Source organism: Trifolium pratense, linkage group LG4 (assembly GCF_020283565.1).
Source record: "Trifolium pratense cultivar HEN17-A07 linkage group LG4, ARS_RC_1.1, whole genome shotgun sequence".
In the NCBI taxonomy this organism is placed as follows: Eukaryota; Viridiplantae; Streptophyta; class Magnoliopsida; order Fabales; family Fabaceae; genus Trifolium; species Trifolium pratense.
This window is the reverse complement of record NC_060062.1, coordinates 18,826,801-18,898,889: the sequence shown is the minus strand read 5'-3', so window position 1 is coordinate 18,898,889 and position 72,089 is coordinate 18,826,801. Positions and strand designations below refer to the sequence as shown.

Genomic DNA, 72,089 nt, shown 5'->3' with positions numbered 1-72,089 from the left:
GTCACATTATCAACTTTTGCAACATATCATATTCTCTCATTTGTAGTTTCCATCAAGAATAGTAACATGGTATCATACCCATATCGATAATTATTCCATTACATTTTTCTCAAGATTATCTTGAATAAATGTGAAGATTTATGATGAAACACAAGAAATAGGTTTTAATTGTGTTTCCCATTTTTAAATCATTTTTCACTTAATTGTTATAAAGTTAAATTCTTTATCTAATCATTTAAAAATGCCTCTAACTTCTATTTAACACAAACACACAATAGAGGAGAAGTTAAACCATAAAAACTTATAAATACACCAAACAAATTAAGTACAATGGAAGAAAAAAAAACAACAAGGTATTTTTATACTGGTTCACTACTAAACTAAAAAGCAAGTCCGGTCCATCCTATTCAAAGTGATGATTTCGACCTCTCTTTTTTTATTTTTTATAAACCTAACCTAGGAAAAAAAAACAGGATAACATAAACCTAACCTAGGAAAGAAAAATAAATATAAATAAAGAGCTCATTAAGTTGGTGAAATCTCTTCGGCATATTTTTCTTCTTTGCCATATATATGGTATGCATACTTTCTCTAGCATTTTAATCCTTCAATTTTTGTATTATCTCCAAGTCATGAACAACATTGGGATTTATATTTTCATTAGTAACAATAACTTTTGAACCACTCCAAGATGGGAGATCTCGAACATAGTCATTCTTTGTCACTGCATCAATAAAGAGCCAACAATACACATATCAGGATATGTATTACCAGGTTTTGCCTCTCTTTGCTGCCTTGTCTAATTCTTCTCCAAATTTATAGCATATACCTGTATCAAAACCTAGATAATTCTAGTTAATCGACTATTAATACTTCTCACAATTTAATAACATTTTTATCTACTTATTCTTCTTAAGACAGTAAAATATACGTAAAAAGAAAATAAATTTTGAAACATGATTGTTTTTATTATTTTTTTAAGAAAAGCTTTGAAATAGGATTTTTTTCAAAATAAAAAAAAAAACCTTTTTTTAAATAGATAGTTTCTGTAGGTGGGGACGGAGCTAGGACCCACTTACCGCTGACGGGGTAGGTGGTCAATTATTATCCCCAACAGAATTAAGGGACGAGGATTATATAGAGAGGCATGGACGGATGTGAAGGTGGTATAACCTGGTCCCGCCCCGTTGCCATGGCTACACCTACCTATTTCATGACTTTACATTTTTTCTTAATTACATATTGTTAGCTCTTTTTGTTTTACATATTATTAATAACATAGCTATTATTAAATTGTATAATAAAATTACAATCAATATAAAAAAAAGTCTGTCCAAAAATATAAGTTAATAAAGCATTTTTTTCTTTTTAAGTATTTAATTTATCTTAACGTTATATACGTTTACACCAAAAAAATAAATAATAAAACTATATATTGTTTACTCAACAGTCAACACTAATCGGCTAAAAATCAAATTTCCTACACAACAACAATATCATTTTCCCCATTTCTTTTTCGTTTATAATGATGATATATATAGGGGGGCCGGGTGAGGGTCCGGTCCATTATTATATGCTATGATGGATTTTGCAAAATGGACAGAAAAGATGAAATTGCAATGCTCAAAATGGCCACTCCAATGTGCAAAGGGTCATATAACTGTCGTTCACATACACACCCTTTAGCCTATGTTTAGTATCATAGGGTGTCGCTCTAATTCTGATATATTTATCGTAATTTTACATACTATGAGTGTAGTTTTTAAAAAGTTATAGTGAATCAACCTAATTTTGACATATACTAACGTAAATAGTGTATAAATTGAGGTAAGATTCTTATTAAAGCAAATTAACATACACTATGATACCAAACATACTCACTAGACTCTCAGAGTATAGTTTATAGGTAATAGTATAGAGATAAGATTCTTACTAAAACAAATAAATTGGGTATTATTTTGTCTTACTCATCTATATACCTGTTTGGATCTGCGTTTGAGGGGGTATAAGATTCTTAATCTTTTATGTGAAGAGATAAGATTCTTATTAAAGCAAATAAAACATGAGCAGAAAAACAGTCTTTAAATAATTAAATAAATAAAGTTCAATGAGTAACAGCGACTTTATATTAATCAAATAAGTAAGTGCAACAAAAGAATAAAGTGAAGTTAAAATTAAAGAACTTGCTTTTCAAAGATTCATCTAGGTGGTCCATCTTAGAAAATTCCGATACTTGAAAATTGTTCAAATATCGTGTCAAATACCGTATTCGACACTAATACGTGTTCGATATTGCTGAGATACGACTATATTTAGCAGATACAAGTGAGATACGTTAGATTCATATTCTTTTAAATGCATATATTTCCCTTTAATTTGTGTTAGCTAGGAATTTACTGTGTTTCTTGTATATATATGTAGCATAGCTCAAAATGTGCTTTTTTGCCTCTATTGATCATGATATGTGAACGTTTTTGTTACTCAATACTTTAATTGGTTGACATGCAACAAAGAGATAGTTGGTTCAGTGATGATTGACACTGAACTTGGTAGGGATTGATCCCCGCAATTGCGATCGGGGGGCTGAAACTACTTGATGACAGAACTGATCCCCGAATCAAATTAAACTGGTGGTGAAAAGAAAAAAAAAAATGCATCCCTTTGGAAGCCTGCCACCCAACTCATAGGATGCTCGTTTTTTATTACCTTTAATTTATTGCTCTTGGTCCTCTACCTATTTTTTTTATGAACATTGCTCCTCTACTTATTGTGCATATTAATATATAATAACATTATAAGTTTTTTGTCCACTATATATATAAACTTTAGGGTCGTGATCTCATCTCCTACTCCTACGATATTCACAACAACTGCTTTCGTTCAAGTCCTATATGCAATTATTAAAATAAAATTAAAAAAAAAGAGTCTTTTATATTCAATAATGGGCGTCCCATTTTTAAATCTTATCATCACATTCATATCCATCATCATTCATAATACTAAAGTTTGAATAATAATTATGATCGTGTTGATCAGAATGATGCGACTTCGCCGACGTTTGCGGTGGTTGAGAGCGTTGAGACCCCTGTTGAAGCGGAGGGGGGTTGTGTACCTGCAGGCACTCCGACGCTCAAGTCAGTTTGTGTTTATAGAGGTTTTCTTAGCTATAAAATGTGTACCTTGCAAATGAAGTGGAGATGCATATATATAGCCCCCAGCGCTGGGCTAAGGCCCTTGATGGCATTAATGGCCATCAAGTGGCTGCCGGAAAACGGCTTGGAGGCCTTGATGTGCAGTAAATGCTCATCATTCCGGTTTACGGCCGTTACAATACGCAAGGGTATCTGACCGTTAGGACGTGCTCGGATGGTATATGTGTTCGACACCCTCTGATGCTCGAGCTCTGAGCTCGGCCCAGAACAGGAGCCCCCCAAGTCGTTATGCTCGTAGGCGAGGGTAATGACTTGAAGCTTTACCGATTCATCTCGATTTGCCGAACATAACAGATCCGAGTTGGGCAGGTGAATTTTCGCAGTGTCCCTGTGGTCAAAGTCAAACTTTGGGAAAGGGAAAATCGTTTATTCCAAGTGGTCAATCCTAGGTTTCTGTAGCCGCCTCTCGCATTTATGGGATGTCAGGTGTGGTGACTGGTCCTTTGGGCGGCAAGTTTTGCTATAAATACTTGCTTATCCTTTGGCTTCCCATATCCTGAGTTTGAAGGCTAGCGATGGATAATAGGGATTCCAAGAAGGTTGTTGCTGATGGCTCTGAGTCTCGAAGAGGAAAAAAGAGGGCGGAGGTTCCTAAGCCCGCACCGGCTCGTTCTCAAAAGGGGAAAGAAGCTAAGGTGATGTTCCCTTCCTCGGATACTTCTGATACCTCAAGTTCCGACGAATCGGCGGATTTTATTGGGGCAATCGAGGAGTTCCTGAGGGCTCGTCAATCTCCCCACCTCTATCCTCCTGGCCCTGCCTCTGGTGAAGGAGGGTCCCAGGTCGGGAAGGAGGCTAAGATATGGCCAGAGGAGGTGTTGTGGACTAATTCGAATTCCGCAATTAGCTCAGGTTCCGAGCACGAGGATTAGGTGCTCGGTTCCCCTTGTAATCCTCTTCCCTTTGTAATGGACTATCATTAATAAAATAATTCTCCTTTGAATTTTCCGAGCATAGTTTATTTGCACTCATGCTTTATGTATGCCTTTGATTTAAATGATGTCGAGGATTTTCCGAACGATCCCGAGCGGACTTTTCGATCGAAAACCGTATTCCTTTTTCGAGCATGTTTTCGACTTTACGAATTTGTCGAGGAGCGCGGTGTTCTTATTCGGTTGCTGCGGCCTTCCCCGTATGTTTAGCAAAGAAATAAGGGGAATGGATTCCGAGGATCTTGCATTACCTTTTTTGGTTGCGATTTTCTCGGGATGTGGTGTCTTGAATTTCGCGAGATTTGCGCGAGCAGACGGGTGTGACTTGAAAGGACGAGTCGCTTCGTTTCCTTTCGCCACGTGTAAAGGCTATGAAATAGCACTCGAGTGGCTATTTTCTGAGATTTGAATTTCGAGGTCGTCTTGGACCGTTGGATTTTCGCGCCTTTTCGTTTCCCCTGAGATCAAATCTGAGCCACTTGACCGTGATTGATCCGGACCGTTGGATCGATCCTGTGGCTCAGATGGAAGCGGCGCGGGTTTTCCTGTACGGATGCGTTGGCCTATATATAGGAGGGAGGTTTTTTCGTTTGAAACTTTACAGTTTCTTACTCATTTTCTCCATCGTTTGGCCTTTCCGTTTCAGGCTTTCTCTGGTGGTTTTGCTCCTCCGGCGTTCTTCTACTACAAACTCCTTACTCCTATCTTCATTTAATCAACAAGTAAGTGTTTTATCCTTTTAATCTTTGAAGATTTTGTTTGGATTTTACTTTGGATTGTTGTAGATAGTTCACGCGGTAGAGGCTTTGTAATTTGGTTTCCTGTGTAGTTTGGGTAGTCTTTTTGAAGGTTGTAGGTGGTGATTAGCACCCCTTTCCCCCCAAAAGAAGGGTTTTTCGCGGTTTCTAGACGAGAAATCGCTTGTTTTCACCAACTGACGGTTGGGTTTTAGCTTAGAACAGTGTCGAGCATCACATGCGTTTCGTGCTCGGTTGTTTGATGAACTTAGCGCTCGGAGAAATTGTTTTGTCACCTTTAGTTTCCGCGTAATCTTTTGTTTGAGACCCTCGCCCTTTCGCTTGATTTGGCGGTGGAAGGGTGGATTTGAATGTCGAATTCATTTTTCCTTCCTCTGCTTTTTCAGGTTTTCTAGATGGCTGAGGGATCTCAAAGTCAATTCATGTTCATAGATCAACAGCCTTCCTCATCAATTCGCATCCGAGCCGACGTTTCGTGGGTGGCGGATGAACCTCGAGAGACGGAGTCAGTCTATCAGGATTGCGAGAGTGACATCCCAGAGACGATGTGCACGGATATACAGACTCCTCCTACCGAAGATTTCGAGGTGCGGATTCCCACTGCTCGCCACAGGATCTGCGGCAATTGGGCTTGGGGAACGATTCCCATGTATGAGATTGCTTTTAAGCATCTGGGAATTCGGCTGCCCTTCACCGATCTGGAAGTGTCCATCTTTCGGCATCTTCGGTTAGCCCCTTCTCAACTGCATCCGAACTCGTTGGCCTTTATCAAGGCTTTCGAAAAGACTGCTGAGTATTTGGGTCTGGGCCCCACCTTGCCTTTATTTTTCTATCATTTTGGCCTTCAACGGAGCTGTCCTCGGGGGGAACAGGCGAAAGGGAAGCTCGCGAAGGGAGCCCCAGTACCGGGCACCAAGCATGGATGGGTTTCTTTGAGGCAACGGAAACGCCTCTTTGATATGTTTGACGAGTCGGTCCTGGGGTTCAAGTCCGTGTTCTATGGAGTTAGGCCAATCACGACGAAAGGTTGGAACAATTTCGTTCGTAGGGGGCATCGAATTGATGAGCTTGGACAGGAAGTGCTTGATGAGCAGGGTCTCCCTATAGAGGAGGATTTTGCTAGATTCCCGTTCTATTGGCGCAGGGATCATTATTCCATGTCGACCAAAGAATTTGTGTTTACGCTGGGAGCGTTATCAGCTGAGGAGAGAGCTGACTATAAAAAATTATTAGAGTTTGTGGAGGGCTTGCCTCCTTTCCTTCTGAGTGACTCGAATGGCGAGCCTTTGCTTGGGGAAGATGGTCGAAGGTTGACCTGCCCGAAGGTGATCGCTACGAAAGAGTTGCTCGCCTGCGATACCTCGGAAAAATTGACCGCTTTTTGGAGTATGCTCGCAGCTTTCTTTTATTTACTTTTTTATCAACTGTTTTTGCTTCTTTATTTGCTCGCCTTCTGTTTTGCTAACTGTTGCTCTGATTTGTGTAGGTACAATGACCAGTGGATCTGCCGCTCTCCGCAAAGCTCGTGCTGCTAAGAACAAGAGGGAGGCGAGCAGTGCTGCTACAACTTCTTCTGCCCCTCAGTCTCCCACAGCTTCCAACGTGGACCGCTCGAAGAGGACTCGACTGGAGGAGGAAACCTCTTCTCGTCAGGAGCATGTGGTTGTGGATCTTTCTGGCCAAGATGATCCTCCTCTTCCCGGTCCCCACAGGTTGTCTGCTGGTGTTCCTGCCGATGATTTTATCCTTCCTCCACTCTATGCTCATAGCGAGCTACTGACCGGAGTTACCAAAGTGAAGATTAACCCGGCGGACGAAGCCATCCTATCGGATATGGGTCCTGAGGCTCTCCGTGCCGAGATAGCCGCCCAATCCATGGCTTTGCTCAAATTGGTCGAGGTGGCGACTTTTTTGAATGGTCGGGAGTGCAAGTACTTGGAAGAGAGGGACGAAGCTCGCAAAGAGTTGCCTTTGTTGCAGCGGAGGCTGGCAGAATCCGAGGCCTCATGCGAGGTGTTCAGGGAGGAGCGCAAGACCCTCTCGGCCAATCTCAAGGAAGCGGAGGATAGGCTCAAGACGGTGTCCGAGGAGAGGGACAGTGCGGTGCAGAAGGCTGATGAGCAGAAAGTTTTGATTGGCGAGCTGGAAGGGAAGTTGGAGAGGCTCCAAGTCACCGGGGTTGTTGAAGATCGGGAGAAGGAGCTCGATCCTCAAGGGGAGTATGCTTCCTCCTCTCGTGCTGATCTGATTGCCAAGATCCAGGAGCTTGAGTCCAACATGGTGGCTGCTGCAGCCTTTAGTTTCAACAACGCAGTGGCTCAGCTCAGGATTCTCAACCCCAGCTTGATCGAGGAGGGTTTAGATGAGGAGAAGGAGGTGCGGGATGGAGCTATTGTTGTTGGTGTAAGCCCTAGAGGCCAATTATTTATAATTGCATGATACTTGTATTGGATAATTTACTTATCAAATAAAGGCTTTTCCTTATTATGTTTATGTGTTAAATAATAATAGAGTCCCTAGAATAGTAAGTTCATTGAATGGAACGTTAAGTGTGACTTAATCGTGAGAATCCATTACACATGAGAACACTATTCTTAAAACATCCGTAGTCGAGCTTTAATGTGAATTGGGATAACATCAAAACGTAGAGACTATTATGTTGATAGACTGATGATCACATCTCACGGATCATAGATAAAGAGTTATCAAGTCTTCACATAGATATAAATATTAAGAGTAATATTTATATCGGATTGACCCACCATGAGAATACTACATAGTATGTTATGAAATGTCATAAGATATTCTCATAGTGATAAGTGGTGTATTCCACCCTTCGACCTGAAACCACTATGTTCCCTAGGTGTAGGAGTGTAGTACTTTGTCGCCATTCAAAGTTATCCGTAACAGGATGACTATAAGGTTGGTTGATGGGTATTCCACGAATCATGCTGAGGGACATGAGTGACCTAGATGGAATTTACCCCTCCTACATAACGGGAGATATGTCTATGGGCCCAATATTGAACTTAACAAGGGTGACGTACTATGCCTTGTGTTCAATATAGACATAAGGGTAAAAGGGTAATTATACACACGAGTTTTATCACGGAAAGGTTTGTCAGATCACGTGACATTCTTGTGACTTGGGTAGCAGTGATGTGTTGCTAGATACCGCTCACTGTTTATAATATTGAGATTAATATTATTGCCAACGTCATAGGAACCTACAGGGTCACACACATAAGGACAGTTAATGACGGGAGAAATAAGTATGACTTATTAGTGGGGTGCGATTAGTTACAGTAGGTTATTGGGCTTATGAAGTCCAATAATCACTTTGGGCTGAAGACAACATAATAAGCTCTATAAATAGAGCCTTATGTAATTCAGTCAAGAGTTACACACATAATCTGAATTTTAGAGTAACCCTAAAATTCTCTAAAACCCTAACCGCACTAAATCTCCCTCTACCGTCGTCTTGAAGCTAGCACTAAGAGGTGAACGGAAACTGTTCGTGTGGACCGGCTAGAGGTACTGCGATCGTGCGGTTCTTGTGATCAATTCAGAATCGAGGAATTGTTCTTCAAAGGTAATAATCGAAACCCTGATCATGTCCATTCGCAAGGATCCACCGAAGGAAAATCTTAAATTTCCGCTGCGTTTTTACTCTGTTTTTAAATGCAATTTTCCTTCAGTGGTATCAGAGCCTGGTTGTGAAACCATGAATCGGTTTGTTGTTTATTACTGTTTTATTAATATGGTTTTGAATCGGTATTAATAATAATAACAAGGATTAATAAAATTTGATTGATCGGTTTTTAAAATATATATGTGATATATATTTCTGATACGGCGCATCGGTGTATGTGATACATTGATCGTGTCATTCATTCGAATGTTTAAGTGATTGGCGTTTAATTTGGATGATTGTGAGCGTGAGCTTCGGAACCGTTTATGGTGAAGCATCATATATCCAATCGTTCATCTAGAACTAGCAGTCCTGAAACGTTTTGATGAATGGCGGTTGTATTAGGGTTTATAACAATACAAGTGTTGTGTTGTTATATATAAACAGAACATATTGTTCATTGAAAGTTTTAAGTGATTGTCGTGAGCATGGATGATTGTGAGCGTGAGCTTCGGAACCGATAACTGGTGAAGCATCATATATCCAATCGTTTATGGTGAACAAAATCCTGAAACGTTTTGATGAATGATTACTGTATTAATTTTGTAAAAGCAGAGTACGGCTAGGGTTTTTTATCTGAAGCATCAAGTGTTGGTGCGATTAGGATTCAATGATGAAGTGTTCATCGAAATTTAGCTTCGGAACCCCCGGCTAACTCTGCGTAAGGTGATCAATCATGGTGTTTTATTAATTGGACTAATGTAATAATAATAAATTGTGTGTTTATTGTTATTAAAGTTGCATGATGAATGGTTATGGCCTTAGTTCTTCTTTTCGTTTTATTTGGGATTTAAATACGGCCTGCGTGTCGTGCCTTTCTTATATTTTCTTGATGTAATTTCTTTTCTCATCTCACTCCCTCGTATGAACACGAGTTTCTTGTAGTGATGTAATATAAGATTAGCAAATAGGACAGGAAGGACAGCAATGAAGATCTATCTTGGAGAAGTATAGGTTTTTGTTAGATATAGCATAGGTTCTCTCATTGGCTTGAGGGAACAATCACGCTAGGGGCCATAACCATATCATTTTATTATATTATGTATGTTGATGCATGTTATGTATGGAGTGACGTCATTGTATGTAAGCCGTGGTAAGGTGAGATCAAATTAATTATAAAAGCCCTCAAAGGAATTAATATTAAGTTTTATTGCTTTCCAACGAATAGCGCCCTTCAAGATCAATATCGACAAATGTAGGTTTTGCCAACGCGAAGTGCATAGTCAATATTGATAAGTTGCGGTGAGGTAATTTATTTATCCGATCGCTATTTAATGGGTCTAACTTAACTAAAGAGAATATAATAAGATTATATAACTTTAGAAGCAAGTATTGGGTTATTCCATGTGATGGATTAGAATAAGTGTTATTCGCCCAATAGAAAGGATATGAGAGTTGTATGAGATACAATTGGAAAGGAGTTTCCTACCTAAATAACTAAGTTTTGTGTAATCAGCCCAACGCTGACTTAAAACGAAGTGAAATATGGATCTCATTCTCACTAGAAAATCTTCCAACGGGATTTTCCGAATCAAATGTTGAGGGTCATTTGTTTTGAGTAAAATAGTGGGAGCACATGTTTAATTAAAGGCCTAATTAAATGTGTATTAAAATTGTTCAAATACTTATATTTTCACTTTTACAATTGTAGATCACCATGTCAAACACCAATACTTCGAACAACATTTTGCGAAGCATTCTTGACAAAGAGAAATTGTCTGGGACAAATTTTCTTGATTGGCATCGTAACTTGAGGATAGTCCTCATGCACGAGAAAAAGCTGTATGCTATTGAGGAACCCCAACCTAACCCTGAGGATGAACCTGCGGCTAATGCCCCTAAGGCTCAAAGGGATGCTTATCAGAAGCGTCTTGATGATGCCATGGATGCAAAGTGCCTAATGCTGGCTACCATGACCTCTGAGCTTCAGAAGCAACATGAGGACATGAATGCGTTCGATATGATCGAACACTTGAAGACGCTCTACCAAGAGCAAGCCAGGATTGAAAGGTTTGAGGTTTCCAAAGCCCTGTTTTCAGCTAAGCTATCTGAGGGATCTCTAGTAAGTCCACATGTGCTCAAGATGATTGGGTACGTGGGGAACTTAGAAAAATTGGGATTTCCACTTGGAAATGAGCTTGCAACTGATCTGATCCTGCAATCGTTGCCGGAGAGTTTTAATCAGTTTGTTCTGAACTTCACCATGTCGGACATGGAAAAGACTTTGCCACAACTACTGGGCATGTTGAGGCAGGCTGAGCAGAACATGAAAACAAAAGGGAAATCCAACCATGTTCTTATGATTGGCAATGGAAACAAAGGGAAGGGCAACAAAGGGAAGGGAGGTAAAGGGAAGGGCAAGGAAGTTGCCAAACCCAAACCTACCCTAAAGCTTTGAAGCCCACTGGGGGAGTTGCAAAGGAGGGTAGGTGCTTCCACTGTAACAAGACTGGACATTGGAAGAGGAACTGCCCAAAATACCTGGAAGATAAAAAGAATGGAGTAGAGAGCTCCAATTCAGCAGGTATCTTTGTTATTGAAATTAATTTATCTACTTCTTCTACATGGGTATTAGATACCGGATGTGGTTCTCACATTTGTACTAATGTGCAGGGGCTGCAAAGGAGTAGAGGATTGGCTAAAGGTGAAGTCGACCTACGAGTGGGAAATGGAGCAAGAGTTGCCGCATTAGCTGTAGGAGTTTTTAATTTGACTTTACCTTCTGGTTTAATAATACAGTTAGAGAACTGTTTTTATGTACCTGCCATTAGCAGGAATATTATTTCTGTTTCTTGTTTGGATAAACTTGGCTTTTCATTTATAATAAAGAACAATTGTTGCTCCATTTATTTAAATGATATCTTTTATGCCACAGCTCAAATGAGTAATGGATTATATATTCTTGATCTTGAAATGCCAATTTATAACATTGATACGAAAAGGATTAAACCTAATGAGTTAAATCCTACATACCTTTGGCACTGTCGTTTAGGCCATATAAATGAGAAACGCATTTCCAAGCTCCATAAAGATGGGCTCTTGGATTCATTTGATTATGAATCTTTTGAAACATGCAGATCTTGCTTATTGGGAAAAATGACAAAGACCCCATTCACTGGTAAAGGTGAAAGGGCAAATGATCTCTTGGCTCTCATACATACTGATGTATGTGGACCATTGAACACACATGCTAGAGGAGGTTTTCAGTACTTCATCACATTCACTGATGACTACAGCAGATATGGGTATGTATACCTAATGAAGCATAAGTCGGAATCCTTTGAAAAGTTCAAAGAATTTAAAAATGAAGTACAAAACCAACTAGGAAAGAAAATCAAAATCCTTCGATCAGATCGAGGAGGTGAGTATTTAAGCCTAGAATTTGATGACTATCTAAAAGAGTGTGGGATCTTATCCCAACTCACTCCTCCTGGAACACCGCAATGGAATGGTGTGTCTGAGAGAAGAAACCGAACCTTGTTGGACATGGTGCGGTCTATGATGAGTCACGCTGATCTTCCAAACTCCTTTTGGGGACATGCTCTATTAACAGCAGCTTATACACTTAACCGTGTTCCTTCTAAAACGGTTGAAAAGACACCATATGAGATATGGAGTGGCAAGAAACCACATATGTCTTACTTAAAGATTTGGGGTTGCGAAGTTTATGTAAAACGTCAAATTTCTACTAAACTTGAACCTAAATCTGACAAGTGCTTCTTTGTGGGATATCCAAAAGAGACAAAAGGATATCACTTCTACAATCCTTCTGAGGGCAAAGTGTTTGTCGCTCGAACAGGAGTATTCCTAGAAAAGGATTTTATTTCCAAAGGAATCAGTGGGAGGAAAGTAGATCTTGAAGAAATTCACGATCCACAAAGCAGTGACACACCAATGGAGGAACAAGAGTAGGATGCACAAGATGTTGTGACAGAGAACCCTGCTCATGTAACACAAGAACCACGTAGGTCCAACAGGATACGTCAAGAACCTGAAAGATATGGATATCTCATATCAGAACAAGGTGATGTATTACTCATGGATCAAGATGAGCCTGTGACTTACCAAGAGGCCATTACTGGCCCTGAATCTGAGAAGTGGCTTGAAGCCATGAAATCTGAAATGGATTCCATGTACACAAATCAAGTTTGGAACTTGGTGGAAGCTCCTGATGGGATTAAACCCATAGGATGCAAGTGGGTCTTCAAGAAGAAGACTGACATGGATGGAAAGGTACAGACCTACAAAGCGCGATTGGTTGCTAAAGGTTTCAAACAAATTCATGGGGTAGACTATGATGAAACTTTTTCACCAGTTGCGATGATCAAATCCATTCGGATCTTACTTGCCATCGCTGCATACTATGATTATGAAATCTGGCAGATGGATGTAAAAACTGCCTTCCTCAATGGGAGTCTCCTTGAGGATGTGTATATGACACAACCTGAAGGCTTTTGCATTCCAGGAGAAGCCAAAAGGATATGCAAATTACAGCGATCAATCTACGGATTGAAGCAAGCTTCCAGAAGTTGGAATCTTCGTTTTGATGAAACTGTAAAACAGTACGGATTCATTCAAAATGAAGATGAGCCTTGTGTTTACAAGAAGGTTAGTGGGAGCATAGTCGCATTCCTAGTATTATATGTAGATGACATATTACTGATAGGAAACGACATCCCTACCTTGCAACAAATTAAAACTTGGTTAGGGAATTGCTTTTCTATGAAAGATCTGGGTGAAGCAGCCTATATATTAGGAATAAGAATCTATAGAGATAGATCACAAAAACTGCTTGGCCTAAGCCAGAGTACATACATAGATAAAGTGTTAAGACGCTTTAATATGCATGATTCCAAGAAAGGATTCATTCCTATGCAACATGGCCTGTGTCTTTCAAAGACACAGTCTCCTTCATCTAAGGAAGAAAGGGACCGCATGAGTAAGATCCCTTATGCATCGGCTATAGGATCTATCATGTATGCCATGATATGTACTCGACCAGATGTTTCATATGCCTTAAGCGCAACAAGCCGTTATCAGTCTGATCCTGGTGAAGCTCACTGGGTGGCTGTCAAGAACATCCTTAAATACTTAAGGAGGACTAAAGACTCATTCCTAATATATGGAGGCCAAGAAGAGCTAAATGTAATTGGTTACACTGATGCTAGCTTCCAAACAGATAGGGATGACTTTAGGTCGCAATCAGGCTATGTGTTTTGCATAAATGGTGGCACTGTGAGCTGGAAGAGTTCAAAGCAAGATACAGTTGCTGATTCTACAACCGAAGCTGAGTACATCGCTGCATCAAATGCAGCAAAGGAAGCTGTTTGGATAAAGAAGTTCATTACTGAACTTGGCATATTCCCTAGCATTGTGGATCCCATTGAATTATTTTGTGACAACAATGGTGCAATCGCACAAGCTAAGGAGCCTAGATCTCACCAAAAGTCCAAACACATACTCAGGCGCTATCATCTTATTCGAGAGATAATTGATAGAGGAGATGTGAAAATATGCAGAGTACCAACACTTGACAATGCTGCTGATCCACTTACAAAGCCTCTTGCTCAGCCGAAGCATGAGGGCCACACTAGGGGCATAGGTATTAGGAGTATGCCTGATTGGCTCTAGTGCTAGTGGGAGATTGTTGGTGTAAGCCCTAGAGGCCAATTATTTATAATTGCATGATACTTGTATTGGATAATTTACTTATCAAATAAAGGCTTTTCCTTATTATGTTTATGTGTTAAATAATAATAGAGTCCCTAGAATAGTAAGTTCATTGAATGGAACGTTAAGTGTGACTTAATCGTGAGAATCCATTACACATGAGAACACTATTCTTAAAACATCCGTAGTCGAGCTTTAATGTGAATTGGGATAACATCAAAATGTAGAGACTATTATGTTGATAGACTGATGATCACATCTCACGGATCATAGATAAAGAGTTATCAAGTCTTCACATAGATATAAATATTAAGAGTAATATTTATATCGGATTGACCCACCATGAGAATACTACATAGTATGTTATGAAATGTCATAAGATATTCTCATAGTGATAAGTGGTGTATTCCACCCTTCGACCTGAAACCACTATGTTCCCTAGGTGTAGGAGTGTAGTACTTTGTCGCCATTCAAAGTTATCCGTAACAGGATGACTATAAGGTTGGTTGATGGGTATTCCACGAATCATGCTGAGGGACATGAGTGACCTAGATGGAATTTACCCCTCCTACATAACGGGAGATATGTCTATGGGCCCAATATTGAACTTAACAAGGGTGACGTACTATGCCTTGTGTTCAATATAGACATAAGGGTAAAAGGGTAATTATACACACGAGTTTTATCACGGAAAGGTTTGTCAGATCACGTGACATTCTTGTGACTTGGGTAGCAGTGATGTGTTGCTAGATACCGCTCACTGTTTATAATATTGAGATTAATATTATTGCCAACGTCATAGGAACCTACAGGGTCACACACATAAGGACAGTTAATGACGGGAGAAATAAGTATGACTTATTAGTGGGGTGCGATTAGTTACAGTAGGTTATTGGGCTTATGAAGTCCAATAATCACTTTGGGCTGAAGACAACATAATAAGCTCTATAAATAGAGCCTTATGTAATTCAGTCAAGAGTTACACACATAATCTGAATTTTAGAGTAACCCTAAAATTCTCTAAAACCCTAACCGCACTAAATCTCCCTCTACCGTCGTCTTGAAGCTAGCACTAAGAGGTGAACGGAAACTGTTCGTGTGGACCGGCTAGAGGTACTGCGATCGTGCGGTTCTTGTGATCAATTCAGAATCGAGGAATTGTTCTTCAAAGGTAATAATCGAAACCCTGATCATGTCCATTCGCAAGGATCCACCGAAGGAAAATCTTAAATTTCCGCTGCGTTTTTACTCTGTTTTTAAATGCAATTTTCCTTCAATTGTTACTCCTGAAAATTTGTTTTTCTTTCTTTATTTTATCCGGGCGTTTGCCCTTCTGATGTAATCGACAATTATGGCCCTTCGGGGTCTTTAACTATCAGTACTTTAATTTATTCTCTTGCCTTTTCGCCTTTATCTCATATCTAGATTTAGGGTTTGTATGGCGATGCTTTTAATTTCCTCTGAATGTCGAATCGTTTGTATGCTCGACGCTTTTGAGCTTATGCTTTGATTGTCTTTTCATTACGACGACCTGGACGCTTGCTGTCTTTTTGTTTGCGCTCGACCTATTTTGAGGTTTTTAACTTGATAGTTTTTCCAAACATTCTATACGCCGAACTACTCGTTTCTTCGCGCTAGTGTATGCATGGATGGTGGTCACCGTTGCGGTAGCTGGTACCGTTTGATGCCGGGCTTAGAAGGTGCGGGGAACCATTCTAAGTGTTTGGAGATGTTAATCCAAACTAACAACGAGGAGAGGGGCTGTTGTTAAGCTTTCCTCCTCGGGGTGTGAACATCCCATCGCGAGCTGGGGTTCTCCCGGGCGTGTACTATGACGATGGTGCTCCGTGGTCTAGAGCTTTCCTCGCCAACATCATCGAGCTCAAAACGTCTCGACTTTGTTTTATATTTTAAGATTCATGCCCGTACCTAAGCACTCCTCCGTTGTATAGGCGTGCTTCTCATGGGCGAAGACACAGCCTTCGTTGAGGGACGGTTTTGAACTTCTCTCAACTGTAGTATTGTTTGAGCTTTTCGGCATTCCAAGGTCGAGGAATTTCTTTTCCGTAAAGATCTTCCAAATAATAGGCACCGTTTTCGGTTTTGGCTCGAACACGATAAGGTCCCTCCCAATTTGCCGCGAGTTTACCCTCGCGAGAATCTTTTTGGTTGCGTCGGAGTACTAGTGTCCCAACGTCAAATTCTCGCTTGATGACCTTTTTGTCATGCCGTTTTGCTATTTTTTGTTTCAAAGTAGCTTCTCGGAGGGCTGCGCCGTCTCGGAGTTCTTCCAAGAGGTCGAGCTCCTCTCTGAGCATTTCGTGGTTGTCTTCCCCTTCAAGGGGTACTTCCGTTCGGAAGGAGGATGCTCCGGTTTCTACTGGAATTACGGCCTCTGTTCCGTACGTCAGTCGGAAGGGCGTTTCTCCCGTTGTAGAATGTGGAGTGGTTCGGTAGGACCATAGTACGCTGTGTAGTTCTTCTGTCCATTTTCCCTTTGCTTCATCCAACCTTCTTTTGAGTCCTCGTAGTATAACCCTATTTGCAGCTTCGGCTTGGCCGTTCGTTTGAGGGTGTTCGACAGAGGTGAAATGTTGGGTTGTACCTATTTTTGCCATGAATTCCCGCACTTTCTTGTCCGTGAATTGAGTCCCGTTATCTGTAACGACAACTTGAGGGATCCCAAACCTCGCAAGTATATTGCGTTTGAAGAATCGCAACACGTTGAATGTTGTGATGTGGGCGAGAGGTTCGGCTTCGATCCATTTCGTGAAGTAGTCGACAGCTACTATTAAGTATTTATTTTGTCCTGCTGCCGTTGGAAACGGTCCTAAGAGGTCCATCCCCCACCAAGAAAACGGCCACGGGGACGATAGCGTTCTTAGCTCGTTTGGAGGGGCCAAGTGCATATCCCCGTGACGTTGGCATTTGTCACATTTGTTGACATGCTCCTTTGCGTCTGCTTGCATGGTAGGCCAATAGAATCCTGCTCGCAAGGCCTTTCTGGCCAAGGAGTGTCCACCGATGTGTTGACCGTTTATTCCTTCGTGGATTTCGCCGAGGATCGAGGCTACCTCGCTTTCCTCGACACACCTTAGTAGAGGGATGGAAAATCCTCGGCGGTACATTTTTCCATTTAGGATTACGTATGCGCAGGCTCTTCTTTTTACCTTAGCTGCCTCCTTCTTATCAAGTGGGAGGTTTCCAGTGTTCAGAAATTCGAACACAGGCGTCATCCAGCTGTTGGCGTCGATCTCGCATATCAGGAATACCTCGGTGGGTTTCACTATGCTTGGTTTGGATAGCGTTTCCTGAATAAGCGATTGATTTCCGCCTTTCTTTCTTTTAGTGCTTGCGAGCTTTGATAAGATATCTGCTCTTGCATTGTGTTCGCGAGGAACGTGCTTGATTTCGGTTTGTCTGAATTTGGTTAATTTTTCTTTGATCAAATTTAAATATTCCGTGAGTCGCTCGTCTTTTGTTTGGTATTCCCCGGTTATTTGTGATGCGACGAGCTGTGAGTCCGTGAATATCTTAATTTCCTCGGCTTCCATATCCTGAGCCAACCTTAATCCTGCCAAGAAAGCTTCGTACTCGGCTTGATTGTTTGTGGTTGGAAAGGCGAGTTCGAGTGAAACTTCTATGAGCACTCCTTCACCGCTTTCGAGTATGATACCTGCGCCACTCCCTTGTGGATTTGAGGATCCATCTACGAAGATGGTCCATTTGTTTTTATCCGGGGTAGATGACGTGGTCATTTCGGCTATGAAGTCTGCTAGTACTTGGGCTTTTAAAGCCTTTCTGCTTTCGAAAAAGATTTCGAATTCGGACAACTCGAGCGACCATTTTAGCATTCGTCCCGTCATATCTGGCCTCGCAAGGAGTTGCTTAATCGGTTGATCGGTTCGAACCACGATGGAGTGAGCTAAGAAATAGTGTCTTAGCTTCCTCGCGGCCATGACTACTGCTAAGGCCGTTTTTTCAATCTGTAAATACCGGAGTTCTGGTCCTTGCAGAGCCTTGCTCACGAAATAGACGGGTTTTTGCCCTTGCTCGGTTTCTCTTATGAGAACGGCGCTGATGGCCTCCGATGCTACGGCGAGATAAAGATATAAGGTTTCCCCTTCATTTGGTCGCGTTAGGACTGGAGGTTCGGATAGTGCTCGTTTTAAGTGTTGTAGCGCATCCTCGCATTCCTTTGTCCATTCGAATGCGGATTCTTTTCTAAGTAATTTGAATAAAGGTAGCGCGTGTTGAGCGGATTTTGCGACAAAACGAGATAAGGCTGTGAGCATCCCATTCAATGATTGTATTAATTTTTTTGAGTCCGGCGTGGGAAATTCAAAGAATGCTCTGCATTTATCGGGGTTAGCTTCGATTCCTCTTTCGGTTAAGTAAAACCCTAGGAATTTCCCAGCTTTTACGCCGAACGTGCATTTTTCAGGATTGAATCTCATGTTATACTTTCTCGCTTGGTCGAATACTCTTTTTAGATGGGCTGTATGATCGACTTCCTCTTCGGATTTGACGATCATATCATCCATGTAGACTTCGAGCATGTCACCGATTTCATTATTGAAGACTTTGTTCATCATCCTTTGGTATGTGGCGCTTGCGTTTTTAAGCCCGAAAGGCATTACGTTGTAATAATAATTACCGGATTCGGTCATAAACGCTGTTTTCTTTTTATCGATTTCAGCCATTTTTATTTGATTATAACCCGAGTACGCATCCATAAACGATAGTAATTTAAATCCTGATGAATTATCTACTAATTTGTCTATGTTAGGTAAAGGGTAAGCGTCTTTAGGGCAAGCCCTATTAAGATCGGTATAATCAACACACATGCGCCATTTTCCATTCGATTTCTTAACAAGTACAACATTGGATAGCCAGGTGGTATACCTAGCTTCCGAAATGAAATTTGCCTCGAGGAGGTCTTTTACAGCTTTTTCAGCAGCCTCCGCTTTTTCGGGAGACTGCTTCCTACGCCGCTGAACAACGGCACTAGCCCTAGGATCTAAAGTCAACTGGTGACAAGCGACCTCAGGGTCGATACCAGGCATCTCTGCAGCGCTCCAGGCGAACAGTTCAGCATTGTCCTTAAGGCAGGCGATCAGCTGTTTTTTGACCAAGTCGGGAAGTCCAGTTCCAACCTTGATCCCTTTAAGGGGGTCTTTGCCCAAGGGCACCAGCTCGAAATCTCCGTCCGGAATGGGGCGGTAGATTTTCTTTTCAGCATCGGTAAGGTCCTTCTGTTTTTCTTCTTGATGCTCCTTTTTTGTGAGTCGAGCATCGATGTCGATGGAACCTCCAATAGTGTTTACCCCCGGATTTTTCTTTTCAGTTTTCTTGGGGGTTGCCACGGTGCTCAGATTTTTCGCCGCGGCCTCGAAGCATCTCCTCGCAGCAGCTATGTCGCCGTTGATGGTGGCGACCTGGCCGTCCAGTGTGTAGTATTTCAGCTTCAAGTGAACGGTGGACGACACAGCAAACAGCTCTGCTAAAGTAGTTCTGCCGATGATGCAGTTGTACAGCGAGGGACAGTCGACGACCATGAATTGCGTCCTCACGGATTTCATAGCCTTTTCCTCGCCGAAGGTGACGATGAGGTCCACGTATCCCCAAGGCTTGGTAGTCGACCCGTTGAACCCCTGAAGGTCGGGTCCTACATATGGAACCAAGTTCTTCTCCGACAGCTGTAGAGTTTTGAATAGCCCCGAGTACATTACGTCGCACGAGCTCCCCTGATCTACGAGGATGCGGTGGACGTCGAAGTTCGCCATACGAGCCCTTACCAACAGTGGTATCTGATAGTTTGGCGAGCCCCCAGGAACTTCTGATTTGTAGAAGGCCAGCGGGTCGGAGTCTCCCTCAGGTTTGGTGACGGTGATGGGAGTCACCGAGCAAACGTTTTCCAGCTCCTCGAACTTTCTTTTTACCGATCCGAGGGTGATTTTGTTTAGCCCTCCACCTGTTATCACCAGTGCTTTTGGGAAGTTTTCCCATGAGCCATTCAGGTGGGCGTTGAAATGCCTCATGAGCGCTCCCTCGTCTGACCCCGGGGATGGGAGTGGAATTTCAGGTGCTGAGATGGCAAGTGCCTGAGGGACGATGCCTCTGTTTTCCTGCTCGGGAACATCAATGGCCATTGCGACCTCTTGAGGCTCCCGCATTAGTTGTTGTTGTTGTTGTTGTGTTTGTTCGTCGTTCTGAACATATCTTCGGGCATAACCCTTTTGTATCAGAATCTCGATGGCATCTTTTAAGTGGACACAGTCCTCAGTGACGTGTCCATGGCTTTTATGATAGCGACAGAATTTCGTCCTATCAGTATTTGCCTTCATGGGCTGCTGTCTTGGGAAGTGGATCCCAGCCTTTTTGAAGTCCGCAGCGGAGACTTCGGCGAAAATGCGATCTCTTGACGCATTCAGTGGAGTGTATGTTGTGAATTTTCCCCGAGGAGGTTTGGAATCTTTAATCCTTTCCTCCTTTTGCTTTTCGTTACCTCTTCGCGAGGTTCCAGCTTCATCTTTTTCATGGTTCCTGGTTTTTTCTTGACTTTTAGGCCTTCTTAGATCTTTGGCCCTCTGTTTCTCCTCGTAGGCAATGTACTTCTTCGCCTTTTCGAAGAATGCATCCAGCGTCTTCGGCTCTTCGATACCGACAGCTTTAGCAAAGTCGCTGTCCGGATGTAGCCCCCTGTCGAGGAGATACAGCTTCATACTCTCCTCGACCTTCACTTCTACGGCTGCTTTGTTGAACCGTTCGAGGTAGGCCCTTAGAGGCTCGTTCTCGCCTTGGATAATGGCTTCGAGGGTTGCTTCAGTTTTTGGGTGACGCCTCGAGGAAGTGAAGTGAGCCCGGAAGCGGGCGCACAGGTCCGACCAAGAGTCTATGGATCCTGGCGCCAAGCTCTTGTACCAAGCCATAGCGCCTTTCCTCAGAGTCGTGGGAAAGAGCTTACACTTGATAGAGCCTCGTACATTTCTGTACTCGAGGAGAGCTTCAAGATTTTCGATGTGCTCGTCCGGATCTGTCGAGCCATCGTAGGTATCCATTGCCGGTGGTTTCTCGAGTCCGACCGGCAGAGGGAGTTCTCGGATCCTTCGGGAGAGGGGGCCTTGGTGACTGTCCCTTTCTTCCGGGGATCGGTTCCTTTGGCGGCGAGGAGGGTTGTCCCTTCTAGGGGAATGTCTCCTCGGTGGGGTGGAGTTTCGAGATATAGCCTCGTTTCTCCTTGGGCTCGACCTCCTTTCGCTTCTGTGGCGAGGTGGTGAGCGTGACCTGGAGTAGGTTCTGCTCCTCACAGGTGTAGGCGAACGGCGAGCTGGGCGAGCTTGCGCCGTGATCCTCGATTCAGCAATTGCGTCGATGCGACGGCTTTGCTGCTCGAGCCTCTGATTCTGCTGCTCGTATCGCTGGTTTTGCTGCAGCAATAAGTCCGACTGTCGGTTGATTGCATTGACCAGCGCAGCCATCATTTCCTGCATGGGAACGCCCGGAGGGACAGCTACTGCCGGAGTCGCCTGTGGCGGGGTAGCCACAGGGATCTGCGGTTCTTCTGGGTTGTAGGGCTCGTAGTGTGCGTCTTGCCCCTCTTGGCCATCTTCCGTTACGGAGGCGAACTGGCCGTCCAGCGGGTGGTACGGCGCGTAGTCCATTGGTTGAGCGTTGTTCTCCGCCACGTGCTCCGGGATTTGATGGTTGTTAACGCCAGCCATTGGTCGCGAAGAAGGTGTTTTGAAGGAAGTTTTAGTTTTTGGTTTGGTTAAACAGGGAAACTAGTGTTTCCCACAGACGGCGCCACTGATCGTGTTGATCAGAATGATGCGACTTCGCCGGCGTTTGCGGTGGTTGAGAGCGTTGAGACCCCTGTTGAAGCGGAGGGGGGTTGTGTACCTGCAGGCACTCCGACGCTCAAGTCAGTTTGTGTTTATAGAGGTTTTCTTAGCTATAAAATGCGTACCTTGCAAATGAAGTGGAGATGCATATATATAGCCCCCAGCGCTGGGCTAAGGCCCTTGATGGCATTAATGGCCATCAAGTGGCTGCCGGAAAATGGCTTGGAGGCCTTGATGTGCAGTAAATGCTCATCATTCCGGTTTACGGCCGTTACAATACGCAAGGGTATCTGACCGTTAGGACATGCTCGGATGGTATATGTGTTCGACACCCTCTGATGCTCGAGCTCTGAGCTCGGCCCAGAACAAATTACAAAAGGAATAAAATAGAATAAATTAGTTTAAAATAGTGCGCGCAGCATGTTTTACACATGTAAGATCCGCCCTACTCCCGTGACGAGTTTGAGGCAGTTATAGTGGCGTGGGGTTTTTGGAGTGGCGGTTCACGGTGTGAAAACTAAAATGCACTATATATAAAAGTATGAATTTTCCATTGGCTGCTCAGACTATGCATTGTTTATAGATAATTTAGGTTTAATTAGTCTATTGATCCCTTAAAGACATTTTAGGTTTCATAATGGTCCCTTAAAAAAAAAATGTCTGGATTGGTACCTTAAAGACACATCTGCTTCTAACATTGGTCCTTTCCGTCAATTTTTTACAAAAAACGTTAGTTTTAGTTGACTGAATTGTGAATGTCATTAAGTGTAAGTGGTCCACCAAAAACCTTATTAATTTTTAAAATTTTAACCATTGTAATTTTTTGTTATATTTGGAGTTAAAATTTAACGGAAAGGACCAATATAGCAAACATATATGTCTTTAAGCGACCAATTCGGACATTTTTTTCTTTAAGGGACCAATCCGGACCTTTTTTTCCTTTAAGGGAACATTTGTGAAACCTAAAATATCTTTAAAGGACCAATAGACTAATTAAGCCGATAATTTATTACTTTTCAAAAAGAGCATTGTTAAATGTCAAGAATTGTTTTGTTATTATGTCTTTCTTAAGATGGAGCATTTTCCTTTCAAAAATTGTTGTCTCATCCAATGTAGTGAGGTTCTCGCACCGGGTCTTAGGTTCTTACGATCTTATGAGCTCGTGAAGGCCAAACGAGTTTAGAACCCATATAGGTTCCTTTTTTGACTTATATGTAGTCAGGTTCTCGCGCCGGGTCATAGGTTCTTACGATCCTAGAGGGTTTTTTGACCTGAGATCTAGACGGCGTTGTCGCTATCGTGAGCCTCGCCAGCGGCTAGTGTATGTTTGTTCTCACTCCTTTCTCACTTTCGTTCACTCATCTCTCACTTTCAACCATCTCTTTCACTCAAACCTCTGTCCTCACTGAAACCTTCTGAATCCGTCTCTTTCACTCTCAAGTTTCAACCCTCGGTTTTCATTTTGTTTTTTTTTTACCCTATTGTTGCTTCTTCTAACCTTCTGTTATGAACTTATGAACATTTGGAATGATCTCTATGAAATATTAATTAATTAAGTTTATTTTGTTTATGTATTATTTTATTTTGTGTTTATGTGTATATCTATATATGTGAAGTTACAATTTTACCCTTGAGTAGGATCTTACGAATCGAGCTACGATCCCGATCTTACGATTCTCAACCAGCCTATCGATCCTACGTAGGATCTCCTGACTACATTGGTCTCATCTTAAACAATGAAGATAAGTGAATGAGCTTGTTTTGATTCAACTTATTTTTTGGCTAAAAGTTGGGACAATTCTTCACAAAGAAAAATTCTAAATACATAACTTATTTTTAATTAAATAATACATAAAGTCTATGCTTAACGGTTAACATTAAATAAATACACAAAAAGTTTTTGGTTTGTTAGCGAAGACTAAAAGTTTTGATAAAGTCTATTTCTATGTCAATTCTTATAGTTTTATTTTATTTTTGATAATGTATGTCAATTCTTATAATATCACTATGTTGTAGGAATATTCAATATACATTATAAAGAATGTCAATGCTCAAGAACAGTGGCATCAATCGATTGGTGCTTACTCAAGGAAACAGTCATGGGAAGCAATTAATGAATATTCCCTCCGGTCCAATATATAAGAAAACTTTAACTTTTTAGATTCATCGTAGAATCAATGTATCTAGACTATAAATAGTCTATATACATATATTTTACAATGAATTTAAAAAATAAAATATTTCTTATATATGAGACCGGAGGGAGTAACAAATTAAGAATATACCCACCAATCCGGAAGCTACGAAGTGATCATGAATTCGACGCGTGAGTTTATTTCATGTGGCAGGAAATTACATTATATATGCGTATGAGATTGGAGTTCAAACATCGATTATCTCATTTATTCAATTTAAATGTGAAATTTCTAGCCACTATTTGACAAAAAATAAAATAAAATAGAAGCTAATATTTGTCCTAAGAGCACTTACTAGTATATTATAGATAAAAAATTTGTATCGAAAATTATGCATTTTTTATATTTAAAATTACTTTTTTTTTGTCAAGTAATCTAGTGGCTAGAAAATTCATCTTAAATGTGAATAAGTGGAGTGTCCCGAGTTCAAACTCGGGCTCCTGCACATATATAGTGCAATGTCCCTACCAACTGAGTTAAACTCACGGGGACATATTTAAAATTACTTTATTCAAGGTATAATTATTATCTGAAATATCATTAGCCTGACTCTTACTATAATTTATTTTTTTAAGAAATAAATGAACATTTATTTGAAAAAAGTTAGAGCAAGAGCAACATTTCACTACTTATGTCTAAACAACAATGTAAGAAGAATAATAAGCAAGTTAAAAGTGTAACACCTTAACACACCCATTTCACTACTTATGTCTCTAAACATATTTCACTACTTAGGTGACTCTTTCACCTTAGACAAAGCCATCATTTATAATTAATGAAGTTCCTTTTTTGGAACACCAGGGACCAACTGCCTTGAATTTAGACTAGGTTCCTATGTGGTTTTGGAAAAATTAAAATGTAATACTTGCTTATCACCTTACACCAATTCTGGTGGTGTGGTGGATAACACTCCTTCTTGCATTAGGAATGAATTATCATGTCATATGTTAAAGTCTCCCTTGTTACTGTTTTAAATAGTTGCATTTTTAACGTGAATTATTCAGGGTAAGGCATAGTCCTCCTTCACTTTTTTTTTCTTTCTTTATTATAACATTTATGAGATATAAGCATGAAATGAAAATGATTAGATGTGCTAACATTGTTGGGATGACTAATTTTTCCTTGATGTCTAGATACTCTTGATTGAGTAAAAACAATGCAAATAATGAAAAAATAAACATGGAAAATAATTAAAAAAAAATGTTTTCAAACTATATAAGCTCTAGGTTTATTCCGACCGGTAGTTAATTTTGCTTAATTTCCAAAAAAGAAAAAAAACTTGCATATATTTTTTTTGTTGCAATTCGAGTAATGAAGTTTCAACACACCTCATGCGTATTATACTAAATTCTTTACCACCAGACCAAATTTAGTGATTAAACAAATTCCCATTTTTTAAATAGTGAATGGGGTTGTTATAGAGGTGACTATAATCATTTAAATAAAATGGTTAATATAATTAGTTGACTAAACGTTTGGTCCATGCTATGTTTCTTCCCTTTTTATCATAGAATAATGTATATTTTCAAAAAATAATAAGTTATTTAAAAGTCTACTTTTAAAAATATTAAATTAATTAGTTTACTTCTAAACTTCAATTATTATCATTTCCCTTACTTAGTACACAATATGTTTTCTTGTTTATCAATCCAACCTTTTCCAATTAGCTATGCGCACCTATTGGCTAGTAAACACGTTATAAAATCACATTGGTTTAAAAGGCATTTTTTATTTCACGACTAATTAAGGTGTATAATAAATAAAAGGAAAAATTACACTAAAAGTCCTTTATCTTTTTTTTTTGTAACATTTTGTTCCTTTATTTTTTTTGTAATAATCTGGTCTTTTATCTTTATAAACTGGAACAAATTAATATTTTGTTTAATTTTTTATTAAAAAAATGATGATGTGGAAGGCCACATAGGATAAATTCATTTACTTTAATAATTTTTAATTGAAATGCAAAAATTTCTTGTAGAATAGTTGGTGAATTATTTCTAATTTTTTTTAAAAAAAAATTATTCAAATTTTTAATTTGAAGATGGTGATGAACTTCATGATGAATATTCATCATAACTTCAAGAAATTTTTGCATTTCAATTAAAAATTATTAAAATAAATGAATTTATCTTATGTGGCCTTCCACATCATCATTTTTTTAATAAAAAATTAAACAAATGATTAATTTGTTCCAGTTTATAAAGATAAATGACCAAAATATTACAAAAAAAGATAAAAGACCAAAATGTTAAAAAAAATAAGATAAAGAATTTTCAGTGTAATTTTGCCTAAATTAAATATAGAACTACTATTACTAAGAATCTCAATATCCTTTAGTCAAAAAAAGAATCTCAATATCTTATGTACAAAAAGAAACTCATCCTTGGACCAAAAACAAGCAACAAGCAAAATGTGGAATGCCGCAAAGTAACTGTGTACCTATTAAAAAAAAAAAGAAAAATAGTTCTGGTAATCCTACTTGTTAGTGATAAGTGTAAAGGAACCAACCATCTAAGCAAAAATCTAAAAAGATGTCAATTGCTTACCAACTCAACTATATTTTAAGACTGAATCCATTATTGGTAATCAAGGAATTGTACAAACAATTTGTAAGGGATTAGTGACCCAGAGAAAGAAAAATCATTGGGATAGAACATGCTAATGATTGGAAAAAGAAAGTCATTGTTGTTGTTGTGGTAATGGTGGACAAATTCTATTATAACCTCAAATTGATAGAAAATATGTGCGGGTAGTTCAAATCGAGTTGAATAATTTTGAGAACAAATGAATAATTTTGACTCGTCAATGATCGAACTAACCAGACCCATCATTATAATTAGAAAAATGCTTATATATACGAGTCAGAGAAATAAGAAAGGCAAGAAATAAATTTCCACCACTCATTACAACCACCACACCATGTTTTCCGTAAAATAGGGAGTTTAACACATTGACAAGTGTTATTCTTGTCTTTCGTTTGCAAAATCCTTCGTACCATATAGCATACCCCTTATAATTATAGTACTATTTTTCGCCCACACACCCTAGGCCAAACATAAATAATTTCAACCCTAACCCTCCCCACACTCACTCTCAAATATGATACGTGGGGTCTAATTATGGTGTATAAGCCAAATTTATGCACCATGCATAAACGTGTTTCCTACACCTCAGCCCATTTGCTTCCTACATCCAAGTCCCCAACATAATTGCTTCGTCATACAACCCCTAACATAATTGTTTCGTAGACCCCATCCCATTTCGTCATACACCCCCCGACATAATTGCTTCGTACACCCCAACTCATTTCTTCATACACCCCAACATAATTGCTTCGTACACCCCATCCCATTTCGTCATACACCTGCCCCGAAGTCCATCTCCAAACTAATTGCAACTAACATTTATCATTTCTAATTCACTTTTCTATCCAAAATCAAACCAACGCCAACAACAACACGAAATCATCATTCATCGCCATCACATAAATCATCATCATCACCGTCACCGAAATCACCATTCATCACCATCACGGAGCTCATCACCATCGCCGGAGACACCACAACATCACGGGAATCATCATTCATCTCCAAGTTCGAGATTAGTTATTGAAAATGGTTTCTTAATAGTATATCAATTCTTAATAATAACTTCTTTGTTCTTTTATTTTATTAGAAACAATTACACAATTATTTTGGTTTCACATACAAGACTTTCAAAACCATTAAACCATAATTATTTTGGTTTCAAAGTGATTTTGTGTTGGGTTTTTGTATATTGGCTACATTTTGCGAAAACATATTTTAGCCAAGTGTTGAGACAAATGTGCTGACCCCAAGTGTTGAGACAAATGTGCTGACCCCAAGTGTTGTGACAAATGTTGTTACACTTTGGAACAACACCTGACTCTGTTCTGCGCGCGCCAGCTAGCGTTTTTATTTTCTACTCAATCTTTCGAAGATTTGATTGAAGAATTATTTCGTGGTTTCTTATACAACAAGGCGCACGTGATCAATGTGTTTCAGAAGGCAGCTGAACCCTAGTTCTATTTTCTAAAGGAATTATATTTTTAGAAAATATAATATTTGTTTCAAAAATATATCTTGTGAAGATTGCTGCAAAAATATAAAAGATTTATTTCAAATAAATCTTTGTGCTTCCAGAAGATTAGAAGATTTAATTTTAAAATATATTTACAACAAATATATTTATGGAAGGAATATTTGATGCAAAGAAAGATTTGGTAAAAATATATATTTTGCATCTAGAAGATTTCTTGAAGCTGAAGCATTGTGAAAAGCCCACGAGGCTGTGCTATATAAAGGGTGCTGCTAACCCTATTTGATAAACCGAAACTTGAAGCTAAAATAGAATATCAAAGATGTAGTCTTTTAAGGGTTTTGTGTCTTTAAGCCACTCTCTAGGAGAGTTGGTGTAAAGTGAACCACTCGGATTGTGAGATGGTCACCGTGTCCTCACTCAGAAACCTATAGGTAATGAGTTGAGTATTGTCTTGGAGGAAGCTTTTAAGCAACTCCAAATTGTGAACTTAGTCGTTGGCTAGGTGGTGATGTTATTGAAGTGTGTCTTCATCTTTTTCAAGGAGAGTGTCTCCATTCTATTGTTATTGAAATCCTTACTGGTTGTAAGGTTGAGGGGAGTGAGACGGGGTCTCATATCTAGGAGTTCCTAGGTAGAAGTTGCATTGGGTAGGGATTAAGTGAGGAGTTGTAAACGGGGGAGTTTAGCTCCGAATTAATACTGCTGATAGTGAATTTCCTCCTGGATTGGTATCCCCAGATTAGGCTGTTAGGCTGAACTGGGTTAACAATTATGTGTGTCGTTTATGCTTTTCAGTATATGTTTTTAATGCTCTGTTTTATTGTTCTTACTGCTAAGACAAGTGTTGCGACAAGTGTCAGCACATCGTGGACAACACTTGTCTACTGTGTACCAGAATTTCATTTTGAAAAAGCTAGACAAAGACAGAAATTCATTTTACAACGGAAGAAACCAACAGCCGGAAGGCAAAGCGCACGACCATCGTTCGGTCATTCGAGGGATGAACGGATGTAAACCCGTCGGTCCCCTTTTAAATCCAAATTATTTAATTTCAATTTGTTTTTTAGGGTTTTATCATTTTTTTTTATTTTTTGGTTTAGATTAAACAAATTAAATAAATTAGATAATAAATAAAAAAATAACGTCACAGGGGTGCAGAAAGTAAGCAGGAGAGGTGCAAGTAGCAGGAAAGAATACATGCCCGACCCACAATAAGGCCCAGGGCCCAGCAACAAACAAAACAAATAGGGGGATGATCTGTGCTGTTTGATTAATCAGACGGCTCATGCATAATCAGGAGGGTGGAATCGCTAAGGCCACTTGATCAAGGATCAAAGGTTAAAACGGAAGAGCGCGTGGAAGTAACGATGCAGGTTCGCACAGCGGATCAACGCCTATTCTTATGCCCATGTATAAGGAAATACCTTATGCACCATAACTTTTTCCTGATGCTACCCTCACACCTCACTTATTTCATCTTCATAGAATCTGAATTTTTTATTTTTACTTTTTTTTTCTATTTGGATTTAAGATTCGGATTTTCTAGATATTTGGGTGTTAAAACTTAAAACCCATTCAAATTAAAATGACCAACCTAAAAATCCACAAACATGTTTAGGCAAACGATGGAAATTGCATAATTATTCAGAAAATTTCTCAACGCACCCACCCACTTTCTCCCCCACTCCCCAAAAAATTCGGAAAACGTTTTATAGTGTAAATTTTACACTAAAAAACAGTTCGGAACGTATTTTCCGAATTTTTTTAGGTGCGCTAGGGAGTGCGGGAGAAATGTTGAGGTGCGTTGAGAAATTTTCAATTATTCACCACCCGCAAATTGGGCCAGATTTGGAGGTTTGGGCCCAAACCAACTTGAATGGATGCCCACCCCTATATTGGGTCATTTTCATATCCTCAATTATGAAGGTGTGAAAACACAAGAAGGGGGGGGGGTTGAATTGTGTTTTAGCCAAGTTAAAACTTTTCCAAGTTCTTAACTTAACTAAGTTAGCAGCGGATAAGTAACACAAATAATAACAAGATAAGAGAGAGAGAGAGAGAAAGCACACAAGCAATTTATACTGGTTCCTCTCACAAAACGAGAGTAGTCCAGTCCCCTTGCACTTCCAAGGGATTTCACTATAATCACACAAGATTACAAATGCTCAAGCACACAAGCAAGAGACTTCACAACAATGCTCAAGCACACAAGCTTAAGACTTCTCACTTAAGCACACAAGCTTAAGACTTCTCAAGTACCAGAGATAATAAAATAGTTGAAAGTATACAACTGCTCTTAAGAGAACCTTAATGAGCAAATACAATGAATACAATGTATTTGGACTAAGAGTGCAAAAACACTAGTTCAGAGGTTCAGAGCTTGTATTCGTAATTCAGAGTTTGTTCGAGCGCGTGTGTAATCCTTGATTATTTTGCAACTGATTCTTCTAGTATATATATAATCAGAAAAGAGTCGTTGCAGAAATGACCGTTGAAGTAGATAACCTTTTGTCTTCAAGTAGCTTGTCTTGATGCAGTTTGGTTGTTTCTAAAACTGAGTAAGAGTTTCAGACACTTTGACCATGTGCAGAGAAGACTTTCCTTATTCAGCTAACAAGTCTGATGTCCCACGTTCTCAAGAGTGGACAGACAAAATGAGAGTAGCTGTTCTGATCAAGCTTGAAATGTCCTTTTCTTCATTGGTAGAAGAGTTGACTTGCAAAAGAGAATCTTTACAAACTTCAAGAAGATCTTCAGAGTTTGATGAAGCTTAGACCTTAAGAAGTTCTGACGACTTTATCATCTGAAGGTTGTAACTTCTGAAGTTCAACATCTTCTGAGCGCTTGTGAACTTCTGAATACATATCTTCTGAGCTTCATTCAGAGCTTATCTGGAGCTAATATCTGCACACTTAAATTAAATTTTTAGTCCTTCCAATTGTTTATTAATACTTTGTTATCATCAAAACCTTAATAGATTTAGGGGCAAACACTTTTAAATCAATTTTGTTCCAACAAATTCCTTTCCTTGTAATCTATCCTTGTTGACAAAAAAAAAATCACCAACTTTCTTGAGTCATAATATGAGAATTTCATTTAGTACCTTACAAGTTTTCTCACACGTTCCGCTAAATTATTAAAATATTTTTGTCCGTTATAAAATACTTTTATCCATTACTTAACTAACGAACACAATTTGTTATTTAAATAGCGGATGCGTAAAATTTTCAAAAGTTTGAGCGATTTAATATTTCACTCCCCTTGAAAATCCTCTGACCAATTTTAAATTTTTTTGTCAGTTGCTACTTAAGTAACGGATAGTCCTGTTACAGAAAACCAGACAAGGATTACATTTTATAGGAATTTACATATTACATTGCAACATTAATATTTCAATACAAATAATTTTATTGAACAATGAATATTATAACGTAAAACAAATAAAAAAAACATTTGAAAGAAAAAGTAGATAAAAATAAATTCGGATTCCAAACTCTCCCTCTCTGTTGGTGTAAGCCCTAGAGGCCAATTATTTATAATTGCATGATACTTGTATTGGATAATTTACTTATTAAATAAAGGCTTTTCTTTATTATGTTTATGTGTTAAATAATAATAGAGTCCCTAGAATAATAAGTTCATTGAATGGAACGTTAAGTGTGACTTAATCGTGAGAATCCATTACACATAAGAACATTATTCTTAAAACATCCGTAGTCGAGCTTTGTTGTGAATTGGGATAACATCAAAACATAGAGACTATTATGTTGGTAGACTGATGATCACATCTCACGGATCATAGATAAAGAGTTATCAAGTCTTCACATAGATATAAATATTAAGAGTAATATTTATATCGGATTGACCCACCATGAGAATACTACATAGTATGTTATGAAATGTGATAAGATATTCTCATAGTGATAAGTGGTGTATTCCACCCTTCGACCTGAAACCACTATGTTCCCTAGATGTAGGAGTGTAGTACTTTGTCGCCATTCAAAGTTATCCGTAATAGGATGACTATAAAGTTGGTTGATGGGTATTCCACGAATCATGCTGAAGGGACATGAGTGACCTAGATGGAATTTACCCCTCCTACATAACAAGAGATATGTCTATGGGCCCAATATTGAATTTAACAAGGATGACGTACTATGCCTTGTGTTCAATATAGACATAAGGGTAAAAGGGTAATTATACACAAGATATTTATCACGGAAAGATTTGTCGGATCACGTGACATTCTTGTGACTTGGGTAGTAGTGATGTGTTGCTAGATACCGCTCACTGTTTATAATATTGAGATTAATATTATTGCCAACGTCATAGGAACCTATAGGGTCACACACATAAGGACACTTAATGACGGGAGAAATAAGTATGACTTATTAGTGGGGTGCGATTAGTAACAGTAGGTTATTGGGCTTGCGAAGTCCAATAACCACTTTGGCCTGAAGACAACATAAGAAGCTCTATAAATAGAGCCTTATGCAATTCAGTCTAGGGTTACACAAATAATCCGAATTTTAGAGAAATCCTAAAATTCTCTGAAACCCTAACTGCACTAAATCTCCCTCTACCGTCGTCTTGCAGCTAGCACTAAGAGGTGAACGGAAACTGTTCGTGTGGACTGACTAGAGGTGTTGCGATCGTGCGGTGCTTGTGATCGATTCAGAATCAAGGAATTGTTCTTCAAAGGTAATAACCGAAACCCTGATCATGTCCATTCGCAAGGATCCATCGAAGGAAAATTTTAATTTCCGCTGCGTTTTTCACTCTGTTTTAAATGCGATTTTCCTTCACTCTCCCCTCTTGGGAGAAGCCAGACCACTATCAACCTTCTTGGAGTAAACGACGGATCCCTTTCAATTAGTCATAATGATCCCAATAGGCCCCGAAAAGTCTCTAAGATATGACCTGTAATTGTTTCATAATTCTTGGCGGAACTTCATAATTTCTTTTATTTTACATTCAAAATTTTATTCTAAAGTTGTACGTAATATCATCCATTTGTATTTTTCACAATTTCTTTTAATCACCTTTCCTCGCATGTTTCTTCCTTCATAATCTTGTAAACCAATTTTATTTTGGTAAACTATGTTTCATTATTTTTTAAAAAAATGTCAAAAAAAATTTATAAAGCTTAAGTTGTGTTTTTGTTGACAATTATTATTTTTTTATAAGCAAAATTGAATTATAATCAGTATAAGGTTTACTCAATCCTTATAATTCAGAAGAACACTATAAGATGCTCTGGATGCAAACTAAATGATCATCACATCAATAAGGAAAAAAAAGAGAGGAGATATTCCCTATTCGATAAAAAAAATAAAAATTAGGAACTAAACATAATTTGATCCACAATAGAAGATAAACGAATTTGGATCCTCTCATGCTCATTGTATTATGATGTCATCCTGCTTTGATCTCATCCATTCATTCACTTGTTTTTTCGTCTCTTCTGTGTTTTTTTTTACTTTATGGTTCAATTCTCCATTGGATTAAGAAAAAGAGAGAGTGTTGTACAAAAATAGTTGGAGAGGATCCAAATCCAAGATAAACTGGCGACTTTTCCTCAAATTATAATGCTTTTTCATAATCGCCAAACCAAACACTCCATGTCAGGTGGAGTAGCCCTATAGATAGTTAGTAGACTTCCCCTCAGCCTCTCAACTCATACAGAGGGAGGGAAAATAGAATGATGGTACTACTACCTGACACCTAACCAATTTAAGTGACTAGTGTTTTCACATTTCTTGTTCTTCACCAAAGCACCAAAATAATTGAAATAACTCCAACCTTCTTCAAGAATTCATATTCAATTATTTATAGATACTCGATGGCACATTCCCCTCTTCTATACTTGAAATGAAAAAGAGAGATTGAAGAATAAATAATCAATGTCTTCCATTATTGTTGTTGACATTTACAAAGTTTTATTTGTCCTCAATTTTGGTTTTTTATATGGCAATGAGAATTACATGATGTTTTAATGAAAAAATGGATTAAATTTTGCTGATAATAAAAAGATAATATATGGATATTAGATGAAGGATGATATGTAAAATTGGTTGACATGTCACTATCCTCGCCAACATTAACTAAGACCATGAGCAATAGTTTCAACACCACATTTTTCAACTCCCAACACTTCACATCATTTTCTCTTTCTTCCACCTACTCATTTAATCTCATTCAACTTTGAATAATGCTTAATGTCGCGAGAGATATTTTCACGAACATCACGAAATGAAATAAAAAGGCGCGCTCACTTGTCTAAGTGATAGTCATATTATACATTTATTTATTTATACTCAAATGTATACACAAGATGATCAGAGTTGTCATCTCATCTCCAATTTTTTATTTTCTATGTAATCAAATATACTCTTAATTTTTTTTTTCACTGTCAGTATTCGGCCAACTGGACTGCTTAAACTAGTCCGGAGATCAGTTTTAACATTAAGTGGTTTTAGGTCCTCTGGATCGCACTTGCAGATGATCGAATTGTGGTACTCTCTTTCAAATTCAGCGTTAATCATCACTTGACTAACTAATGATTGGTACACTCTTCAAATAAAATTTTTGCACCTAGCGATCATATAATTTTTTTATAAATCAAATGTATCTTCTACGCGCAACTACAGAAACTAGTCATCATATCATTATTTAATGCACTTTTTGAATTTTTATTTTTTTAGTGGATCAAATGTACTTTTAAATTTTATCTCATTGTTTAACTGTTTAATGTATTTTTTATGTTCAAGTTTTTTTTTAAAAATAAAATATACAATTTTTTTATATTAACCTTTCGGTTCCTAGGAGAAAGATTTTAGAAATTAGAAAATCAGCCATGAGATAAGCAAAATTTGGCTAAAAAATTATCTCACCAAAACGCCAAACTCAAATTATTCCGAACAAATTATCATTTAATAAAATTCATTGACCATTTGAATCCAATGAGTTGATTTAAATTACAAAATTTTAGGATACTAAAAAAGAAGTTACTCTAATATACTAATTCATCCATTCACACAGCACTAAGACATGTGTATGGTGATAAACACCAGGAATAAAAAAAACTAAAACAATATGAATGAGCACAAAACAATGAAACTTAATAAACAACAGGAATGCGTACTTATTAACTCACTTCGTGAAATTCGCTAAACGCACCTGTCGTGATATTTAGCGGTGCTCTTCAACTTTTACCCTCTCTAATAATTTTTTCATTCAACACTCTACCCAATCACTTTCTCTAACCCACCACTTATTATTTCATATTCTTATTTAAATTTATATTTTTGTTTTTATGATTACATAAAATTACAATTATTGATTAAAATTAAATTAAAATAATTAACACTTAACGATTTATTTTGTAGTTTTTTGAAATAAAAACAAAATTTATTTAAATAATTTATACGATACTAGGTAATTAGTACGATACAAATAATTTTGGGTGTTGAAATGATTATTGAGATCCATTTCACTAAACAAAAAGACTAAAACTTCAAAATAAACACTAATATAAAGATAATAATAAGATTAAGATAACTTGGTTTTTTTCTGTGTCCAAATCAAATGAACCAAACCTCTATTTATAGAAAAAAAATCATGAATTTTGGTAATAATTGAGTTCAAAGTATTATTGTAATACAAATCCGCTCAACGAATCAAATAGCCACACGTGGCTGAGCTTTTTAGATTCAACTATGTTGAATGTTTTCATCTTCTCTCCCCTTCCTGTCATTTTCAACACATTGTTCAACACAACGTACATTGGCTACTTTATTGGTGTTGAGAGTGGATTCAACTCCACCATTGCACATGGTCTAATGGTTGACTAACAAAATTTTGCTGTATTTTATAAATTTCATTACACATTTTTTTAGTTTAAGGTTCTATTTTAAAATTCTCATATAATAATTTAGGACCTACAAATTAATTAAAAAAAATAGGTACCGTAGATAACAAATGTCAACATTTCCCGGACTTCAAAAAAAAAAATATTAAAATAAAATTCCAGATATCGCCGAAAAACCTTACTCCCTCCGTCCCAAAAAGAATGACCCATTTTGAATATATGCACTATTCATATATATTATTTTGACCATATTTTTCTACTAATAAATAAAAATAAATATTAACATATAAGATGTTGTTAGATTCGTCTCGATGAGTATTTTCAAAATATCAATTTTTTATAATTTTTACTATTATACAATTAAAGATATTAGTCGCCAAAGTTATGCATTGGCATGCGTGTTTCGGTCAACTGGGTCATTCTTTTTGGGACGGAGGGAGTAGCATCTAGCCGTTGAAAATTGAAAATTTGAATACTAGTCTTAATTAATGACCCACATTCAATGACGAAATTACCCTTAAATTCAAATCCCGAAACCGCGATTACTATTTTCTTCAAACACCATTGAATCCCACATTATATCTCAACCGTCCATTTCAAAGCCCCTTTTTCGTCACATCAAATTCAAATCTGAGTTTCAATTCAAAATCCAAAATCTGAAAATTCAAACCAAACCCTCACACTGAGATAGTAGAGAGAGTCTTCGTGTTCGTGAACTTCAAACTTCGATCTATGTTGAACTTTCAGTTCAATCTCAAATCATAACTTCTCAAATTCGTCGCTTCACTTTTTTGTTCTTCACTTCATCCTTCAGGTACTTCAATTGCAAAAATTCTCATTCTCAATTCATTTTTTCGAATTCATTTTTTTGAATATTTTTTTTTGATTCGTGGTAGAATGTTGAGGGATTCTAAATTACCACGCCGGAATCTCGGCAAACACGAAGAAATTGAAAATCTCGATCCGTCAGATTCGTCGTTATCAGCAGCAAATCAGAGATTCTCGGAAGCTTCTAGACCTCCTTTGAATACTATTCAAGATATTGAAAGAACTCCGTCGAAAACAGCTAAGCGTAAAGGAGGACCGGAGCTTCGAACTCCGGATAGAAGCTTACAGTTGAAACAAAGGTTTGCATGGCCTCAGAGAAGCGAAACTGTGTCTTCTATGTTTGATGATAGAAGAGGATCTGGAATCGGAAATGCTACCCCTAGGGTAAGCCGTACAGCGGTGAGAGCTTACTCGGAGAGTAATTCGACGCAGAGTACTCCCACTAAGAGTGTGACGAAGCCTCCTCCTAGCTCGATGAGTGTTCGAGGTAAAGCTGATGGAAGCTTAAGCGTTCGTTTGGGGAATTATCCTGCATTGTATAAAGGGATATCGAGTACATCTTGTACTCCCACAGTTGTTAATACGGTTGAAGTTCCTCACTTCGACCTTAAAGAAGATTCGTCGTTCTGGATTAATCATAATGTCCAGGTAGATTGATTTAGTATAATATGGTTTGGTTTCTAACTGTGAGGTAATTTAATTTAATTTGTTGAATTTCGATGCTGATTGTGATGTCGATTTTTGTCATGTGTAGGTAATTATTCGTGTACGTCCTCTCAATAGTATGGAGAGGAGTATACATAACTATAACAGATGCCTGAAGCAAGATAGCTCTCAATGCTTATCTTGGATTGGGCAACCGGAAAACCGGTTCACGTTTGATCATGTTGCATGTGAAACAGTAGACCAGGTATTGTAATTTTGAAAAGCCAGTTTGCTGCATAATTTTATTTGGACAATGTTGTTAATTTTTGTCTCCAATTGTTGGTTTTGTAGGAGATGATTTTCAGAATGGCTGGTCTTCCAATGGTAGAGAATTGTCTTTCAGGGTATAATAGCTGTATGTTTGCATATGGACAGGTATTCTCCGGAACTAAGCCATTCTATCGTCCTGAGACAGTCTCGTTATTATTTTTTCATTTGTACACGTCCGCACAAGCAATTTAATATTCATGCATTTGTTAGCATGTAGATATACAGACTTCTAAAAACAGGTTCGAAGTTAATGCTTATTGGCATTTGTTAGCATGTAGATATATAGATTTTTTTATCGATTGCAAGAGCCACTTCAGCTTTGTGCAATGATGCACATGAGTACGAGTGCAGCGGTACAGAGACTTTTGAGAAATATACTATGACTTTTGAGAAACATTACATTTTATTTTAATCAAATAGGATGGGCTGCACCAACATTGTACACAATGTGCTCCTATATACTATGGACGCATCAAAATAGGATACATTACATTTATGTGTATGTACATGCACAAAAAAATTTCCTGCAACACAGTAAATACATAATTGTTGCAATTCGAAAATTTCATATTCAGACTTTACATTTACATTTCTTCATAAACCTAGTTAGAAGCTGTGTTTGGCATAAATCTGTAACAAAATTAACTGGCGGAAGAAAAATTTGCAATGAACTGTTGAATTCTCAAATATGCAACAACTTCAATATGAAAAGAATTATGTTGTATGTCAGCGATTAAGGTACCAGTACACAACCCCCCCCCCATTTTAGCCGACGCCTCAAGCTTGGATACTATACTGTTAAGTATATATGTGAAGCATCTCAGAGTATTGGTATCAAATAATAGACGGTTCGGATGCTTGAAGGGCATGGAATGGTTCTTCATAGGTTTTATGCAAAAGATATGCATAATTTATCACAAAGTTGTTGAGTACATAATTTTATGCTATCTTTTGAGATATTGTATGCTCTGGTGTGGTGTAGCTTGCATAATTTATCACAAAGTTGTCTAGTACACAATTTTATGCTATCTTTTGAGATATTGTATGCTCTGGTGTGGTGTAGCTTAATTAGAAATGGATGTATGTGAGTGGCGTTACTTTGATTATGATAGGCAACACAATTTTTCATTCTTTATTATATGATGATGATTAATTTATTGCTCAATTTTGCAGACAGGAAGTGGGAAAACATATACAATGCTTGGTGAAATTGAAGATTTAGATGTGAAGCCCAGTCCTCATCGCGGAATGACTCCTCGTATATTTGAGTTTTTGTTTGCCCGGATTCAAGCTGTAAATTCCTCACTTGTTGCTTCTTCAGCTTTATATGTAGATTGAGAAGTCAAATTTTATGTGCAGAACATTAATTATATATCTGTTTTTATATTTTACTATTGTCCTCCTCCAATTAATTCCAGGAAGAGGAAAGCAGAAGAGATGAGAATTTAAAATACAACTGCAAGTGTTCCTTCTTGGAGATTTACAATGAGCAAATTACAGACCTACTTGATCCCTCGTCTACCAATTTGCTTGTAAGTTCACTTCTTCCTTCATCAGATGACTGTCAAAGCATGTTTAATTATTTCTCACTGCTCCTCATTCTTGATAGCTGCGGGAGGATGTCAAAAAGGGTGTTTATGTTGAAAATCTTTCTGAGTTTGAAGCTCAAAGTGTGAGCGACATTATAAGGCTTCTAATTCAGGTACATATTTCTTGTTCTATCTTGTTCATTTCGAGGCATCCCCAAACATATTCCTCTGTCCGTGCTATTTAAATACGATCACAGATTTTCCGTTAAGCTGAGTTTCTGACATGTAGGGTTCGGCAAATAGAAAAGTAGCAGCGACAAACATGAATAGAGAAAGTAGCAGGTCTCACTGTGTTTTTACATGTGTAATTGAGAGCACCTGGGAAAAGGATTCTACTACTAATTATCGATTTGCAAGGTTAAATCTGGTTGATCTAGCTGGTTCAGAAAGGTATGATATCATCTTCCAGATTGATTGAACCAAATGTAGCATGAGATATGTATGTGCATGCACTCACCAAATTATTATTATTTATGACAGACAGAAAACTTCTGGTGCTGAGGGTGAGCGTTTAAAGGAAGCGGCTAATATCAATAAATCATTATCTACCTTGGGGTACTTTCTTACCTTAATTGATACAGATAATAATTTTTTTGTGTCGATAATATTGCCTTATTTCCGCTTTCTCATTATGCAACTAATGGTTTCTGATCTTTCTTGCAGTCATGTTATTATGATACTAGTGGATGTTGCAAATGGGAAGCAGAGGCATATCCCTTACAGAGACTCTAGGCTAACATTTCTTCTTCAGGTAGTAGATTATTTGCTGGTTTCCTTTGACATTTTTATTCTCGTGATGAGTTTTATTCATCACTAGTTTTGGCATCAAATGCAGGACTCTCTTGGTGGAAACTCGAAAACAATGATTATCGCCAATGTCAGCCCTTCTATCTGGTTTGTTCATTAATCTTGATCTACGTTTCCTTTGTTGAAATTATTCAATTTGCCTTACAAGTCCAACAGAGCTTTACTATTTTCAATTTTGTAGCTGTGCTGCTGAAACACTGAATACCCTTAAATTTGCTCAGAGAGCGAAACTGATTCAAAATAACGTGAGTGCCATTCTATGATCAGTTGGAATTGTTTCCAGTGAAGATATGGTCAACCAATATAAATTTTGTATCTTGATAATGCAGGCTGTGGTGAATGAAGATTCTAGTGGGGATGTAATTGCTTTAAAACATCAAATTCGGCTTTTGAAGGTAGTATCATTTATTTTCTATTTGCAGTATAAGATTGTTGTGCCAATTGTAGATAATTAAACTCAATTGGTGAACTATTGGGACAGGAGGAGATTTCTACACTCAAACGGTGCCAGAATGTTTCCAGGTCTTTGTCATTTAGAGATCTAAAACAATCAGTAGAAGATTTCCGGTTAGAAAATGAATCTGACATGACTGAACAGAATGATGATGAATCCAAGGAAACCAGAATGTCCTACAATCAGGTATTTTCGACTAGAGTTTGCTTGGTTAAAGTTTGTCAACTAGAATGACATTATTTATACTTGATGATCAAACTGATGTTTCTTCTATTTTCCTGCCTTTTCCTGAAGATATAATGAATTGAAGTCTTTTACTTTTTAATTCATCATAAATAAGATATAATCTCCCAATTAAATTGAGAAATGCTTCTATCGGAGACTGTGCTTTTGGCAAAATGACAACGCTTATGAATTGTCACAAATTGTGAATGTGGAAGCACCTGTTTTGTCTGCTCATAATTTCTATGGCTAAGGTTATATCCGACCTTCCTGAGCTTCTATGATTGTGGAAGTCTTGTGCTCTGGCCTTTTAGCTTCTGACTAACATCTACCACTAGTCTCCTAAGAGCAAGTATAATAGAATTTTATGGCTGTTATGAATAAGTTTTTTATGTTTTCAAAATTATTTTTGTGGCTCAGTTGGAATCGTTGCAGACAACTCTTGTTGGTGCTTTAAGAAGGGAGCAAATTGCAGAAACTTCTATTAGGCAACTAGAAGCAGAAGTTGAACTATTAAACTGTTTGGTATTTCCCCTATAAGATCTTGTTCTTGCAGTTTTATATATCAACTGCCTCCTCACATTTTATCTGTAACCCATCTTGCTCAGGTTCGTCAAAGAGAGGAGGAAACTATGAGTTGCAAAATGATGCTTAGGTTTCGTGAAGACAAAATTCGTCGATTGGAATCTCAAGTTGTTGGTTCTATTACTGCAGATCAATTTTTGCAGGAAGATAACAAAGCACTTTCTGATGAGATTCAATTACTTCAAGGAAAAATTGATCAAAATCCTGAAGTTACACGATTTGCTAAGGAGAATATCAGGCTTCAAGAACAACTTAGAAGGTTGTACATACATCTTGTTTTCTCAATACAATTGAGTGTTAAATGTTCTATCTTTTTAGTTGTTTTTTTTATTATGACTACCACAGATATGAAGAGTTCTATGGAGAAGGGGAGAGAGAGATTTTGTTAAGTGAAGTAGCTTCTCTAAGGGAACAGGTACATGCGTTTCTATTTTGTCTAATAAAGAAATAGTTTCCTTTCTAGATTCCTTGTATTGAAGCTTATAGGATTGGAAAACATTTGTTGTGCAGTTGCTCCCGTTTCTTGGAAGAAACTCTGTACAGGGTGATTCTAATAATGGTACTCAACCTCAGGTCAGTTCATAATCACTTGATGCAGTTCATAGTTTCCATCCGTAGAACATTTCATTCCTTTTTTTTAATGCTTGTTCTCTTTTCCTGAAAATCTATGTATCTGAAATTGTATGTCCAGACACAAAAGGAAATATTTATATTAGTATGGTATGAAGTCATCACTACAATAACAACCAACTCCTTAAATAACCCCTTAATGAAAACAAAAAGTGACTGTTTACATATACACTAAAACAGAATATATTTCTAACAGTTTCAAATTAACATTGGTGCAGAAAATGCAGTGTTGCAGCAAACAAAATGACACCGTTGATCAAGAGGTTTTTTTTTCCTGCCTGTATAATAATAAATCTAACTTTTTTCCTTTTCCAATTAAAGATGTTTAACTTCTTCTGTTTATGGATTGCAGCTAAGAAATGCTCTTGATAAGTTGGAGGAGTGCAGGCACAACTTAAATTGTTGCTTAGAGGAGAATGCAAGACTCAATAGGTATGGTTTTGCTCTGGTTAAAGTTCTTTTGATTCTATGAGAGCAGATTGAAGCTCTTAATTTGGGAATTGAATGCTAATTTTTTTTTTTGTATTGCATATATGCATATATACAGGGAATTAGACTCTTTCCATTCAATGTCCAACAACACAAATGCCACAAAGGTGAAGCATGAACCCCATTTGCTAAAACATACGGATGATATCTTGGATTTGCACCTGGAGTTAGATATAATAAAGATCATTCTGAAGGAAGAGAGGATTTCCCGTGGTATATTGGAGGAGCGAGCAACATGCTTAAATCATGAAATTCTAATGGAAAAAGACAAGCTTTTGCTGGCAAACAAAGAATTAGAAGATGCAAATAATGAACTGAAAGTGACAAAATCTGTAATTGAAGCTTTGGAATCTCAACAGGTTTTATCAATCAAAGAGATAGAAGACATGCAGAACAAGAACAACAATTATCTGGAACTTGTTAATAAACAAGAGCATGAGATCATGGCTTTGAAGAATCAACTTGCATCTAAAGATTTAAGAGACAGTTTATCTTCCAATCATCCGAAGATTGATAATGAGTACCCTTTACAGGTACGATTCAGAAGGATGCATGATTCTCTTGAAAAAGCCAAGCAACTGAACATGTTTTACCAAAGTGATCGTGCCCTCCAAATATCTAATGAGGAAGAGATGGATGAAGTTCGCCGGCAAGCTGAGGCTGAAACTGCCGAGGTGATTCTCTGTATGCAGGAAGAACTTGCTCAGCTACAACATCAAGTAACTGATAGCCATCAGAAGGAAATAGAAATGAAAGGGCGGATATTGCAAATGGAAGCTGAACTGAAGGACATGCAAGAAAAATTGCTTACTGCTGTTGATGATAACCAAAGTTTAAGTGAAGAGCTTTGGCATAGAGATAATGAACTCAAATCAATGGCAGAAGAATGGGAATTGTTAACCTCTGAGATTGAAGAGATTCTTGCTGATGGATGTCAGGCACTAGATGTTGCCTCTGATGAACTTGATCATATAAGAAATTCATTTCCACAGAAAAGGATATGGATTTCTGAACAAGTTGGCATGATGGTTAGGAAAATCTCTGAGAAGGAACTACTAATTGATGAACTCGGAAGATGTTTGGAGGATGCTAGCAATAAAAGAAGTGATATGGAGTCTATGCTGAATTCCTTACGAAGTGCAACTCTTGTAATGACTGAAGCCCACCAGAAGGAGTATGCAGAAATAGAGAAAGAAATTCTCCTGCTGACTTCACAACTGAGTGAAAAAACATCTTCTGTGAAATCGTTGGAGGAGCAGTTGATATTGGCTGAAGATCGAATCCAGAAAACATCAAATTGTGCAACAGTGGCTTTTGTAGTTGTGAATAGGCTGTCAGATGTGAATCGTGGTTATCTTGTTGACCTAAAGCACAAGAATAATTTGCTTGGTGAACTGGCAGAAAATAATGTCAGGAAGGATACTCTTCTCATTGATCAATCCACTTCGCTTGAACAAGCAGAGAGGCAGATAGCTGAGTTGCGGGAAAAATGTGACAATTTATGGCAAAAGCTGTCTGAGGAGAAAGAGCACTCTTTTGCTTTGGAACAAAAGGTTGAAGATATTGAAAAGAATATTATTTCAGAGACAAGGGAGCAACTATTAACATTACAAGATGGTGTATCCTCAATCAGGTCATCCATGGCCTCTTTTGCAGATAATTCCAAATGTCTTGAGAATAGAAATTTGTTGGATGTATGCACGTCATACAACGACGATAATGGTGAATCAAGGGTAATCTAATGCTATATTTTAATAGATTAGTATGGCCAATGCATGCCACATTTATTTTATTCATTGGTGTGGTCTGTGAATGATTTTTATTTAGTATTTTGCTTGCTTGTTTGTTTTTTTTTTTCTTTTTCTTTTCATTCTGAAGTCTTGATATAGAAATATATTGGATGTATACACATAACAATTTGATTATAATGGAGAACCAAGGGTAATCTAAAATGTACTTTTGGATCATTTAATATAGCTAATGTTATTTTGTTCATGGGTGTTGCGAATGGTATTTAATCAATATGTTGCTAATTTGTTATTGTTGCAGGCTAGTTCTGAAACTCATCATCAAATAGCTGTGATGGCTGACTTATCCTTTAAATTGGCCAACAGTGGATATGACAAAAACAGCCCTAAACCAAGAAATGTTTGCAAGGATGCCCGTGAAAGAGATGATACCATTACACTTTTGAGAAAAGAAATAGAATGTGCTCTTGAAAGCTTAAAGGAAGTTCAAGATGAGATAGCCAAATTACATGAAGAGAAAAAAGAGATGTCAATATGTGAAAAGCAAAATCAGGAAAGTATCAAGTGCCTCACAACTCAAATACTTTCCCTGCAAGCAGCTATGGGGCACTTTGAAGAGCAATCCAAAGATAAGGTTGAAGGACTCAGTTACAAACTTAGAAACCTGGAGAAAACTCTAAAAGAAGCTGTGTCCTATTGGAATCAAACGAAAGAGGTAAACCTTTTGCTATTAAATTAATTCTTAGAATTTGCATTTAAGCCTAATTCAACCCTACAAAATTGAATTGTAAGGCAAGGGATGCCTGCCACTTTTAAACAATATTTTAGGCTATATCACATCCCTCTCTGAAATAATGTTTGGTATGAAACGTCTCGTTGATTTTGTTCTCTGAAATAATGAAAATTTTCAGTTCACTTTACTAACTTATGTGTATTAAATTGCTTTTCTTGTTGTCATGCATTTGTACCGCTTCATGCTGATAGACACTTTTAGGCTGAGTGAATTTTGTTTAAATTTAATGATTTCATATACGCTTCACATTTTTCTTCACAGTTGCTTGAGCTAGAAGTTGGGGAGGCAAAGATCGTTCAAGTTCAAAAAGCTGAAGAGGCATATTGTATTCTTGCTAAGTTTGAAGAAGCCCAAGAGACAATGAAAGAAGCAGATATTATGATCAATGAATTGGTGATAGCTAATGAGTCAATGAAGGTTGATATAGAAAAACTGAAAGAAAGAGAAGTCACATTGCTCAGTGAGAACGATATATTATTCAACAAGGTTGAGAGCTTACAGACTATTGTTGATTTGAAGCATCAGGAGATAGGCAACCTTGTTGAATCAAATCTTATAGAAACAAGGGGTTTAGTCATGAAGGTGGATGATGTCATTCAAGAGGTCCAGTTGATGATGAAGGAAAATTTCATGTCGTTAGCTTGTGATATAGAATGCTTCAAGTCTCAATTTTTATGTTCCACCAAGTCGATACAACCATGGTTTGAGGAGATCTGGTCTGAGATAATTTTGAATGATTGTGCTATGTCTGTACTACATCTCTGTCACACGGGTGTTCTACTGGAAACAGTAACAGGAATGCATGCAGAAAATGGCTTGCTTTCACATGGCATGTGTGAATCAAAAGCTGTCATAAGTGATCTGAAGGAACACAACTCTAGAATGAGGCAAGAACTAGAAATGTGCAGAATCTTGAAAGAGAAACTGCTTGCTGACATCCAGCACAATTTTGACCGCATTACTGGGAAAGAAGTGGAAGCTGGAGAGATCACCATCAAGCTAAACACTTTTGCTAAAAACCTATCAGATCTACAGCTTCAGGAGGAGATGCTTCTACAAAGGTCTAATGAAATGGGTTCCCAGATTGCTCTGTTGATGAGGGAATTGGATCTGAGTAATACAGATGTTGTAATATCACTTTTAGATCAAGAGAAACTACTGAAACAGAAAGTTGAAGCCACCGAGTCTCAAGCTGAATTTTTTATGGAAAATTTGTATGCCAAAGACATTGAGCTACTCATCCACACTTCTGAATTCAGAAACATGGCATGTAATATATCTGATATGGAGGGGCATTTCATCAAGTACTCTACATTAATTGAACAGTTAAAGAAAGAAACAATATTTTTCCAGGTAGAAACTGAGTTAGCAGAACAAGTTTTAATGGATAAGGAAATTGAAGTTTCCCTTCTAAAACGAGAAGTTCAGAAGCAAAAAGTAGAAAAGGGAAACTTATTGATGGAATTGAAGCAGAACATCTCAAGGATTACAGAGATGGGTGAAGTTAACAAGGTACTTGAGCAGCAAAATATTGAGCTTCTAAAGGATACTGAGTCTCAGGCTGAATTGTTTGTGGCAGATTGGTACGCCAAGGACTTTGAATTGCTCATCCGTGCTTCTGAATTCAAAATCATGGCATGTAATATATCTGATATGGAGGAGCACTTTTTCAAGTACTCTACATTAATTGAACAGTTGAAAAAAGAATCAATACTTTTCCAGGTAGAAACTGAGTTAGCAGAACAAGTTTTGATTGATAATCAAGTTGACGTTTCCCTACTAAAACGTGAAGTTCAGCAGGAAAAAGTAGAAAAGCAGAACTTATTGTTGGAACTGAAGCAGAACATCTTAAGAATTACAGAGATGGCCGAAGTAAACAAGGTACTTGAACAAAATATTGAGCTACTAAAGGACGTCACTTGCTCCAATAGTGCATTGATGGGTGAGCTTGTTGAAGTTAGGGTGTCAGAGAAAAGACTACTGGATAAGATTCAAGATCTTGAAGTTGATTATGATAAAGTAATTGGTGATGTCATAGCAAAGGACGTGGCTTCTGAATTTTATTCCCATCAGATTTCTTTTCTTGAAGATCAAGTCAAAGAGTTAAAGAACACAAACTACATGTTGGAAAATTCATGTTGCAAACTTAAGAATGAGCTGCACCTAAGGGATTCAGAGATAATTAGAATACAAAGTTTAATGCAACTTGAGTTATCTAGAAAGGGAGATGTAATAAAAGGGTTGCTATATGATCTGAGCTTACTGCAGGAATCTGCATCTAACAGTAAAGACCAAAAGGATGAAATGGACGAAATGGTGGCCACAATTGAAGCATTAGAATCAGAGCTTACAGTTAAATCTGGTGAGCTTGCTGCTGTAGTTGCAAACTGTCAGTTGCTTGAAGCTCAGTTAATGGATAATTCAAACAGAGTTACAGCTCTTGAGTTGGACCTCTCAAAAGAGCGTGAGGTTGTAAAGCTGCAAGTCAGTGAAAATCAGGAACTTAGAGATCGTATTGAGGATGCCACGATGGCAAGAAAACTGGCTGAGGAGGAGCTAAAAGAGAGAATGAGGATAACAGAGAGTTTAGAGGATGAAATCTTGGAAATGAGCAGTGTTCTTGGCCAAATGAATGATTCGATTAAAAACCTAAGTGTTGATAGGGATGCGCTATCTATTCAGAGGGATCAACTTCAGGGTCAGGTGATTTTACTCAAAGAAAGTTTCGAAAAAGCTGTAGCACAAGCTGAAGCTAATGAAGCAATTGCACAAGAGGCTCAGGAGGTAACACTTTTATCGATTAATGATGCAACATGTTTTCCATTAATGTCCTAAGAAGACACAACATTTGTAGCTTAAGCAGCTCTAACATGTCGATTTCAATTTTCTCCGTAAAATGATGCAGTAAGCCATATCAATGTGGGATTTGTGCTTTGTACTGTTTGTAGAGATAGAGAATAACTTCGAGGCAACTATGGTTTATAAAATGATAACTTAATAACTTAAATCCAAAATTTGAATTTGAAATTTTATTGTTTCAATGATCGTCATTGATTTTCTTTTGCTCTAAGGATGAACTCAACTTAGTTGTCAAAGGAAAAAATCATGTATTAGTTGAGTGAATGTTTTCTTCTTTGTTTGTGACTAATATTTGTTAAATAATTGCAGATGGCAGAAACGAGAAAAGTTTATGCTGAAGACAAGGAAGCAGAGGTTGAACTTCTTGAGAGATCTATTGAAGAGCTGGAAAATACCATAAATGTACTAGAAAACAATGTAAGTCAATATTCGGTACTCCCTCCGTTCCTTTTTCTTTGTCGTTTTAGAAAAAAAACAATAAATTAAGAAAATGTATTTTTGCACCTTATCTTCCTATTATACACTTATTTTAATTCACCGATAAATTCCTTTTTTTTTTTTTGCACACACTTTCTCTTTCAAATAAATTTAATATATTATTATGTAAAAAAAAAACAAATTTAATATGTTACTATGTACCAAAAAAATAGATACAATAAAAAGATTATATAAAATTTAGTCAATAAAAAAAATATTAGGATATAATAGACAAAATATAACGTTAAATTATCAAAATGACAAACAATTTAAAACAATTTTTTTTCTAAAACGACAAAGAAAAAGGAACGGAGGGAGTAATATTTAATACGAAGCTTCTCTACTCTAGCTGCATTGACACTACCCTTCATTAATTATTTTGGTTTGGTCAGGTTGATTTCATTAAAGGAGAAGCAGAACGACAACGGCTGCAAAGAGAAGATCTAGAAATGGAGCTATGTGCATTAAAAGATCAGATGCAAAATCTAAGAAATGCCGATGATGATATAAAAAGGTTTAGGCCAATTATTTTCCAACTGGATATAGTTTCTATATCATAAGCATACGCAAATCTGCTGGGCTAAACTCTAATAAAATCTATTTAATTCCTGTAGATTTTTGGATGAAAAGGAGAAAAGCCTTGAAGAAGCCGTATGTCACATACAATTGCTGAAGAGTGATATAGCAGGAAAAGAGGCAGAGGTATGCTTTTTGAACATTGGTAATTGCATATTTTTATGTTGAAGTTTCTTTTAACATTATTCTGTTTCTGTGTTGGTCTCTTATAGGTTGCACAAATGAAAGCTCATATTTCAGAGTTAAATTTGCATGCTGAAGCACAGGCAGTGGAGTACAAGCAAAAAGTAATTTTAGTGTCTTGGATTTTATATTGGATTTAATATAATTTGAACCTTAGACGCACTCTTCGTAATTTTATAATATGAAATGTATCATTGTTTCAAATCAGTTCAAAGCATTGGAAACAATGGCCGATCAAGTCAAACCTGAAGGCGGCTTTTCCACTCAATCCACCAATGCTCTGTCAAACAAGTCTGAGAAAAATGCGACCAAGTCTCGAGGTTCTGGCTCTCCTTTCAAATGTATTGGGTTGGGATTGGCACAACAGGTAAAATATGAAAAGGTTGAAGAGCTGTCTGCTGCAAGATTGCGCATTGAGGAATTAGAATCTCAGGCAGCATGTCGACAGAAAGAGGTAGACGTTTCTCCTTAACTGCTTGTTCTACAGTGGTTGGCTTTTGCTTATTCCCTTCAATACATTCCTTCCTTTTCCTTGTCCAGATATTTTCACTGAATGCCAGATTAGCAGCTGCTGAGAGCATGACCCATGATGTTATTCGAGACTTACTTGGAGTGAAGTTAGACATGACTACTTATGTGGTAATTCATCTCATTGGAGCGATTTTTGTTCGATTTCCTTTGTGTTGTTATGTTTCTTGTTTGTGATACATAGAGGAAAATAACATTATTGTCATGTAACCACAATTTTGTGTGGAATTCATGCACTTGTAATTTATAGTTACGGGCATATGGTAGAAATAGGATCACCTTCTTAAAAGTGATAAAACTGAGGGGAAAAGAAAGTTCTAATAAAATAACAATTAGAGTTTTATTTCCCAATGAGGCTCATTTATAATCTTGTTAATGTAGTCGCTGCTGGATAATCATCACGTGCAGAAGATTACAGAAAAAGCTCAGTTTCGTACTCTAGATCCTCAAGAGAAGGTATAGTCCTACTTTTCTATTTGATTGCACTGTTATCATGTTGAAACTTAGTTCCGGTGAATTTTTTGCTGCTTTCAGGAACAGGAGGTTACTAAACTAAAGAGGCAGCTTAATGAATTTATTGAAGAGAAGAAAGGGTAATTACGTTTCAGATGTTTTTGGATTTGAGAAAATAATCTCGGATTTTAAACTACTGTTAGCTTTTATTAATTACACAAACTCATTTGATTCTCAAATCCTACTTGTCAGATGGCTGCAAGATATAGATAGAAAACAAGCTGAGTTAGTAGCTGCACAGATTGCATTGGAAAAGCTCCGGCAGAGAGACCAGTTACTAAAAACTGAAAATGAATTGTTGAGGGTAGAAGATTAAAGCTACTTTTCTCTGGTTTATTTTGGTTGCATTCATTCTCTTTTATAATTGGCAAATGTTGCTGAACTTGTTTTGTGCAGATGGAAAACGCAAGTAACAAGACACAAGTAATGGAATTGGAGGAAGAAATGAAGAATCTGTCGGGTCAGCAAAACCTTCAGCAGCGTATCCACCATCATGCAAAAATTAAGGTAACATCATTTAAATTCAATATATCGACAAAGTATTTAATTAAAAATATTAAAATTTGGCAAGGTATCTTTAATTTTATAATGTTATATAGTATATCTTTGAATTCGATCGCGAGATTAGTGATGGAAATAATGCTACAGGAGGAAAATAACACCCTGAAGATACAGAATGAACAGCTGAATGCAAAGTTACGAAGGGCAGAAATCTTCGCTTCCCGTGCCCAAGAAGTCGTTTCTTCCATTCGTGCTCGTGCTTCTACAGGGTCGAAAAAATTTATTGCTTTAGATGAGGAGCAACGTCTGAGGAAATAAATTTACTGCTTTAGACGAGGATCCATCCACGATATATTCTTTGATTAACATGTAAATAACTAACATGTATATGAGCTGTGTACAGTTTAATTAATGAGATCGTTAATTTATACAAGAGCTATGTTGTACTAGAAAAAACATATGTCTATCTCAAGGCTATGTTGTGGATATTATAGAAACATGTATATTTTTGGTTTTGCCTTAATCTTACTATTTTCGAAGGAATAGACCTTGGTAATTTGGAGATTATCCGTGAAGTTAGAATTCGAACTCGAATTCTCTCTAACTGAAACATATTATTATTATTATTATTATTATTATTATTATTGATTGATTGATTGATTGATTGAAGATCAAATAATTCAAGGATTGATTGCATCCAGTTCTTGTATGATATTGATAACTTTATATATGTTCCGAGAAATTTGAATTGAAGCCGATTTTCGATAAGCATCATTAGGCTATGTAAAGGTGCTTGAGTCATATAAAGAGAAAAGCAGATCAAGCTTTCTATCTTTCAAATTTTGATAATGCCCTTTTCAATTATGTGGTGGTAGGATATAAAGCAGTTTTATAGTGCTCTAACACGGATAACCTGAGTATGATTCCACAGTGCATAAAGCAAGCAAATATACATATATAATACAGTTTTTTTTTTCTCTGCTTTAAATTGTTGGTAATAATATATATATATATATATATAAAAAAACAGCTATGAATACAAAGCAATACAAATTAAGATAATGAATAGAACTTAAATACAAACAAGTTGGATAAACGGAAAATTCTATCACACAATCCTTGTAGAAAATGAAATATTTTTCCCACATATTTCATTAGCTTACATAGCATAAACTATTTCTCCACTGCTATCAATATCAAGGTCAGGGTCAGTGTCTAAATCATCATCCATGTCATCATCAATATCCAAACTTCCGGTAAGATATGGATTGAGGGTCTGAGTTCCTGCTGCAGGAATGGTGGCCTCGGTGATTATCTGCATGATATCTTCGACACTTTGTGTTGGTTGATCTGGCTCCTCGTACTGGTTGTTGGTTCCATTGTCATCCATGAGATCAGTTGGAAGGTTCTTCAAAAACCACTCATGGTTTCTAATCTCTGGCATACTTATTCTCTGTTTTAAAACTATATTAGTCTAAATTCCATCATCATCCTTCATAAAAAAAATGAAGAAACAAGTAATCTATAATGTCCATCATAGTTAAGTTGTAATTCTATAAATTATACAGAACCAGAGTCATTAAAAACTGATGCAGCCTCAGTTGCAAGTACATAGGAGCTATAGAGACATTTAAAACCTTTAATGGCCACAGTTTTAATCGCGGCTGCAGCAATTTTTTTCTAGACCTTGTGAGGCACATAAACTTGAGCAAAAAGTGTAGCTAAAAATATAAATTATTAAACACTAAAGTTGATCCCTTATGAAGATCTGTTATCATTATTTCAAAACACTTCTATTCATGTTTGTCCCTTTGTTTTGATCTGTTATCAAATCTATTCACTACATTATTCACATAGTTTCAAATTCGTCTCCGACATTACCAACTCAATGTCATTCTAATCCCCTCAAGTATCAACGACGAAGGGACTAATTTGATTAAAATTATGCCTAGTTTAGAATCCTTTTGGAATATTGACAATGTAACTTTTAAGCGGAATATATTGATACAATGCTACAATTTCAAGAACGAATTTAGGTATTTACTCATAGAAAAACTGACCTTTGCAGGATCAGCAACAAAAATCCTTGAAATCAGATGCTGGCATTCAGGAGATATATGAACATAGTCAGGAATTGAATACTGAACATTTAAAATCCTCTGCATGAAGAAACATGCAAGAGTTTAGTAACTAAAAACAAATTCAACAAAGTTAAGTACTGATTATTAAAAACAAGTGAAATGAAATGTGTTACATGTATTGTCCTGCGGAAATTTTTAGGTTCCTCTGGATCCTCAAAAGGATAAGCCCCCACCAACATCACATATAATGTCACCCCACAAGACCAAACATCTGCAATCTGAGTCATAATTCAGTGTCAATATTACTATAGATGAATTCTCAGTAACATGCTAAAAATAATCAAAAACTATGAACACAAAGGTACAATATACCTTTCCATCATATTCCTTCTTCAGCAAAACTTCAGGAGCTATATACGCAGGGGTACCGACTGTAGATTTTGGTTGCGAATGTAGTACGGAAGACTGAAAAATTAAGACATTAAAGATGCATAAACCAATTAATAAGCCAAAGATAAATGACATAAATAAAATTGGTTTATATTGCATTTGAAGGTCTCAACAAAGAAAAGAATTGTAGATAAGATTATACTTTTGAATATCCAAAATCACAAATCTTCAAACGTGGAGCCGGACTACCATCTAACAATGTGTTTTCCAATTTCAAATCGCGATGGCAGACTTCCTTCATTAAAGAAGACAAATCAAGAAATTCAAGTTAGAGACATCTCGTTAAATCTTCCGAATTAAAAAGTCTTTTAAAAGCAACTTAAAAAGTCATTTATGCAGTAGTAGTGATTGTAAATACACTAGTACTAGAATTCAAGACTACATGAGGTTAACACATACCATTGCATGGCAATAGCTAACACCTGATATAAGTTGTTGGAAGAAGAATCGTGCCTACGACACAAAATAACAGACGTTTAAATGCACATACAACAACATAACTATATACAAAAGATTGAATGAAAAAGCTATGAACCTCGTCCTCACTGAACCGCCCTGCATTGCAAATTCGCTCGAATAGCTCTCCTCCAGAAGCATATTCCATTACAATTGCTAAATGTGTTGGGGTCAATATAACCTAAAGTCACATACATACATCATCAAATTTAGAATACTTATACTAATACTTCTAAGATAAGAACTGGAAAGTAATAGATAATAAGACATTGCTAGTGTTCTTACCTCCTTGAACCTAACAATATTAGGATGCCTCAGTGATCTATGATTTATAATTTCCCTCTGTACATTTTCATCAATCTGTTAAGAAGAAATACAAAGAAAAATTAATTTCCCTCTGTACATGATCTACCGGTTCAGAAACGTTACTTCTATAATTTAAACAATTATAAAGAAACTCATTTAATAAATAAAATAAAAAACTTAAAAAAAAAAACTCATATACATCAAAAAACACTTCAAAACAAATTATCCAAAACATGAGAAACAAAATCGTGGCAAAGGATGAAGCACCTGTGATTGTTGTGATTTTATCATAATAACTATTTATAAATAATTGATTATGATTTGTTCACGATGTAAACTATTTTACACTGACGGTGTATCAAAATTAAACTCTAAAACAAACTATCTAAAACATGAAAATTTATCCCAATTAAGCATAATCCTAACTAACATGCACTTCATGCAGCAACAAAAATAGCAGATTTTTTCGTCTTGTTTATTGTTAAATATATATATATATATATATATATATATATATAAAAAGCCTCAAGAATTGAAGACATGAACCTTTTCACCTCTCTCAATATACTTAACAGCAACAAGTTCCTCAGTTTGTTTATCCCTCATAAGCCTAGCAACACCAAAATTACCGGAACCAATATCACGAACAAGTTCATATCGATCACTATCATGCATAATCGGAATATCCATTCCCGGTCCAACTGCGATGGCAGGCCGATCCATTTGCTTAAAAAGATGAAAACTTTAATATGAAAAAAAACACCCCAATAAGGCAAAAACTTACTTCACATTAATTATCATGATCATAAAAGATAAAGCAAAAGTAGAAAAAGGTTATGGTGGAAAGGGATAAAACAACGTTTGAAGATTGAACAAAAAGGGAAAGGTTTGGTTTTTGACGTGGTTTTGTGTGGACCGTTGAAGTAGAGAGTTTGGTTGGTGAGTATGGGTGAATAAAGAGACACATAAGTGGTTTTAGCTCGTGAAGATTTCACCAACTCAATGTTGTTGCTTGGATTGGAAAATGTATTGAGAATTGAAGAGAGGGGTATGTGTATGTTTCTGAGCTGAGGGACGGTGATACACTCGTGAATTTTCTCTGTGTGTTGATGTGATGTCTATGTTGTTTTGTTGCTTTTACAAGGTTGTTTTTTGTTTTTGTTTTTATATTGTTGATATAATGAAGAACCTTAAATTCATCGAAGCTGAATAAGATTTTCACCAATGATGAGTTACACTCATTTTGACATTGAGCAAAACATCATTTTGGTTAGGAAATATGTGAGATCCAGGGACTATTTGTTTTTGGCTTTTTTAAAAATGAATTTTACTGTCTGAAAATGAAAATTTGGTTTGAATAATTATTCTTAAAATATTATTTTAGATATTTCATCATTTTATTGAAACTTTTTTTTTATATCAAAATTTCAAAAAATCACTTAATTTTGAAGCTATTTCAAATAGATTTTCAAAAAAATCGTTTTTAAAATACAACTTTTATAAAAAATTGTGATTTTGATTATGTTTTTATCTTCAATAGTGTATGTTTATGTTTATGATGTCAAAATTAGTGTTTCAATCTAGAAAAAAATGAATATAAAAAAACTTGTAATATTTTGAAAAATGATTTTTCAAAATCTATTTAAAAAAAAACAAAGAAAAAGTTCATTATTTTAAAGGTGAAACAAACAGGTCCATATCTTGTTAGTTGTCACTATAGTTTCTAAATGTATCGAAATTATATTCTTCTTCCGTGATAAAATATAAACAAAAATTTACTTTTTAGATCATTCCATAATTTAGTAATACAATAAATCTAAGAAGTGAACTTCTATTTATATTTTATCCCGAAGGAAGTAAATATTTGCGGTAATTTTGTGAATTAAATTGATAAAAAACATTGTGTAAAAAAAAATTGATAAAAAACATAAGATCAATATGATTAAGAAAAAAACATTGTGAATCCATTAACTATGTGACAAGACTTCACACATTGGGATCGGAGACTAAAATTTTATTTTCTATTTTTTCCTAAAATTGTTGTTTAACCTTTTGATAATATTGTTTGTTTGGTCTTTGAATAAGTTAAACTAAAAAATAAAAAGTTAAACTTGATCCTAATTAAGTGACAGAAATAACAATCTTTTGGTGGAAAAAGTAAAATCAAAACAACAAGAAAAATGAATTTATTTGGTTTGTATAAATTTTCTATCAATCAGAATTTTTCTCCACATTTAATGAAATACATTAACTTTCTTTCGTTCAAAAAAAAAAGAGAGATAATCATTTTTTAGGTAGGGTTGAACACTATTATTTTGTAGGAGGCTAATTTCTTAAACTCAATCTTATTTAGTCAATAAAAAATGTTGATTCACAAATGTGGAGGTAGCATTTTTTTATTATATTTTTACATTTCAGGCGACTTAATTCTCATGCTAAATTATGTTGAGATAGTATTTTATGTAAGTTATACCTTTCTCGACCTTTTGACTAAGATTAAGAGTAGAGTATTTTATGTAAGTTAAGATTAAAGTAAATATTTTCTATGAAATAACAATTTATTATTAGCAGGGGAAAAATATTTTACAATGATATTATATTAAATATATATTCGCGGAGGTGTTGTTAAATTCTGTCATTGGGTTGATTCCAATTTTTTATGTCTCTTTTCAAATTACCCGCTTGTGTTCGGAAATAACTTGTTCGGATCCAAATAAAGTTCTTGTGGAGTGGGGAAGGTGAAAAGAGAAAAATTTCATGGGTGAAGTAGGAGGATGTGTGTAGACCTAAAGAGGGTGGAGGATTAGGAGTCAAAGATCTTAGTCTATTCAACAAAGCTTTATTACCGAAATGGAGATAGAGGTTATTATCGGATGAGGATGCAAAGTGGAAGAAGGTTCTCGGCAAGATATGGAGAGAGTGTGAGCTCAAACCCAAATGTGTCAATTTATGTTCGGTTAAATGAAGCTTCTTTGTGGTGGAAGGATTTGTGTAGGGTGAATGAGAGAAGAGAAGTGAAAATTTATAGAATTTTTGGATGCCTCCCATTAACCAATGTCATGTCACAAAGTGTAAGAATTTTTTTTTTTTTTTGCAACATTTCATTATATCCTGTCCTTTTTTTTTCTTCATAAATATGTACCGGCGGTTTTGGCCGCTACAAAGTGTAATGTTTTTTCTTTTAACGCATGAGTCCTTTGTGACGGCTTTTTCTTAGTTAGTGATGGCTTAAACACTCGGTAACTTATTGAGGGCTTAAATCCTCAATAACTTTTGTTGGTAAATATTTTTTTTAGTGTGTCATGGCCGTAAAAATTGTGAATCAAAACTGATCACTTGAGCCTTTGACTGTGGACACCAACTGATGATATGCTACTTAAGTAGTGGATGGAAACGAGCAAGGCGAGTGAAAATGGTGGAGGGTTGAAAAAGAAATTCCAAAAGAAATCATCTTTGAGTATACTACAGCCCGACCCAAATAAACAAAACACCAAGCCCAGCAAACCTAGACCACTTTTTAATTTTTTTTAAAAATTTTATTTGTGCTTTTTGGTTTTTTCTTAGTGTTTTTTTATGATAGTTTTCTTAGTGAAAATTTAACTTCATACCCCTTCATTTATACATATACACCCAAAGTACATGAACGCCCAAAATACCCTTTATTTTAACAAATAAGTTTTTTCTATGTAATTTTAGCTTGGCAGTTTTGAACCCTAATTTTGTGAACAAAATTAGAATAAAAATCCACTACATTACTAATATTATATTATACATTAAGGTGGTAAAATGGTCCTTCCGTAAAAAAAAATCTAGCTCTTCTATTAAGTACAAAGATACTTTCCTCTGAGCTTATCACAGTTGACAAGGACATTGTATTATATATATGTCGGAGATCGGGGTTCGAACCTAAATTATCTCACTTATCCACCTTAAGGTAGAATTTTTAGATACTAGACTATTTGGAAAAAAAAAATACAGAGATCTTAGTGGTTGTTTTTCTTCTTCTTCTTCTTAACTCTTGTAGTTTACAATTGTAGCTTGAAAATGAATGTTTATTACGTTGATAGTTTCCATAATATATTAAGTGTAAATAATTTTCCAATCTTAAAACTATCCATGAGTTTGACATGTAGCTAGGTATTGTAGATGTAAAGTTATCTAATCTTGTTTGCAATGCTAAGGACAAATGATAATAGTGTGAAATAAGAATAAGTGAATTAGAATCGTTAAATGGAAAGTGGCCCCTATTTGTTTGATATGCGGCGAATAGATTCCAACTTTTTTTCTTTCCATCATCATCATATGCCACCGTCACGCCACAACCCTCCAATTGCACCCACGTTTCTTTCCTATTTTGTTTTGTCCTTTACTTTATGTTTCTTTCTAGTCAAGCCACAAATAATTATCAATCAATATCTTTCTTTACCATAATAATTAACAAAAAGTTTCAACAAAATGGTACTACTAAAACACAAAATGTTTGTACTAATATATTTGTATAATGGTGCGCTTCCTAAAGATGTATAGAAAAACCCTAATTCATCTTTTGCTTCTTTAGTTTTCATCCATTTAAGAGGGGTAATTTAAAGTAAATCTTGATCTGAAATTACTCTTCTTGATCAATTTTTAGTATGGTGTTTATTTTGTTCATATTTATAGATTTGTTTAGATTAAAATCTAGTGCAGATTCAATAACTTTGACGTTCATCATCAATGTTGCAGATTCTGATGTATGACTATTCCAAACATTTGAATTTTATTAAATCAATTGTAGTCTTTGTCCCATTTACAAACATTTGTCTATTTTATGCTATTAACTCGGAAGTTGTAAGTTTGTTCACTTTCTTTTAAATTTTTTTAATTTTTTGTAAGGTAGCTAGCTAGTGACTAAAAATTTCACATAAATGAGGTGTTCGGGGTTCGAACACCGGCTTCTGCAAATAAAATGTGATGTCCCTTATCAACTGAGTTAAGCTCATAGAGAAATAGTCATGAGCTTAAATATGTAACGATTTCAAATATTATACTCTGCCAATTTGAAAGAATGAATATTGTTATTTTTTGATAAATTGTTTTACCTTTGTATTATTTTTTTGTTGTTCAAAATTACCATTGTATCTTTAAACATAGTCTAAACATAACTGATGTTGTAAATGACATTAGTTGTAATATGTTGTATGCTCTTCTTTTTTTACTCATGTTGTGTGATCTTACAATGAAAATTCACTTTCTTATCCAAAAATTATATTGTCACACTAGCTATTAATATTCTCTGGGTCAATAAAAGTAAAATAAAAATATTGCCAAATTAAATGAAGAATAAAAATACATATAAAAAGTAAAACATAGTAATAATAAAGTAAGAAAGACAAAGAAAATCTAAATTAAAGGCACATACATGTATATATGCATAATAAAATGTACCACAAACAACAATAAGTATATGACCCATTGATAAGTGTGTGCACAAGCGCATGCACATTGCACTTGATTTTACTGTTTCTTTGAATACTTTGGTTATGTAAATTATAATATGGTTGAATTTGTGCGAAAGCAACCTAGATAAATATGGTGAGTCTAAAATACTCTTCTCATGGAAGCCATTATATTGCAATTTCTTGAACTGGAAAGTGGCCCTTTTGTTCTCTCAGTGCACCATGTTAGTGAGATTATAAGACTTATCATTATACTGTTGGTTATGACTTATGCGCATGAAGCAACATATCAAATGTACTTAAATTCATTCATCATAATTATAAACTGCATTTTCCTTTGCAATCAAAGTTTTTGTAGTCAATATCCTAAATTCCACTACAAAAATGCATGATTAAAAAAAAAAAAAACTATGAACATTTTTAGTCGACATGTATGTTTTTAAATCCATTTATACTTTTAAAAAAAAAAGACTTTTTGACCGACAATTATTATTTCAAAGATAAAATATTTTTTTAATGGCAAATATATATATATATATATATATGTGTGTGTGTGTATGAAAAGAAAATAACAAGATTATAGTACAGAGGAGAAAAATCAGAAAAACTCAATAGAAAAATATAAAGGAAAAAAAATACCAATAGTACCACAACTGTTACCGGGACATAAAAAAAAAACTCCTCACAAAAGACTGTGAAGTATAAGAGAGAATCTGAGAACGTAGATAAAAAAGTATCTTGATAGAGTTCTCTCGCCCAACCTATCGGACCCAACATAGAAGACGATGTTTATTCCACTCATGCAACGAACAAAAGCTGGTAAGATTTTTGCTTAGAAACCATTTTCATAAATGAATTTTACCTTATCAACCAACCTCTCAATATTCGAAGAAGACCCACCAAAAAAGATACATTCATTTCAGGATGTCTAGATAGGGGAATTGGATCTGATGCGGTCGTTTTTTCCATCCAGTTGTTTTATAGCCGTCCGATCACGATCGGACGGTTTAAACAAATGCAGTCAATAAATATCGTTTTAAATCATAAATACCATTTTAAATCATAACCGAATCCCTGAACATATGTAGGCTACAAAACAGCTATCTGGACATCACATTAACTTCAAACTTAGTGATGGAGTTGCCAATGATTCCTTAACATCACATTTACTAACAATTTACTATTTTTTTTATTACACATATTAAACCAAAAAATATGAAATCTTTAATTCTATCTCTAAGTAATATATAGGAAAGTTAAAATTGAAGACGGCTTTTATTTTATTGTTTTGCCTCTAATTTTTGTTGATAATTCAAAAAATAAGTAGTGAAAAAAAAAACTTTTGGGATTCTTTTGTCTATAATTGATCACTATTAAAATTGTACCTTTTTCATCATTAAGGAGAGGTTTTCTTTTAAGAGTTGAATTTTTTAGTAACATGTTAGACATAAAAACTAATCATGAATAATGCATGATGTATTGTTTGTGTGACAATGAAGAATAAGTGGATTTCTTGCAAAGGCCAAACAAGAGAAACAACAATAATTAATGTCACAAACAAAACAAATTCCTAAAAGAAGACAAGGACATAAAATTCTAAAAGCCAAAAACAGCCTCACAAAAAAGTAATAGTAAAAAACTTTTAAATATGTACTATAATTCATTATTCTAAAAGATTCCATGTTGCAAAAAAAAAATATCCAAGGCATTGTTATTATTATCACATGGATTGGGGACAAATAGATGCTTTCATGAAGACACAAAAGCCATTAATCCATGAATGTGAGCTTGTCATCACGTGAAAGATGCTCTTATTTTTTTGGTGGTTGGATGCTATAGGAATTTTTCTAAAGCATTTATATATACTTTCTTCGGATAAAATTATAAGTAAAAAATATTTTTTAAATTCATTAAAAAAGTAATGAATCTAAAAAATATCTTTTTACTTATAATTGTGTTTGTATCCGGAAGGAGTATTAGGTATCTTATGTTCTCTAGCTAGATCTTGAATGTGAAAGGAAATTGACCTCTTTATTTAACCTAATAGTGTAAACTTGAAGTTTTTTTTTTTTTTTTGAAGTTGACCTTCAATAGATTGAGTATGTTCCTCACAATCATGATTACTATCTCTTCCCATAACAACATATAAATAAAAATATAAATGTTATTCAAATTTAGATAAAATACACATATATTGTTTTTTGTTTATATATATGGTGTTAATGTGTTATGGATAGTATTGACAAATGCTATCATTAATTATAAGAATTAATAGGAAATAATATTTGAGACTATTTATTTATGATATACCGGTGGTGAATAGATTACGCCGTTCATTTGGTCTATACTATACTGGTGGTGAATATATATAGTTGTTATCTTTTGAGGGAGTACGACATGTGCGACGGCATAAGACCTTATAAAAATAGGGGTCTCTAATTTTTATTTTTTTTATAGGGTAGTAGTATTAATAAATGAGAGATATAAACAAGAGATTGCAAGCCTCCAAGTGAGAGATTGTTGAGTTCAAATACTTGAGATTCTCTTTGTTCTAAAATGATTGATTTATTAGTAACAAAATGTCATAAAAGAGATTTTTTTTTTATTGTGAATAAATTTTTTAGATGCTTTATAGCTAATTGTTATACTATAGTTTTATCAAATGAAGAAGCGTGTAATAGAGATTGTCTTGTTTATCAAACTTTGGTTATATTACTGAAAAAATAATTATTTTTTAGTGTTATTGATGTTATTTGTAATTTAAATCGATGACAATTATTTATTTATTTATTTAAAATTGTTGCTTTTATTAGGGCATATTTTTAATAATCTCACACGGTCTTCAACTTTAGTTGGAGACGCCCCTGTTGTTAGACTATGCATATTTTTTATGTTAATTACAAGAATGATTATATTTTTATGTTATTTACAATTTAAATCGATGATGATTTTTTTTATAAAAAAATTTACTTTTTTTTTATTAAAGGACTACTTTTATATTTTTCATAGAGCCTCCAAAAATTCGGAGACGCCCGTAAAAGTATTACATGACATTATAGAGACAATTTATTAACAATATATGAAACTCAAAGTGGTATCATCATTGAAGATATTATGTACGTAGAGGTTTTTACTAAAGATAATTCTATTCCCAATATGTTATTTGCTACAACGGAAGTCTAAGGGTTCATTTGGATTTGACTTATTTTTAAGTTTATGAAAATAACTTATGTAAATGAATAAACTTTTACGTTAATTCATAAATTTTCATTAACGTATCTTAATAAGTTGTTTTCTCATAAATTACCTTCAAAACTTATAATAATACATAAAAATTTGTTTATTTGCATAAACTCAAAAATAAAACAATCTAAACGAGCTCTAAGTCTTTCCACAAAATAAAACCTCTCTTGGTATAATAATCTAATGTGTATTTTTTTCTCATTATTTAGTTAAGGTACATATTTAATGATATTTTAGTTCAAAATAAAAATAATTTGTGACATATTAGTTCTTCTGTCAATATTTTCAATAAATCTACTTTTTCAACTTTGTTGAATCGTAACAAGGTTGAGGTGGTTTTCCACTTGTCATGTGGTTAACCACGTACGTGTATATAATTAGGTCTAACAAAAGTATTTGGAAATAATTTTGTCCCCATTTTTTTAAAAAAATCCTCAACTTAGAAAATTGTAACTTTTTTTTCCTTTATTCTTCTATTGAAGAGAAAAGTCACATAGTTGTTCATATATTTGCCCCAATTTTTTTAAAAAACAAACTGCAAAATAAGAATTGATTTTTTTTTTCTATATTTGCCTTTAAGGTAGATTAATAAACTTAAACTATTGAAAAAGTTAGTAAATTTATAATTTAATCAAGCTATAAATTTTAATATATAATAATAATAATAATAAAAATATTATTCATATTTATTTAAATAAGTCGGTCTAATAAGTCTAAAAGATTTTTTTAATGACTTGCAGTATAATCGTTTTAACTAAATAAATTTATAAAAACTCTTAATTTACTCTATTTAAGAAAATAGTATGATCTAATCTGAATTATGTAGATTAAACTATAGACCCCGGTAGATCGATCCACCTATTTTCCACCTGGTGGTATATTAAGAAACCTTGTTAGAGATAATTTGAAGTATGAAACTCTCTTGTTAGAGATTCCATTTCTTGGATTCTGGTTTTGTGAGTATCTCCTAGAAATAAATTATGATGCTTTGCTTTATTAGGCCATAAAATTTTGTTGGATTGGTTGGCAACTAGTTATAAGCTTCCACAAATCACAATAAGGTCTAGCTACCCCTCACCCATCTCCACAATTTTTATTTGTCTTTGTCACTAAGAATCAAAATTCCACACCCCACTTTTGATCTTATCTTTTATTATCACATGAATTGACCTAATCAAATATTTTGTTCTTAGTTGAAAATTTTGAAAGATCCTTGCAATTCATGATCCACGACCCCAAGTGTTTTTAATTCCATGATATTATTACTTCCATTGTAAGAAGGATTCCTTTGACTACTTTAATTAGGGAATAATTAATATAATAACTAACATAATTATAACCAATTAGCAATGAAAGAAAGCTAAGGCAAGCATTAAAAATAATCCTTTTTTTTTGTTGTCAATATAATAATATATAGTCCTTTATTAGTCTTATTTAATTTGTTGACAGTTCATTAACTTAGTTTATGTGTTGAAATAATAAGGAAGCCCAATTTGTGCACATCTGAAATGGAAAGTCACTTTGTACTTCCTTCGGCTAGAGAAAAAGTAACTCTATAAATATTAAATTTTACTGATCCAACCATTGAATGAATTATAAGTTCTTTTTTTTTTCTAACAGCAAATTATAAGTTCATATTTTAATAGATTCTAAAGTACAAATGAAGTAGATTATAAATATTTTTGAATGAAAAATAAAATAAATATTTCATGTGTATTAAAGGCACATAATAAACAACTCAATATAAAAATATTTTTTTAAAGGTCGAATTTCAACTTTTTAAAAATTATTTTTCAATTTTATTTTTAAATTCCTTAACCGGTGATCTCAAAGCATATATTAATAATACTTTTAAAATATGAAAAATGTTAACATCTGTCATTTCTCACTGGTTTGTGCCTGTGGATGCGCTGATGATTTTCTTTGGCACAAACAGGTTCCTTTGAAGGTGTCTATTCTTGCTATTTGAAGGTGTCTAATCTTGCTTGAAGATTATTACGCGACAGATTGCCAACTAGAGTAAATTTGTCAAGTCGAGGAATTATCACTCCAAATGTTCAGTTTTGTGTTCTCGGTTGTGAGGACATGGAATCAGCTCAACATTTTTGTTCATTTCCTGCGGCACCTTTGGCTCTCTTTGGTCGTCGGTTAGGTCTTGGATAGGTGTATTTTCGATGGATCCTCAAAATATGACAGACCATTTTCTCTAGTTTACTTTCTTATAGCATGTGGTTGCAGAACGCGCCGCTCTTTCTTGCAGCTTATTTGACTCCTTTGCGTTTGCATCCTTTGGGTAATTTGTGTTTGTTAATCTTTCTTTTTCCCATGCATCCTTTCTGTTGGTTAACAACCATGCACATCTCACTTTCGTTATTCACTACTCCATGCAGGAAAGACGTGTTAAAAAAAACATAAAATTTTGAAAACTAAGCATTCAATATTTTATGCATTAAATTTTTTACATTAGTAAATATAAAATTTCTATATTTAATTACTTTAACATTATCATTATGTCAACAAAAAAAAATGTTGTTAGATCACTATCTTAACATACAAATGTCAATGTTTTAGAAAAGGATGGAGTTCCATAGAAAAATATTGGAGGGAGGGAGTAGTTTATAGAAAAGAAATATAGTTAGGACATTGAGGGGGATTTAAGAAAGAAAAATGGTATAAGTTGTAAATATGTAGTTGTAGGTGTGGATGGATTCTTTGATAGTAAGCATCCGACAAAAGCAGTGAAGATGCGGAAACGAGAGCGAACAATTCAAACTGCACGTTTAAGATAAGAATAAGATATTATTATTAAATTAAATTCAATAATAATAAATAAAGTATAGTGAATCTTTAAAAATAGAGTTAGAGTAAACAAAAAGGAGAATTTTGTGGAGTAAGAAAGATTCTTAATTCTATGGAAGAAAAACAGGAATCTAACGGTTGTAAAAGCTTGTCCTTTTCAATAAATAAAATTGAATTTAGAGAAAAAGGAAAAAGCATCTTTCTTCTTTCTCTCCACACACAACACAACACAATGTTCCAGAGATATCGAAAGTGGGTCCTTTGAATAATTGGATTCCTTATCTCAACTCAACCACTGCCTTAAACTTCAACAAAACCAAATACTACTACCTCAGACCGTCGATTCACGCGCTTTGCGATTCTTTGTCATACTAGTTGACATAAATTAGTACTATTAGTATTTTGTTGCCATTCAAAAGCAGCGCTGAGATGAGAAAGTACGAGTCTTTTTTAGTTTAATCAAAATTTTAAATTTTATTTTTGATTTTTTAGGTATGTAGCAGCGTTAAATTTTTTTAGAGAAAATTCGTCAGTAATTTGGATTTTATATGACTCAAGAACTTAATGTTGCAGTTGTGTGGGGAGGATATCGATTTACGCAACAAAAAATATATTTTGTTGTGAGAAGCTTCTCATATATATATATATATATATATATATATATATATATATATATATATATATATATATATATATATATATATATAGTTAGATTCTCAAGGAAAGAGTACCTAGTACTCTTGAGTTCAAACGAGAAATAAGTAAAATTTGACGAAAACATTGTTAAACAATATTAGATGTTAATCAATCTTATTGTAAAAAAAAAAATAAAGATGTTAATCAATCTGTTTTTAAAGGGAGATGATTAACGCGTCATTCGAATCCAATCATTTAGTTGATTATAAATGTATCTAAATTGTAAAGGTTTTATCAACGGAGGAGGGTGAATCATGATCATTATTGCAAGTCATGAATGAAACTAAATATAAAGGTTTTGAACGAGTCCAATTCGAAAGTGACTCTCAAGTGTTGGTTGAGATAATTCATACCAAGAGGCGAGACAACTTAGAGTTTCTTTCGATCGTTAATGAAATTATTATTGTTAGTTATCTTGTGCAAACTTTGAAGTTAAGTTTATTATGAGACAAGTGAATTTGGTTGCTCATTCGCTAGCTAGGGAGGCCAAATCTTGGACTAGTTTCATAGATTTGAGATATTGTTCCGTTAATCTTGATACGTCTCAATGACACATCAAACGATTTTAGATTTTTGTAAACTTTAACATAGACTATTTATATGATATAAACTTTAAATCCAACGGTGGATTTTGTAAAATTTGTATTCTTTAAGGCGTTATTAAGCGGTGTAACATTACTCAAATGTTACATAAGAGAAAATGCAAAAGGTGGAACCAAGAAGCAGACAAATCATTCAGACACCGCCACTTCCATTTACATAAGAGTGAATCATTAAATGACTCCAAGTTTTTTATGTCTAACCCTCCTTTATCCTTTGGTTGACAAATACTATCCCAACTAACCCAACATATTTTCGATCTATCCATTCCTCCATCCCATAAAAAAATTCCTTTGAATGCTCACCATTTCCTTCAACACACAAACCAACGCTTTAAAAAAGGAAAAGAACTAGAGAGGTAAATTAGAAAGAACGGAATTAATAAGAGTGATTGTCCCTCCAATAGATAAAAGACGACTATTCCAAACACCAAGTCTCTTTTTCATGGAATCAATATTAGGTAGTCAAGTAGCCTTTCTTCTCGGACTAGCACCTACCGGTATGCCAAGAAAGCGAAAAGGGATAGAATCCACACCACAATGCAAAAAAGACGAAGATGCGCGCAAAAAGCTATCATCCAAATTAATACCATAAAGTTTACTTTTGAAAAATTTTACCTTTAAACCAGACACTAATTCGAAGCTTCTCAACACCGTTTTAATAGTCCAAAGGTTGTCCAAATTGCTTTCGCCTACTATAATGGTATCATCCGCGAATTGCAGAGTATGAAACATTAAATTATTGTTACCCTTGTAACAATGAAAAGAGCCGCTTCCAACCGCTTTATTCATAAGTCCCGATAGACCTTCAGCAACAATCAAGAAGCAGAACGGTGACAGTGGGTCACCCTGCCTCAATCCTTTACCAACACTAAACTCCTCCGTAGGACTGCCATTGACCAGTACAGACATAGAACTCTGACAAACACAAGCACGTATCCATCGGCTCCAACCTTCTGCAAAACCCATTCTGACCATCATATAATCCAAAAAATGTCAGTTCACCGTATCATAGGCTCTTTCAAAGTCTGCTTTAAACATCAAACATTTATCTTTCCTTCTTTTTGCCAAATCTATCAATTCATTCACAACCAAATAAAAAAAAAGAAACAAAACATTTATTCGGATGAAAATATTTCGTTTTTATTTTTATTTTTCTCAATAATTATTTTTACTTATTTTAATTAAATTAAATACAAATTACATTAAATTAAAAATATTTAAAGGAGTCAAATATTAATTTGGTAGTTTCCTCCTAAAATAATTGTCATACTTGATAGGTTTTATTTTATCGGGGAAATGGATTGGATCCAATCCATTGGTTTCACCATCTTTCTAGAAAAATCAATTTATTATTCATATAGTGGATGACTTGTACGAATTGTACACACTAAAAAAAATAGTTTTGAGTTTTGACAGACTTTTTTATTATAAGATTCTCTCTTTTTCAAAATTAAAAATATAAATAAATTTCATGATTAGCTTATTTAATTTAAATAAAAGTTCGACAATAAGTCAAAAAAAAAAAAAGTTAGACATGATAACAAAAAATATATATGATTTATATTCTATAAAAAAATAAATATGATTTATAGGTTTCCAATTATATTAAATCAAAATAGAAAAATTTATTCACATTCTTGCTCCAATTAAACAGTAGAACCTTTATTTTTGTGAAGTGTTGAGGCAATATCATTCATCTTATTGCAAATTTAGTTTTTACCTTTTATCAATAATTTCCTTGAAATGACACACTAACTTTTGTTTTGATTTAACAATCAAGGTGTAGAAATTAAGGGCAACATATATTTTAGTATAATAAGCCAATACAAAATTTTTTTTTTTTTTTTAGTATAATAAGCCAACATTTTGTCTCTTTACTAGTGGCGTGCATCTACAATATTCACATCTTAAATAAACAAAAATTTGTCCTACACAACAAGGCAATAATCATTCATCAACACAGCTCACTTCTTTAAAGAAAAACATTGATGACTGACTAATTTGACAATCAAAATTAGGGATTGAGGAATCAGAGTATATGCGAATAAAATCTATGATAAGATTACGTAAAAAAAGAAAAGAAGACTACGATAAGATGAAATAGGAATGCTTCTTCAAAAAAAAGATGAAATAGGAATTTTTCAAATGCCTTGATTAAGAAATTAAAAAGCAGTGTTTGATATAAAAAACTTAATAAAGAAACAAAATCTGCATTAATTACTCTTTTTTTTTGTTGACAAATCTGCATTAATTACTATATTACTTGTCAACCACATCAGTGGTGTATCGGTCGATACACATCCACATAATATGTGTACCTAAGATTTCACCTTTCGGAAATATTAAACATGAGCCCAATACACATATTAAAATGGAAATTTTATTTTATAATTTGTACCTTCAATGCTACAAAGATGTAAAAAATTATTTTCTAAACATAAATTTGTGCATTTATGGTCCGTTTGATTCGCTAAAAATAAGGGACTGGACAGGACAACTGTAGTTGTACTGTGTTTGATTGTAAAACTGTTTCAGGAACTGGACAAACTGGGAAGCAATGGACAGGACAAAAACAGAATTTTTTGTACCTCACTAAACTACGGCACAACTTTTTGTCTGTAGTACAAGTTGTCTAAAATGCCAAAATACCATTTTATTAACAAAATATCGTTGTTTACGTGGAAATTTACAATCGTATAAGACAAAAAAATGTTCAATATCCCAAAAATTTGTTCTGTGCTGTTCTGTCATGTGTTGTGCTGTTCTGTCTTGTACTGTTCTGTCCAGTACTTACCCTTTAACAAATCAAACACACCCTTAATGTCTTTTATTTTAAAATTTGTGGATATTAATATGGAGTATTTCTTTTTTGGTATGCTTAATTTAAGGATGACAAAACGGGTCAACCCACTCCGCCACCAACCCGTAAAAAATGATGCAGGGAGGGACGGACCAACTAGAGATAGTGGGTTGAATATTTCACTTTGCCCTTTTTTTTTTTTGGTACATTACTTTGCCCTATTTTATGGTGGGTTGGCGGGCTACCCCGCCTATTTTTTAAATAAAATATTATTAATTAAAAAATTCATAAAGACTGTAAAAATAATTAAATTAAAGAATATTTTATGTAACGAAAATATGTATCTATTGAGTCTATAAAATTTATCATTCGAAAGTTCATAATACATCATAGAATATCTAGATTATACCAGCAAGAAAAAAAAATTAATGAGTTTACCGATTAAAAAAATATTAGAAACATGAGTTTAAAGTTATAAAACTAAAGTAATTTAAAAAATTAGGCTAGTCTAAATATTATTAAAAAAATCTATTTTATGAGTCAAATATAAGAGAAAATATAAAAAGTGTAAATTACACATAAAAAGAGGTGATTTTTTTTATTACAACTAGGTCCGATGGGTCAACCTGCCCTGCCACGTCACCATCCCACTTTTCTAGCGGGTTAGTATGGACGGGCCAACTAGATATTCAAAATCCCAATCAAACCCGCCAAAAATAGAGGGTTAAACAAGCCAACCCGACAGACCCAATCCATTTTGTCATCTTTAGCTTAACTAGTGTCTCGGTGGCACTGTTTAACATATGAACGTTATATTTTTAGTTTTAATTTTATGTTTCGTTTTGGACGTCATGAAATTATAAATATTAGATAATTTAATTCCTTAATTTTTTTCTTCATTTTATTTGAGTCCTTTAAGTTATAAATGTTGAACGTTTTAGTCCTTATATTATAAATATTAAAATATTGGCTTATATGCACTTTTGATCCCCCTATTTTCAAAAAAATGAAGTTTTGGTCCCCCTATTTTAAAAACCAACTTTTTAGTCCCCCAATTTTATTTTTTTTGAGTTTTGATCCCCCATTCCATTTTAAGACTAATTTTGTTGATGTAGCATTGCCACCAATGCATATCAGCGTGAATAAAATTCTAGTAGTTGAAGGTTTGATAATTAGGGTTTCAAATTTCATATTTTATAAGATTTAACAATTATTATTTCAGTTGAATATATAATTCAAATAATTAAAATAATTTATAAATAAAGTTTTATTGAATTTTAAAATATATAATAATGACATGGATATTAAATTTGTCCACATGAATGTTGCCACATCATTAGTTACAAGGTCACGTCAACAAAATTAACCCCAAAATGGGATGGGGGGATCAAAACTAAAAAAAAATGAAAATAGGGGGACTAAAAAACTGGTTTTTAAAATTGGGGGATCAAAACTTCATTTTTTTGAAAATAGGGGGACCAAAAGTGCATTTAAGCCTAAAATATTTTGTGACTCAAATGAGTGTCCAAAATAAAATGAAAAAATTATCTAAATTAGAGACCACATTGTATAATATGTATAACTTAAGGGCCTAAATTGAAAAAAGGAAAAACCCAAAGACCAAAATTAAACTTAAAACTAACTTAAGGAGGCAAAATAATAATTTAGCATAAATTATTCTAACACAAACATGCATGCAAGTTTAAGTCCCATATTATTATGAGAGGAATTCTCATTTGTGTTTTGTGAGCAACCCTCTCACCACAACAAAGAATTTTGTATGATGAGAGGGATTCGTGTGTGTTTTTCATAATTTTTTTATACCATTCAATGAACCTAGTCTTAATCTTAATGATATAAATCATTATTATTCTCACTATTATTAAAATTAAAGTAAATAAAATATTATGGAATGTAAGATTTTTTAATGAAAAACAATTAAAAATTTCTCAATTCTATGAAGGAATTCAATAAGTTGGACTATTTTGGAATCACTAAAAGACTAAACATCTTATTGTCACTTCTCTTTATTCTGAGCTAAAGCTTATACAATAATACTATTATATATTTATATGTATATCAGAAGAATATGCCTTGCTTCACTATTTGACTTTAAAATTGGTTCCAAATGTTTCACAACATTAGTGATATTTTTAAAGTATGTATATATTGTGTTTTGACTAATATATAATTTAAATTGGTTTTGTTAAATATTATTTTTCGAACATCG

At 35.3% G+C, this 72,089-nt stretch overlaps 2 protein-coding genes across 3 annotated transcripts; one reads left to right on the top strand and one right to left on the bottom strand.

The window, feature by feature from the left end:
* The first annotated feature begins 36,858 nt into the window (after positions 1–36,858).
* LOC123924233 (kinesin-like protein KIN-12F) lies at positions 36,859–51,601 on the top strand. Its single transcript, XM_045977061.1, has 33 exons — positions 36,859–37,048; positions 37,131–37,710; positions 37,817–37,972; positions 38,059–38,142; positions 39,211–39,330; positions 39,456–39,569; positions 39,647–39,739; positions 39,856–40,016; positions 40,107–40,181; positions 40,290–40,377; positions 40,462–40,520; positions 40,615–40,678; positions 40,763–40,828; positions 40,915–41,073; positions 41,530–41,634; positions 41,718–41,953; positions 42,040–42,109; positions 42,205–42,267; positions 42,677–42,756; positions 42,872–44,546; positions 44,863–45,276; positions 45,616–48,138; positions 48,523–48,630; positions 49,083–49,204; positions 49,305–49,392; positions 49,479–49,553; positions 49,658–49,903; positions 49,990–50,088; positions 50,359–50,433; positions 50,512–50,570; positions 50,683–50,794; positions 50,887–50,997; positions 51,139–51,601. The coding sequence occupies exons 2-33, from the start codon at positions 37,132–37,134 to the stop codon at positions 51,307–51,309; spliced, it is 8,250 nt and encodes a 2,749-aa protein (XP_045833017.1). The 5' UTR covers positions 36,859–37,048; position 37,131; the 3' UTR covers positions 51,310–51,601.
* Positions 51,602–52,109: 508 nt separating this feature from the next.
* Positions 52,110–55,402, bottom strand: LOC123924232 (serine/threonine-protein kinase SRK2E). Of its 2 annotated transcripts, XM_045977059.1 has the most exons (10): positions 55,069–55,402; positions 54,831–54,985; positions 54,264–54,338; positions 54,058–54,159; positions 53,922–53,975; positions 53,665–53,757; positions 53,445–53,537; positions 53,246–53,350; positions 53,052–53,150; positions 52,110–52,444 (listed from the first exon to the last, which is right to left on the bottom strand). In XM_045977059.1, exons 2-10 carry the CDS (start codon positions 54,972–54,974, stop codon positions 52,151–52,153), a joined length of 1,059 nt encoding a protein of 352 aa, XP_045833015.1. In that variant the 5' UTR covers positions 54,975–54,985; positions 55,069–55,402; the 3' UTR covers positions 52,110–52,150. The 2 variants fall into 2 exon arrangements, with proteins under 2 accessions (XP_045833015.1, XP_045833014.1); XM_045977058.1 differs by having other exon boundaries at positions 54,831–55,402.
* Between the last annotated feature and the right edge of the window lie 16,687 nt (positions 55,403–72,089).

What these genes read in the sequence shown, in the direction of transcription:
- LOC123924232 (XM_045977058.1), bottom strand. Translation starts at nt 55,007, where the DNA reads ATGGATCGGCCTGCCATCGCAGTTGGACCGGGAATGGATATTCCGATT. An exon ending in ATATTGTTAGGTTCAAGGAG is followed by an intron (nt 54,160 to 54,263) that starts GTAAGAACACTA and finishes ATGTGACTTTAG; the next exon opens with GTTATATTGACCCCAACACA. An exon ending in GGCGGTTCAGTGAGGACGAG is followed by an intron (nt 53,976 to 54,057) that starts GTTCATAGCTTT and finishes TTTGTGTCGTAG; the next exon opens with GCACGATTCTTCTTCCAACA.
- LOC123924233 (XM_045977061.1), top strand. Translation starts at nt 37,132, where the DNA reads ATGTTGAGGGATTCTAAATTACCACGCCGGAATCTCGGCAAACACGAA. An exon ending in AATGTCAGCCCTTCTATCTG is followed by an intron (nt 40,521 to 40,614) that starts GTTTGTTCATTA and finishes TCAATTTTGTAG; the next exon opens with CTGTGCTGCTGAAACACTGA. An exon ending in ATTGGAATCAAACGAAAGAG is followed by an intron (nt 45,277 to 45,615) that starts GTAAACCTTTTG and finishes TTTTCTTCACAG; the next exon opens with TTGCTTGAGCTAGAAGTTGG.